This window comes from Saccoglossus kowalevskii, chromosome 16 (genome assembly GCF_978046115.1).
Source record: "Saccoglossus kowalevskii chromosome 16, keSacKowa6.1, whole genome shotgun sequence".
Lineage (NCBI taxonomy): Eukaryota > Metazoa > Hemichordata > Enteropneusta > Harrimaniidae > Saccoglossus > Saccoglossus kowalevskii.
The window spans coordinates 24,858,866-24,929,919 of NC_140656.1; the positions used below are offsets into that span (position 1 = coordinate 24,858,866).

At 34.5% G+C, this 71,054-nt stretch overlaps 8 protein-coding genes across 9 annotated transcripts in view; 1 reads left to right on the forward strand and 7 right to left on the reverse strand.

Moving 5' to 3' along the window:
* Nucleotides 1-1,106: 1,106 nt before the first annotated feature.
* On the reverse strand, nt 1,107-7,406 carry LOC102807886 (SEC14-like protein 2). Its single transcript, XM_085490951.1, has 13 exons — nt 7,299-7,406; nt 6,491-6,601; nt 4,321-4,393; nt 3,993-4,036; nt 3,816-3,878; nt 3,300-3,393; nt 2,844-2,941; nt 2,666-2,761; nt 2,366-2,510; nt 2,145-2,254; nt 1,821-1,960; nt 1,441-1,592; nt 1,107-1,219 (listed from the first exon to the last, which is right to left on the reverse strand). Exons 1-13 carry the CDS (start codon nt 7,404-7,406, stop codon nt 1,107-1,109), a joined length of 1,347 nt encoding a protein of 448 aa, XP_085347077.1.
* Nucleotides 7,407-9,414: 2,008 nt separating this feature from the next.
* Nucleotides 9,415-15,239, reverse strand: LOC144346223 (SEC14-like protein 2). The gene is made up of 12 exons (XM_078007102.2): nt 15,186-15,239; nt 14,403-14,475; nt 13,925-13,968; nt 12,982-13,044; nt 12,589-12,682; nt 12,235-12,332; nt 11,941-12,036; nt 11,646-11,790; nt 11,427-11,536; nt 10,735-10,874; nt 10,352-10,503; nt 9,415-9,660 (listed from the first exon to the last, which is right to left on the reverse strand). The coding sequence occupies exons 1-12, from the start codon at nt 15,237-15,239 to the stop codon at nt 9,551-9,553; spliced, it is 1,179 nt and encodes a 392-aa protein (XP_077863228.2). The 3' UTR covers nt 9,415-9,550.
* A 2,927-nt stretch (nt 15,240-18,166) lies between these two features.
* LOC146733786 (SEC14-like protein 2) lies at nt 18,167-22,951 on the reverse strand. Its single transcript, XM_085491591.1, has 12 exons — nt 22,601-22,951; nt 21,499-21,571; nt 21,140-21,183; nt 20,954-21,016; nt 20,694-20,787; nt 20,501-20,598; nt 20,317-20,412; nt 19,945-20,089; nt 19,714-19,823; nt 19,008-19,147; nt 18,766-18,917; nt 18,167-18,279 (listed from the first exon to the last, which is right to left on the reverse strand). The coding sequence occupies exons 1-12, from the start codon at nt 22,652-22,654 to the stop codon at nt 18,167-18,169; spliced, it is 1,182 nt and encodes a 393-aa protein (XP_085347717.1). The 5' UTR covers nt 22,655-22,951.
* A 1,154-nt stretch (nt 22,952-24,105) lies between these two features.
* LOC100372649 (SEC14-like protein 2) lies at nt 24,106-29,091 on the reverse strand. The gene is made up of 12 exons (XM_002730350.3): nt 29,024-29,091; nt 27,148-27,220; nt 26,942-26,985; nt 26,743-26,805; nt 26,501-26,594; nt 26,245-26,342; nt 25,886-25,981; nt 25,654-25,798; nt 25,165-25,274; nt 24,909-25,048; nt 24,344-24,495; nt 24,106-24,218 (listed from the first exon to the last, which is right to left on the reverse strand). The coding sequence occupies exons 1-12, from the start codon at nt 29,075-29,077 to the stop codon at nt 24,106-24,108; spliced, it is 1,182 nt and encodes a 393-aa protein (XP_002730396.3). The 5' UTR covers nt 29,078-29,091.
* A 2,520-nt stretch (nt 29,092-31,611) lies between these two features.
* On the reverse strand, nt 31,612-34,581 carry LOC102807667 (SEC14-like protein 2). Its single transcript, XM_078007089.2, has 9 exons — nt 34,519-34,581; nt 33,822-33,915; nt 33,351-33,448; nt 33,123-33,218; nt 32,732-32,876; nt 32,506-32,615; nt 32,289-32,428; nt 32,008-32,153; nt 31,612-31,827 (listed from the first exon to the last, which is right to left on the reverse strand). Exons 1-9 carry the CDS (start codon nt 34,576-34,578, stop codon nt 31,715-31,717), a joined length of 1,002 nt encoding a protein of 333 aa, XP_077863215.2. The 5' UTR covers nt 34,579-34,581; the 3' UTR covers nt 31,612-31,714.
* A 2,867-nt stretch (nt 34,582-37,448) lies between these two features.
* On the reverse strand, nt 37,449-41,517 carry LOC100371598 (SEC14-like protein 2). The gene is made up of 10 exons (XM_078007466.1): nt 41,405-41,517; nt 40,588-40,660; nt 40,064-40,107; nt 39,866-39,928; nt 38,918-39,013; nt 38,677-38,821; nt 38,439-38,548; nt 38,204-38,343; nt 37,701-37,852; nt 37,449-37,561 (listed from the first exon to the last, which is right to left on the reverse strand). Exons 1-10 carry the CDS (start codon nt 41,456-41,458, stop codon nt 37,449-37,451), a joined length of 990 nt encoding a protein of 329 aa, XP_077863592.1. The 5' UTR covers nt 41,459-41,517.
* A 6,167-nt stretch (nt 41,518-47,684) lies between these two features.
* Nucleotides 47,685-64,489, reverse strand: LOC100372501 (SEC14-like protein 2). 2 transcript variants are annotated; one of them, XM_078007062.2, is made up of 13 exons: nt 64,371-64,489; nt 61,581-61,671; nt 60,088-60,160; nt 58,423-58,466; nt 55,592-55,654; nt 55,365-55,458; nt 54,153-54,250; nt 51,992-52,087; nt 50,946-51,090; nt 49,822-49,931; nt 49,427-49,566; nt 48,432-48,583; nt 47,685-47,904 (listed from the first exon to the last, which is right to left on the reverse strand). In XM_078007062.2, exons 2-13 carry the CDS (start codon nt 61,632-61,634, stop codon nt 47,795-47,797), a joined length of 1,179 nt encoding a protein of 392 aa, XP_077863188.1. In that variant the 5' UTR covers nt 61,635-61,671; nt 64,371-64,489; the 3' UTR covers nt 47,685-47,794. The 2 variants fall into 2 exon arrangements, with proteins under 2 accessions (XP_077863188.1, XP_085347392.1); XM_085491266.1 differs by lacking the exon at nt 64,371-64,489 and adding an exon at nt 63,953-64,131.
* A 417-nt stretch (nt 64,490-64,906) lies between these two features.
* LOC100372351 (short-chain specific acyl-CoA dehydrogenase, mitochondrial-like) overlaps nt 64,907-71,054 on the forward strand; it is a 9,272-nt gene continuing 3,124 nt past the window's right edge. Inside the window, exons 1-7 of the mRNA XM_002730348.4 lie at nt 64,907-64,991; nt 66,791-66,939; nt 67,423-67,572; nt 67,879-67,990; nt 68,553-68,704; nt 70,342-70,512; nt 71,054. The exon at nt 71,054 is cut by the window's right edge and continues 56 nt beyond it. Of these exons, the coding sequence (XP_002730394.1) occupies nt 64,925-64,991; nt 66,791-66,939; nt 67,423-67,572; nt 67,879-67,990; nt 68,553-68,704; nt 70,342-70,512; nt 71,054 (802 nt within the window). The 5' untranslated portion in view covers nt 64,907-64,924. The remainder of the gene's footprint in view (nt 64,992-66,790; nt 66,940-67,422; nt 67,573-67,878; nt 67,991-68,552; nt 68,705-70,341; nt 70,513-71,053) is intronic.

A 71,054-nucleotide genomic window follows, 5' to 3' on the forward strand; every position in this document is an offset into this window, starting at 1 on the left:
ACAAACTCAAACTCCATCATTGTTCATTACGACATTTAAAAAAAGAAACAGACACATAATTACATCATTGTCATTTCCCTCATGGCATATTTTTCTGTGATATTTACACGAGAGTTTTACTCACAAGTGCATTTTGTCCTTAAAATATATACAAACACATTTAACCTCAACGGCCACCTCTGCATTGAAGGTTCGTCAGATAATGAGTTTCGTATTTTAGTCAGTTTCACGATCGAGCCTGGACAATCGATTGCTTGAGATACAGTGATGAGTAATTTGCCGATTCAGTTGTAAACACCCTCTTAGTGCGTGTTTAATAGGGCTATCGATATTTTAAAAACAGAGACTATTCTAACGATTACCAAACATGACAGTTTTGTTTACCTCATTCAATGGCAAATTGTAACTTACATTTATTCTTTGGTGGCAGTTGATTATCTTGGAAAGAGACTTTCATAGTCCATCAGAAGTTCTACTGATCTGTTTTGTAGGATTTTTACAAAATAAATGAACATAAAAAATACAAATGCAGTAATACTAACTATGACCGTGACATATCTATGATATACTGAAATTCAAAATTGAATTCGAGGAAATTATAAATATAAGAATTACAATGCGCACCACGTTTAAAATAGACATGTACAAAGCAAAGGCAAAAACAGTAATTTAATTTATCTTTCATGAGTTCCCGCTTTAATACAATTAAAAGAAACATCGTTTAAACGCGATATGTTTCCTGTGAATCCCATTTACTCACAGTCATTGAAGAGATTGAAATACTGCATAGAAACTATGATCTAGTGATTCAAGCACATTCCCAGTATATCACACAAATAAATGCGAATACAAAAATACAACAAAGGTGAAATACAGTGAGAATGTAAATGCACGGATATTTAAACAGTTTCGTTTGGGACGCTGTGTTTGGTTAATAACTGGATTAAGTGTGTTTTGCAGCAGTTTTGTAATCTACCAAATCTCTCCACTCTAATGTAATGTAATGTAATGTAATGTAATGTAATGTAATTTGTAATGCAATGTGTAATGCAATGTACTGTAATGTACTAAATATGATGGTTACACTCTATGTGTGCTAAACAATCTCACAAATCAGTGCTCATTTCTTCAAGGAGAGCATCTGGTTCAATGACATCAACAAAATAATAAAGAGTTTTGTTCTTTGTCCAGGAGTGCGAGTTGTCGAATCTTATGATATCTGCAATCGAATGTAAAATATATTATTGAGTTAAGAAATCACATATTACAGTGCGTGTTTTGGGAATCTAGACGTAATTATGATGTAATAGCATACAAGCTACTTCAGTGAGGTTGATAAATTGTTCACGCTAAACAGTTACTTCCCTAATTGAGCTCAAATGTGTTATTAGTATTACTACTAACGTGATAAATATTAATAAGTACGACTGTTATATTTACATGTTCCAGCTTCTGGGCAATCAAAGCTTCCATCTTCGTAAACCAGATGACTGTTATGTTTCTCCATTTCCTGTACCTGTTTCATCTGTTTATTACCAGTCTGTAAGAACACAGTCAGCCCTATATCACCTCCGTCAGTTTTGAATACATATCTGTAATACACGCATACATATATCTCCATTTAATATATTCTACAATTGTATATATCATAATTACGTACCTTTGATTACGTACATTTTTTATTTGACAGGTATTACTCATCATTAAACAACATCGCATGATCATGATCCTGGCTAACATTGAGGCAAATGTTGTTTCAATAAGTTGTATTATGCTGAAATTTGCTACTGGATAATTTTATCATCAGTGCCATAGGTCACCTTATTGCACTATCCTTTTTCGTCACTTCAAATGTCAAATCGAATTTCTTCTTCACCACTTCTTTATTCAAGTATCTGTCTTCTGGAACTAATGGTTCCTGACTGTAATACTTTTCTGGAACAGGACCACCTGGGTTTATCTGCATTAAATGACAAATAAAAAAATGTCAAGCTAGGAATGTGTGTGCATATTTGATAGTTACGTAAGTGGAGACTTATGAATATAAAACGATAATTTAGTCAACAGATATGGTCTTCTTAACTAATTGACTAGTTTAATAAATGAATTCTTTATATATAATTGTGATAATAAAAAAGACTCACTAAATTAGGACATTTTGGATCACCAGTCTTAGGATCAGTCATAGTACCTCCCCAGTGAATTGGCAAACTTTCTGCGGGGATGTCCTTCAGTAAGGTTGATTGAAAATTGTCTAGAAAGGAAAGCATGCTGTGTAATGCTTTGTATAAATGCAAGGTTTAAATAATGGTCGACATTATATTAGAACATACTAATCAAAAGGAGTATGTTGAGGAATACTTACGACTGAGGACATGGACCTTTTTACGCACACCTACATCTAAGAAAGGTTTCACTAATGCATAGATAACTGGGAAGACTTTTGGGGCCCTCACGATGTAGACGATTTTCAAGGATTCTGGATAATTGTCTTGCAAAAATTGTGCAAACTTTGAAAAAATAAGATAGAATAACATGATGAAATAGACACTAGACATTATTCAGCTAGAACGTTGAATTTTCGCTCAAGAGGGTGGGGATATTTGTGGTTGAAACGAGTAATGAACGTTTGTTGGTACAAAAGAATAACGACAATCATACAAACCTCAATAAAAGTGTCTATACCTGGCTTCCATAGGTGTTTTGTACCTAACCCTTCCAGGTCAACAATATATGTAAGTGCTTCTATATTTTTTCCATACTAGAATAAATAAAACAATTCATTGATCAGAGAAATGATATTGTAATGCTGTGATGTGTTATTGACTTTTATGAACACAAACCTTCTTGCTCAGCTCTATGAATTGACCCTGATACAGCTGCTCAATGTGTTGTATTCGTGACAGGACGATGTCCTTCTTTTTGGCTGACCTCATAATGCCTGTATGAATTCAAATATAGAGATACAATACAAGTATCAGGCAGATGACAATTATATATACAGTTTTAGCTGAGTAGAAAATATGTTTTAGCTGAGAAATTATTATTCAAAATTTAGCCTTCTAAATATGCTTTAGCTTAGAAATCATTATTCTAAATTTAGCCTTCTGAACAATAATGGGTTTTGTAATTCTATGAATATTACAGTTTAACAACCTCCTCGCTTAAACAGATATACAATATAAGTCGGCTCAGTCGATGTAGGGCCTCGTAATCAAGTGCACTCACGATAAACAATTACCTTACATAAGACTACACATTATATGTCAATGTATTACTTCCGGTAGATAATACTTTACCTTTCACATCCATTTGCCCTATTGGATCTATCCAGACTGGATTGCCCTGTTTGTCCTCTCCAACCATTCCACCTTGGTAGTACTTTTCAATTACCTGTCAAGATAAAAACAAAGATACATAATTAATAGCAAATATTGAATTATGTATGATCAGATTGAATATTAATGTGGGTGATACAGCAATTGTAGCTCATGGGTCTGTATTCGATGAAATCAACTGTTTCAATTTGTTATATTCGAACATGGCACTTCTTCTCTGTGCTAAATAGTTGTCTGGCGAGATAATCCTCTTATGTGAGTACTTCTCCAGACACATACTGACTTTATTTTCGGAGAGTACATGCACGTTTACAATTCTTTTTCAATGTCCATAATAGTATATACCTAGCGGTATAATTATTATTTCGCTTTTAATTTTAAAATATCCGTCATACCAAATTTAACAAACAATAATATTCATATTAAGGGAATACTGATTTCATATTCGGTTCATATTTGGTTGGGTTGTTTCCTTACTTCAGGTACTTTGTAATCTGTTACTATTGTATCTGCACCAATCTTCCTCCTGGCTTCTGCACTCTGCAAAAAAACACAATAGAATGCAGATCTCTAAAGACAACTTTCGTATTTAATAGGAAACATCTCCAAGTACATTGAATAAATACTCCCCGGTTGCGTTGAATGAATGCTTACACTTCTTATCATTTCCTCTGTTTTCTCAACATCAAAGTTTCTCGCTGATAAAAAGAAAACGATATGAATTTAATACATGATGCTTTAAAAAGTTTCTACTTTGAGGAAACTGTTTGCTTCCATTTGATGTAATTTGTAAGACGAACATTCAGGTTATATGCAAATTTGGTATTTGTGTTATTTAAACAAAATACACAAATTAAACAACTGAATAATAATTGTAAATTAATTTGTCTAATGATAGCAAGAGATAATCAAAGTTTAACATTGGTTATGTTTAAAACCTATATGATATATTAATCAATAAAAATAATTATAATATTCCAACCTCTGAGCCATCGAAGACAGTAATAATCATCATGTTCAGGTTTCAAGAGTAAATCCCCCACCTTTGCTTTGAACTGCAATAAATTAAACTCTAGTTCATGAACTTATTCAATGCCGAACACTTATCTGTGTTGTGAAATGACTGCATATAATTGACTAGCCATCATGTTATATGCAACAATTATATAGTATGTGTCGCATAATAAATGTCATTGGTTTTTATTGGTCACCACATGGCTGACATACCATGTCATGAATATTATTACCTTTGGGGGATCGGTATTGCTCGTTTTTTCATACAATTACTACATGCACATGATAGACTCAGTTATACGTTTCACTATTTGCCAAGTAAAATTGCCTAACGGCAACACCACGCCAATCGAGTTACATTCCGATATATTGGAAAATCTGGGTATTGATTACATTTGTACGTCTCTAAATATGAATGCGCATATTATATTGCGATACATTCAAATAAAATCAAGACATTTGCATGCTATGTATGGAATGAATAACTAAGCATGTTCCAACATTGCGCGATGACAGAGAAAAGACGGCGATATGCGCGATAATGGGTGAGACATAGTTGTAACCGCTATTTATACGAACACCCCACCCACAGAATCATGTTGTCACGCAATGATAAACAGTGCAGAGTTCTTTATTTCGATTATAATATATCGAACTGTCGATAAATTGAATATACGTGCGATATCGATATCGACAGTTTGGTGAGCTTTCAAATGTTGTACCTCTTATAAAATCGTACGCCGTGCTTTCATTGGTTGATCGGCATCATTTGCAGCCCAATTATCAGACGATAACTGGACAGTGCTTTGCGTGTGTTCAATGCACGAATACGATAGCATTGGTTCTGTTTATTCACATTTATACGGATTGCTTAAACAAACCATGGATATTTCATCTCAATAAATCTTGTTCATTTCCATCTGGAAAACTACCTATAACAGCGTCTTTTCGCTTGTCGTTTGTTGATGAATGTTCTATGCCAGAGAGTGTTTCAAGTATAATCATGGGGATTCTGGCTCCTTGATGTCGGTGTTTCTTTATTCTATACTCGTATTCTATACCTTCTTCATTTGAAAATGATATTTAAATATGTAACGGGATAAGATAAAGTATATACAATTGTTCAACAACACAATTAGATGACGTAAGCAGTCACCATGCAAACTTATCAAGTACATGAGTCATCTTCCTGTGTATTGTCTATGAAAACCAGTTTTCGACCTTTAGACTAGATATACGAGCTGTAAAGCGAGTGCTGCCATGATGACTACAATATTGGCACGTGGCTAACATTTTTAAAAAAAGAAAAAAAAACGGTTGCCTGAAGCACCAAGTTATAATTACAGCTACAACACCATTGTCTAAAACTATTTTGAAATACACGTCAGTTATGATCTTGTAGCATGACAATACACAGCTTGACCTGACAACTAAATGTTACTGTGATCTGTTTGACCTATGACCTATCATTTGATAGATGAAAACATGAATGAACGCATTTGCACTTTATAAAATCGCAATAAAATCAAGATATAGGAGGATTGTAATTGATGAAATCATGTTTTTATATGCTATAAGTTGTCGTTAAGTCGAAATTTACCGGTTCTTTTTATACGATAATAATCCATTGTAGGTTGATACAAAACACACATCGAGTGAATATAAATGACGTCAGAGCTATACACTATGACTTCTATTCTCTGCAAAACATTTGAATTCCGACTTAAATTAATGTACACAGACAATATCCATTGAAATTAGACAATGATTCACATGTGCCAGTCCCGCCCCTGTCGCTCTCGCGTAATTCAAATCTTTAACATTTCGGCGCGTCGATGACGTCACCAAACAATGAATGCTTGCTACAACGATGCAATATAATATAATATAATATAAACCCGTATAATATGAGAGTAAATAGTAGTCTTTTTAGTATAAATAAGATATTAGTATATTATTATTATTATTATTATATGATTAAAATATATAAATTGAATCTATTCTTGTTTTGCAATTACATAATGTATATTTTACCTTTTCCAGACGTTTGCTATTCGTAACACAGACAATGGAATGAGGTGAGAGTCTTTAGATACAAGCAGCATAGAGTGAATCAGACATTAAAAAATACAATGTACCTCCTTCAACTTGGCCTCCTGCTTAGGAGTCATATCACCCACCGTCCCACTCATGGCGATGTTTTGAATCGACAGCGGTTCAGACAGCTGATGCTCCGTGGTGGTCCGCAGCTACAATCAAAGGACAAGGTAGAATTACGATACAATTACCACCTCATCTAGTGCGGATGTCATGTATTCCAAAGTTCGAGGTCGTCACTGGGCCAAAGAGTGGTTTAATATGTAAGCCAGTGTACTTCGCAGCTGGTCAGTGACTAGATCTGGCGTGAGCAGTTGTAAAGCCTATCACATGAATATCAAATATCAAATGCTCATAATAATAACGATGATAACCAATGCAAGTGTGAGGTAGATGATGGTTAATATTTAATATATTTTCAATAATCAAATAATAATAATATTCCAACCTCTGAGCCAGCGAAGACAGTAGTAATCACCATGCGCAACTTTTACTAGTAAATCCTTTATACTAAACATTGAACTACACTATATTATATTCAAGGACCTAAAAAACTATGTCGATAGTGGTGTCATTTTGGAGTACGTCACTGATCACTCATTGATTTCTTAAGTCCAAGACAACCGTGACGCAACACAATACAGGTGCAGACGAGCAAGTTGTCGTGGCAGGGTAATATTATTAAAATTCTGTGAGGGTAGGAAGGAATATCCCGTGAGCACAATTTTGTTTATTATAATTTATTCTTGTCAGGAATTTTTTTTCACGGAGAAACGTGTTATAATAGTATAACACATTACTCACTCGTTTAGCTTATTATGTCATGTCAAGCTTTGTTGTATACCATGCCGGGTTATCTGTGAGAAACACATCAACAAAAGAATTCCAGAAATCCTTCCAGTACTGTTTGTATTTTCTTCTATACTTGCAGACCGGAGTTGTACCCCATGAAGACATCTTTCATCCAAAATCTCAGATGCGATTTGTTTTTGGACTAAGCTCGAATCTGGTCTCCTTTAATCCAAACCACGGACGAGTCACTCTGTGTATGTAGCATATGTCCATTAGCAAACTATTATTATTAATTATAACAACTTTGACTGTGATCAAAACGTTTCGTTTTTGTGTACAGCAAAATATAATGACGTAATCAGTCACCATGCAAAGAAGCTTATTAAGTACATGAGTCATCTTTCTGTGTATTGTCTATGGAAATCGTTTTTCAACCTTTAGACTAGTTACAAAGCGAGTGCTGTCATGATGACTACAATATTGGCACGTGGCTATCTTTTCAACGATTGACTCAAGCGCCAGTTATAATTGCATTATTCTTAGCTACAACACTCTTGTCTGTATCTATCGCGAAATGTATGTTTGCGGCATGTCAGTTATTGTCATGTGATTATGACTATTTGCGCCACAATACACCGCTTGACTCATAAATTAGGAAACAAGGTGAGAGTCTTTTTGTTTCGAAAACAAAAGAAAACTAGCAATACACTACTACCCATTTTATTGGTTGTGTCAAATGATATACGCTAGAAACTGCTTACACTAATTCTAATCCCTGATCACCTTCAAAGTACACTGGCTTATATATGAACTGTTAGGTTTCATGAGTCTAGATAACTATTGATACATGGCTCTCTCTGTGTCGGTCTGTAGGCTTTGTGATGTATTTTAGTAACTTTAGACACATTCGGTGATATTGAAGTTGTTTTTAGATATTAGGACAACACCGACCGTAGTTGCCGCACCGTGTACCTAGCTAGCACTGGTAACTTGATTTTTGCATGGTATTCCTTGCTTTGTTGACGTTTTATGCCAAAATTTAGTGCTTCTATTTATTTTATCAAGGTAATTATATTACTCGTTGTGTATCGTACCTGCATCGGGGTTTCACTAAATTGTTCATTTAACCGGAAATGTATTGTTATATTTCGTAACTCGATGCTCATAACTCGAGGTCCGTAACTCGAACAATTCAGCATCTCCCAAGCACACGGCTATTATATACGTATTATAAAAAAAGTTTTGTGTTATTTCCTAAAATGCTATTATCGCACAATTTGAATATGCTAAGACCACACATTTAAAATATATATATTCCCCGCAATGATAGAACCGCCAAATGTTGTTCCGGTCCGTTGACATGCGCCCTCTATGACCATAAACTAAGCTGCCATTTTGTTTATCAATGACACTGTCCCACTACATTTAAACTACTTGTAGTCTGCAATTCTTCCAAATGCAGCCTACTTGAATGTCACCGAGTGGATACGAACATTTCAAAGCAAGTGAGCAGTATCGTGTATTTTTTACACTTCTGAACCGTGAACTGAGCTTTTGGCGTTTGACTGAGCTTCTGAAAAATCAGTTCTACCAAGAGTGGCCCAGTATGTGATGAAACATGTGCCTGTGACTGGAGAATATTCTGGATGCTGCAATTGAAAACTTGGGCGATGGAGATCTTACAATGCATGCATCCTTACATGTTATTTTTTCGGTATAATACAAATATTGACCCCCAGCCTCGGTCGATATACAGATTCGGCTTCGCCTCGGGCAACAATGCTCCCTTCGGGTCGACAATTCTGTATATCGACCTTGGCCCGGGTCAATATTTCTATATATAATATGATATTTCTAAAATATAATATATAATATAACATTAGGCTTCTGCGGTTGCGCAGACGTTGCGATAGTTCTAAAAAACATTAATTGATACAGATTTGTTGACCTTCTCTGTGGTGATGTGGGTTTTATAGTGGGTAGTATATAAATGCCATTCCGGGTAGCTACACTTGTGCTTCCCTTAAATTAGTTAGCAGAAAGACACACGGGCGAACTCACGCTAAATGTATGTGTACTGTTAATCAGTAGTACGTGTGAACTATCCTCGGGTATGCGTACATGAATAGTCAGTCACTAGATACTTAAAACGGACACTTTGAACTGCAACGTGTAAATGAAATAAATTATATTCATCAAATAATACACGAAAGTACAGAGTAGAGCTTTGTCAAATTTTAAAACATAAATTATAACACGAGTACGATGAAAATATAATGTCCAAAATCAGAGACTTTGTCATCCATTTACTATTCAGTACTCATCGCATCAAAAAGTGTATCCGGTTCGACGACTTCTGCAAAGTAGTAAAGCGTTTTGTTTTTGGTCCATGAGTGTGAGTTGTCGAATCTTAAAATGTCTGAAATTAAATGCAAAATATATATGCATCAATTGAAATGTGAACATGATAATACTATTAGTATACTTGATACTTCATAACTGGCTACGAATTGCTTACAATGCTTAGTTATCAACTTAACTCAACAAACACAAACCTAGCGGTAAGTTGTAATACTATTATACCATTTTCCGTTCACTGCGAGATCCCGCGTTGTGCGAGATCATAGTATTGTAGTCGTGTCAAAAACATTGCGATTCAACGAACGTATTTTTGAGATATTTCCAAGCTTAATAATGTGCAGTATACATTTGATGATTGTAATTTTGATGAATTAGAGTGTCGCGGTGCTATACTCTCCTCTGAAAAATCATCATTTCGACATTAAACTAGAGGGAAAAATCACCATTGCATAACATGATCTATTAAATATATCGCAAAGCCTGGGTTCAATTCATTGTCGTGTAGTAAACCCCACATTTTGTTCATCATAGTTCATATAATCATATAAATAGTCCAAGTAACTATGCTGTTCTCTGAATACTTCATTCAAAATAATTTATAATGATTTTCATGTTTCCTGAAATTCCGTAAATTAAGTTGCTGCTCGTCACTTATTTTGCGATGCTTGAATAACCGTTATCTTGCTATTTCCGGACTAACTGCGAAAGAACAAACACGTGCTCAATCTGAAATATCTTATTATATTTACATGTTCCAACTTCTGGGCAATCAATACTTCCATCTTCATAAACCAAATGACTGTTATGTTTTTCCATTTCTTGTATCTGTTTTATTTCGTTTTTCCCATACTGTAGAAACACAGACAATCCTATATCACCTCCCTCAGTTTTAAATACGTATCTGTAATACACATATACATATACATACATTTTGTTAACTGTTCAGAGATCATCATTGCAAATATATAGAAAGTATAAAGTTATCATGATGTGGTTCGATTAATTGTTGCAGATATGTGCCCGTCTTTATCTATGTTCTCTGTACCCAAACTTTTTTTACTTATTTTGCACCATATATTATACTATATTTATATTCCGATTCAATCTGTGTAATCATAAATTTTGATTTCACCTTATAGCACTGTCTTTCTTCTTCACTTCAAAAGTCAAATCAAATTTCTTCTTCACTATTTCTTTATTCAAGTTCTTGTCTTCTGGAACTATTGGTTCTTGACAGTAGTACTTTTCTGGGACTGGCCCGCCTAGGTTTATCTAAATAAACGACAAATGAATGAATCTTACAATAGAAAAGGCGCTTATTTTTGTTGACAGTTTTGATGGTATAGTATTGTATTGTATTGTATTTACCGCTCCGCATTCAGGGATAAAAGAAAGCTGCAATTTTCACGTGTTTGACTATAGCTTAAAATTTTGAGAAAAGTTACTTTGATTTTTTTTTTCTATTTTTTAACGAGGACATTCAACTAGGACTTGTACCGTGTTAATAAGTATAAGTAACTGCACTGAGTAGAATGTAACCCGCAGGACGGTGGATAGGTGTCATTGGCTGACGCCTGACAATTTGTCATTCGTTATCTGATTATTTAGGACCTGAGAAGGTGTGTCGACCGGGCTTGCGGTCATCGCCCAGAGTGAAAATGTGTATTCAAGGCTTTGTGTCCGACCCCATCTTAAGACTAGAGTTCCCCGTGCACAATTCTACCTATCCAACCATATTCTTAACCTTCTCACAAATTTATAATCGCTGTAATATACTCGTCACCCCGGTGGTTATTTTCTAATTGTAATAAACAAATTACTCACTAGATGAGGACACTTGGGATCGCCAGTCTCTGGATCAGTCATTGTACCTCCCCAGTGAACTGGTAAACTTTCTGCAGGAATGTCTTTTAGTAGAGTTGATTGGAAATTGTCTAGTGAAGAACGTATATTGATTAGTGTACAATCGCGTCTAGGATAGGGAGATTTAAAACCCAATCTCCACCACAATAAGACATACGTAGTTTATTGAGATATACTTACTACTGAGAACATGAATTTTATTGCGTACATCTACGTCTACGAAAGGCTTGAGCAAGGCATAAATAGCTGCAAAGATCCTCGGCACTCTCACAAAGTAGGCGATTTTTAATGACTCCGGATACATGTCTTGAAGAAGGGTGATAAACTTTAAGAGAAAAAAAAAACAGAAAAAAAGTGTTGGCAAATGAAAAACTGGATACGTATCATCCAGTCCATAGGTTGAATTTTCATTTACTATTGACGGTGTGATAAGTTCATGTCATTTCATAAAAATAAAACTACGATAAACACAAACCTCAATACAAGTATCCAGACCTGGCTTCCATAGATGTTTCGTTCCTAGTCCTTCCATGTCCACAATATATGTGATTGATTCTATATGTTTTCCGTACTAGGATAGACAAACAAATCAGTTCATAGTTCATAACAAATGCAGTGAAGCGTTGTTATTGTTATTATTACGGATGAATTGGTTAATAGTTTATCAATAATACAACCAAGTACTGCGTCACTCAATTATTTAAATTAATGATTTAATTTATTGTTATTTGAAACGTTGGTATACTAATTAAATGACATGAATGTTTACCTTTTTGCTCCTCTCGGGGAAAACACTGTGGTACAACTGTTCACTAAACCGTATTCGAGATAGAATTATATCTTTCCTTTTGGCTGACCTCATCAAACCTGCAGAGATTTAACAGAATCGAATATCATGTTCATTATGAACATCGTGTTGCAGTAGAAAAAGGTTGCTTTAATCAAGACATTACTGTTGATAAGTAGTGCAATGAAATTTATTATTTTTATAACGATAAATTTCAAATTGATAGTAAAGTGTAGTGATTCTGTGACTATTGCATCCACATTGACAGCACTCTGGTCTTCCGAACGTCAATTTATACCAATAATATTATTTATACATTAGTCGATAACACGTTACCTTTCATGTCCATTTTTCCCAACGGATCAATCCACACTGGATGTCCTTCCTTGTCCTCCCCAACCATTCCGCCCTGGTAGTGTTTTTCTAATACCTAATCATAAACATAGAAAAGCTGTTGAGCCTTGCCTGTATATGGAATTCATATCTTACAGATGAGCTATGTTTGACCTCCGTGAATCGAAAAAATAAAATCAGATCTTTATCTTCGTCATTATTTGTGTATTATTTTTGGTACAATATAGAGCAGATTATTAAGAACCAAATTTAGCCAGTTTCAGTTATTTGAATATAACTTGTACTGGGGTACTGTGGAATTTAATGCATATAAATATATTTTAACATCTAACACAAAAACACACCACATCTGTGGTTGTTAGTGTGTGTGTTTACCTCAGGCACTTTGTAATTCGTTAAAATTGAATCTATGCCCCACTTCTTTCTTTGCTCCATGTTCTGTAATAATAAACGGATTGTAGTTACCGGTGTTTTGTTTGACACGGGTAAGTATGTATGTACCCCTCAATCTTGTGGTTTAGGAAATACTGAGAACTTTGGCGTTATGTGCAATATAACACCATTTAACAATAACGCCCGCACACAATTACGATGAGCAATTAACAAAACATCCTTAAAATAAAGAAATGTTAACAAAGTAAGGTACACGGATTATGTACACCAGTGCGAAAACTCCGATAACTCTAGGCAGTGATCCTACACAAATGGCAGACAGCCCGGTGATTCTCTGCAGTGAACACCCAAGAATGGCAGAAAGCTCGATGACTCTATCTAGTGAACCTCCAAAAAACAATGTTGCACCGCACACCGCACACCAAACCACAAACGCCCATGCCAAAGATGAATAATAAAGAATGAATTCATTGGTGAAAAACGCGAATTTGAACAGGGATTACACGTGACATAATTTCAGTGTCACGCCCCTATTACTCGTCAAACATACACTGAAAAGCGACATCAACTCAGAAATTAAAAAAAAGGCGCCTAGTAAAACAAAGCAAGTATTCTAGGCCACAATCATAACAACATTTAACATAACAAATTAAGCGAACAACTTCATCTCAAAACAACCTTCCAGTGAATTTATGCGGAGATACATATCTATAAATAACTGAATGAGTTTATTTCATTGCTGTGTCTTTGAATAGATTTGATCAAATTATACTAGAATATATACGTAATTGTTTACGTAATTATAAATTGTATATAACCATCCGAACTTGCCATATATGTAAACTTTCCATCAGAGAACATTGCTGATGACCTACAAATACAATTGCTGAGATGTGCAGGATGCCAAGTAACCACTCATACTTACACTTCTTATCAATGCTTCTGCTTTCACGACATCAACATTTCTTGCTGTAACATGATATGAACATTCGTATTTTATACATTATATTGAACGTCTATGGTCTAGAAAGCGACCCTGCATTTTAGGGTTGGAGTGCTCTGAGAAATCGTTCTCTTCCATAACAAGAATGTATGGAGTTTTTTTTTGTATACAGCCATAAATATTTATGAAATACAATTTCGATGTAGTTTACGAGTTGAGCAGGATTTGTCCATAATTCTCGACTAAAAGTTGATTACAAAGGATGATGGTCTACAAAACTGTTGTCAATCAAAATGTTAATCCATACTGTTAGCGATAACGTTAGTATGCATAGGAAACTATTGGCAGAATTCAAATTTCACATGATGCAATGGTATAATCCCAGGGACTGCGGAACCGAACTTCAAGGAAGTCATGAATTGGGAATATTATCCTAAACTATAAATAAAAATAATCCAACCTCGAAGCCAGCGAAGACAGTAGTGATCATCATGTTCAGGTTTCTCTAGTATGTCATTCACCTTTGATTTGAACTGCAATTAAATCATCTCAATTAGTTACATAGATTATTTCTATGTTCATAGATTATTTCGCGTTATTTGATAACATTGTCAGCAATTTATTGTGTCAATAGTAATGCAGTTTGTCGCTTCCTATGCTCTGACAAACAATTACGAGGAAACAAATAGAGATATAAAACAATAACGCTCATTTGTATGTGTCCTAATACTATGACACACCTCGCGGTATATACCATGACCGTTTTCATGCACCCGTGCGTGGTTGTGTTAGGAAAAGCCCTATTTGACAACAATTAAATTGAATGACATTATTTGATGCGCCAAGGAGCTGGAACCGCCAAGCAACATTCATATAACAACAACCCGCACTAATTTCAAATTTAAACCAATAGATCTTGCCGTCTTATATCACGCCACAGCTTTATTGACAAAACACGCGACTGCATGACCCAACTACCATGGCAACGCACTGTATTTAGACAGTGAATGAAGGTTTATAGCTGGAATTTTGCCATGATATAAAATGGTAAGGCAGCGGCCGAAAACAGTAAATGAACCTTGGCTGGTGAAGATTATGCCAATTCAACTGAGAAATACCCGTTTTTGAGTACTCTTCGGCCTATAGTGGCGAAATAACTCAATGGAACTCATATAAGAGTTAATCCGCTCATTTTGATACAGGCAACACATATCGCAAATATGACAAATAAATAACATAGTACCTCTTTCAATTTTTCCGTCTGTTTAGGAGTCATATCACCCACTGTTCCACTCATGGCGATGTTTTGAATCAGGTACTCTATATGAAGAAATTGACAGAAGGTGTTTCGGGTCAATCACGAGATCAAACCATATGACAAGGTATCACGATGCGTTATTCTTTCCTAGTCCAAAGTTCAATGTAATAATGTAGGGGCAATGTAATTCGTATATGGTCACAATCAGTGGTTGTTAATGCCATGAACAGTTGTCATCGCTGCAATGACTATATAATATCAAATTATATAAAGCCTGTCGGAAATTAGGTCTGGTCAGCGTCGCAAAACCAAATTAGGTTTTGGCCATTTTTTATGTTACTAATTTTGCCAGTGCTCAGCGCCCTCTGTCGGCGGAGTGATTAAACCTGCAAAACTTGTGTGCAGTAAAATATTTTAGCAAAAAAAATTTACGCCAGAAACAAGGTCAAATACAAATATAAAACACAATGTATGTATTTAATTAAGACTGCGGCGTGCCCAACAGTTTCACTGTTTATATAATGTAATATTTAGATAACAAATATAATATTTTGTAAATAATTAACAGTAAATAAATAATACCCCAAAATAACAGGTAGGTCTGTACTAAACAGCTCAATAGTAAAAGTGGGGTAAGTATTATTTAATAAACACTAATACTGGATACGGGGCAATATGTTATGTCATTCAACCAACTACCTTACCGTTATTTGCATATTAGATATAGTTTAATCATGTGCAGGTTAAAGCAATTGACAGATTCAGGTATTAGGCACTAGGCCTGGCTACTGTAATGATAAATATTGTTTAAACATTGTAACAAGAACAATGCCATATTAATAGTAAATCCAGTTGAAAATGTGAATACTTTAATTAAATACAAGCCTTTGGTCACACGGCGTGTCAGATTGAACTAAGATAAATGCAATGCATATGCTAGTGTGCCAGTGATAATCCAAACATATCAAACACAAAATAATAGGTAGGCACAATCCGTAAATCAAATTAATGTGCCTGATGTGAGATCATAATTCTCTGTTCTGTAACGATATGGCTCAGCATTGGAATACTGGTGATATTAATGATGGGATTATTGAGGTTATAGAAAATAACCGTGTTTTCTTATAGTCCGCTCGCTGCAAAATAAAGATGGCTCCATTATGGAATAATGTTGCAGTATATGATGCATGTATGCGGTCTGAATACGTGTCCCTAATCTTGAGCGTTTGCAGTAGTAATCCTAGAGCATATGACCCTCATTAATATCACTCCTGCAATGTGAATAGGAGTATGTTCATTTCACTTCTGGTTCTTCTGGCACTAAAAAGGTGAAATGACAGTTCTAGTTATAATGATAAAGACCAAGATTAGAAAACTCGTTGAGGTGGAATATCTGGCCAGGATCAAGGTAATTACTTTACTGCATCGTCATCGATGGTCATCTAAACACCATAGAAAATGTTTCTATCTTATGTTGTGACACAGAGAAACATAAAAGATTTATTTTGTTCTATTTACAGCTAGTTCAGCAATACTCACAGTGGCATTTGTATAGACGGGCCTAACTTTGATGGGTAAGGGTGTCTGTGCATTGGTCTTGTTTACTTCGTCCGAAAGTGCTGCACTGAGCATGAGGATAAACTGATAACCTCAAAGCAATCAATTTCATCATTGTCATGGCTGAAATAAATATTTCCTGCATGTTTAACAAGTGAAACACGCATGATTGTTGATGTTGTCATAATAGCACACCTGAACAGCCTGGAAGAGGTATATGGTATATACCACACATTTTGAGGTTAACACTTGGTTATAGCTAGAGATCGAATAACATCCAGCGATCTGCCATTCGGTGTCATTAAACATTTCTTTAAGTCTTAGATAGTGTATTGGTGAAAGTGTTGTGTCATTATGCTTGCAATTAAGTATAATCGTGTGCAGTGTGCAGCAGGTGCAAAATCTTACTATTGTGGAGCTGATAAGTGATGACCGGGCTCCTTCATTTGAGATATAGGCTATTTTTGTAGTATTGCTTCTTTCTACTGTTTGGGCTTTGTCTCTTGTGTCTGTAGATTCATCATGCGTGTCCCAACGCCACAACGGATAAGAATGGGTAATAGGAGATAACGGACGACCAAGATGGTCTAAAACTGAAGACCTTCTTGGCATTCGTGGTCTTGAGGAAAGTCCAGATAAAACGGTACCCTCAAGAATGCTTTTACATCTGGTAGAAGTTGTTATATATGAGGTACGACGTGGCTTGAATTCCTTCTAGAAGCAAACCTTCCTATTCGCCCAATATTCCATACAGTGGTCTGTTATAAAAATCGACCATGGTTCCAACATATATGACCACCTTTTGTTGTTGAAACACACTCAATTTGCCTCATTGAATTATATACAAATCCCAATATTATTTGGTGGGAATAAAATAGATCTTGAGTGGACAGGTGGGTAACAATGGATTGTTTTATTCGCTCACAGTATTTCTTAATACGTATATCACTAAGACCAACAGTTGCTCTCTCACATTATTCAAATAATTATCTCAAGAAATAAAACAAAAACATCACAATACTTCATTCACTGTTTGAAAGCGGAAATTCAGTTGCTATATTATTCGCCTTAATTTTGTTTCAAAAACTACATATGCATGATGTAACGAAATGTTTGTATCATTATTCGGTATTATTATATTTAAAATAAAACTTGTTCTCATCTATGGCGGTAATTTATCAAGTTTGGGATTTTGGTGGACTGATTCAGATGAAACAGACAACCATAATAAATCAGTCAATTAGTCAGTTACTCAGTTGGCCAATCAATCAACAATCCAACAATCACCAGTCGACCTTACATAGGTCCTTACTTTAATTGGCCGGTTGGTTAGTTAGTTGATTGGTTGGTAGGTTTGGTCAGATACGCATCAAAGAAAACAAATTGTATCAAAAGCATGAACTCGAAATTCACAAATCAGTGCTCATCTCATCAAGTAGTGCATCTGGTTCAATGACTTCAGCAAAGTAGTGAAGAGTTTTATTCTTGGTCCAGGAGTGAGAGTTGTCGAACCTTAAGACGTCTGAAATTGAATGTAAAATATATGTGTGTCAGTGAATGAAAACTAGACTGGAAAGTGCACACTTGTCGTCTGGGATGTTGGTGATGAATAGCCTATAACAATCAATTAAGACCAATTCAACTCAACTCAAACAAATTCAATCATCATACTAAAACTATGATAAAAATACTACTAGGTTTGTTGTTATATTTGTCACGTGCTTAACGCCGAATTTGATTCACCCAGTCGCTGCCATTTCTTTCCGTTCTTAACTACAATAAATATCTATCAAACACTCTTGACATGAAGTACCCTGAAGTGGTGTAAGTGTTGCAATAACTAGATCTAAATTGCTGTACTCGAGCACAAATCATAGGCCAGCTACAATTTACAGAATGTAACATGAACTAGAAAATGGCTGTCAAGAGTTTGCTGGGGCTGTAAGAGGCTGTCGTTCACAACACGATATTGGGGGAAATTTATGGTTTATTGAATTGTTATATTTACATGTTCCAGCTTCGGGGCAATCAAAGCTTCCATCTTCGTAAACCAGATGACTGCTATGTTTCTCCATTTCCTGTACCTGTTTCATTTCCTTATCACCAGTCTGTAAGAACACAGTCAGGCCTATATCACCTCCCTCAGTTTTGAATACATATCTGTAATAAAAGTATACACATGTCTGTCAATTCTATTGATATTTAATAAGAATTAACAAAGGTTGCTGAATCTGTTTATGTCAAGTTCACCTTATTGCACTGTCTTTCTTCGTCACTTCAAATGTCAAATCGAATTTCTTCTTTACTACTTCTACATTCAAGTTCTTGTCTTCTGGAACAACTGGTTCTTGATTGTAGTACTTCTCTGGAACCGGGCCACCGAGGGTTATCTGGAACAAAGAATGAATCATCAGATAGCATGAAAGAAACAACTTGTATGCATAAGAGTTGTCTTGCAAATCATCTCAAAGTGGATATATTATGGGCCAATATTTAGAAACTCTTATGGGAAAAGAATTCTACAAAGATTCATAACAGAAAATATACAGTAATACATCATGAAAAAAACACAAAACTAAGTCAAGAAAGATAATATTCTGCACAGTTTTCTGCAATCGACCCCTCCCCAGAGTTTCCATCCTATATAAGATTATTTTACCGCACAGTGTTAAGAATGGCCGGGACGTGTAGTGCTATGGACAATTCCGAAGCATAAGTCGAACGAGGACATTCATACCTGTATTTTATTTATGATAGCCATTTTGTTATTATACATCAACATACTTTGATGAAGGATTCAGCAAAACCATCGCTTTCAGAATTTGTCATTAGGCGTTGTCATTGATGTATTCCAAATTTGCATTAAGCAAAGAATATCTACAGACAATAGCTATAAATTATTTATTTTTTATTATTAGAACGTCTTAAATACAAATATGAATAAAAAAATACTCACCAGATGGGGACACTTGGGGTCGCCAGTCTTGGGATCAGTCATTGTACCTCCCCAGTGAACTGGCAAACTTTCTGCAGGAATGTCTTTCAGTAGAGTTGACTGGAAGTTCTCTAGAGAAAAACGAATACTGGTTAATTCACCGTGAAACGACTCCAGAATCACCTGAATAAGGCAACTACATTACAAATACAGCATTAAAAACGTATAACAGCTAAGTGACAGAAAACTTACGACTGAGAACTTGAATCTTCTTGCGCACATGTTCATCCAAGAAAGGCTTGATTAACGCATATATAACTGGGAAGATCCTTGGAGCTCTCACGATGTAGATGATTTTCAAAGTCTCTGGATAGTTGTCTTGCAGAACTTTTAAAAACTTTGGCAAAAACATAAGACTTAATATTCCACTTAGTGAACTAGAATAACATTGTGTATTTATCAAACAGCATCATTGGATTCACACTTATGTGTCAGTGATAGAAATAAATGTTTGTGACAAATGAATAAATATTTGGTATAACGAAAATGATTTTTTTTTCTTTTCTATGTGCTCGAAAAATAATGCCAATCTCCATTTAACATAAGATACATGACCATACATACCTCAATAAAAGTATCTAGACCTGGCTTCCATAGATGCTTCGTACCTAAACCTTCCAGGTCCATGATATATGTCATACCCTGTATGTGTTTTCCATACTATGTAAACAAAAATAAACGTTCAGTTAAATGCTTGTGTGAATAAAAATCTAACAATTCCTGGAGTGTGAAGTGTATTATTACTAACCTTTTTGCTTAACCCTGGGAATACGTCCTGATACAACTGTTCAATATGTTGTATTCGAGACAATACTATGTCCTTCTTTTTGGCTGACCTTAACAGGCCTGTGGAAATTGAATGAAATCAAATCAAACATTACAATAACCATGATTTATACAGCACAGAAAAGACGAATGTATGTGTATGCATACACATTTACCTTTTGGGTCAATGTTTCCCATCGGATCTATCCATACTGGATTGCCCTGTTTGTCCTCTCCAACCATTCCACCTTGGTAGTACTTTTCAATTACCTATCAAGATAATTACCACATGCATATCTAAAAATGTCTCGATATTAGTTGGCGTGTATCATTAAGTTATATATTTATGCTACATGCGTATATGTCTCTAGTTGTGTATTAGGTTGTTACATATATAATAAAGAAAACAACAGTGTTAGTTGTTTTGTTTACCTACCTCAGGCGCTTTGTAATCCGTAACAATCGAATCTAAGCCCAATTTCTTCCTGTTTTCCATGCTCTGCAGATAATAAAAACAAGAAAAATACATACGAGGCTAAAATGGAGTATAGTGAAAATGTATAACCACAGTACATACAAAAACCATTGTGAAATTTCGAATTCCTATCGAATATATACTTACAGTTCTTATCATTGCCTCTGCTTTCGCGACATCAAAGGCTCTTGCTGTTAAAAAAAGACATGAATGTATTGATTCTAAAAGATGCCTATTGTGTCTAGATTTATGATAGTTGGGAAATTATCATATGCCTATTGATCAGTGCATTTACATTTTATTGAATACAAAATACAAATTAAACAATCAAAACAAATTAATGTTATCAAATCTGACGCTATGAACTCGCACTATATTAGAGCAATCATATTATAAATCATATTATTTTGAATAGTCTATTGAATAACAGCAGTATCTAATCTTGTACCCCGTGTAAAAATGTCATAAACATACATTGAATAAATAATAAAATTAATAAAACCAACCTCTTAGCCAGCGAAGACAGTAGTGATCATCATGTTCAGGTTTCACTAGTATATCTTTTACCTTGGCTTTGAACTAAAATCATAATATATGCATGTACATTAAATTACTCAGTACGTTACAGTTTAAATAAGTTATTGCTGTGTTAATATGTTCATGTCTACCGAATTGTAGAATTCATAATAAAACCAATCGACAATTGATCTATAATAAATAATATAAATTCACATACATGTTGTTATTATTATACCCGTTATTATACTTTTTTATCTTCATGGCAAATAAATTTTGATAGTTTATAATTTCTCCAAATCAACATAAGCTCATTTTTTTTGTCCACAAAAACAAAAAGGTTTAGGAAATTGGCTTTTGTGCATATATTTGGGTTTTCGACATTGGGGGAAAATATAACCACCATCTCTTCTTTGCCCGTTGGTGACTAAAAGTAGGGCATGTATTGGCATGATGACAACAATATTGTCAAGGGATTGCAATCTACCATGTCACGTTTCAACACGAATGACTGAATTTCTTGGCATCAGTTCTATTCGACTGTTATTTCGGTCTCAACGACCTTGCCTCAAACGCTTGAGTGAACTTTATCGACTATACTATGATGTATATTAGGTAGAACTAATTATTCACCTATCAGTTAGACATTGGTACTCTGTAAATATTGTCAGCAAAGGTCATTCCAGTCAAAGTTATCTTATCTTATCGGCTAACATGACCAGTAAGCCACAACAAGTCATCTTTACATGGGAACAAATTATATATTTACAGTTTTCATTCAAAAGCTGATATAGTCACACGATAGCAAAATGTAGACGTGGTAATTTTATAATGTATATTGTCATAGATAGTTGGACACCACTTATTGAATAAAAAGCTTCAGAAAAATAGCCTGTCACGCACGAATTGTAACGAGTGCTTGATTTGAACATCTTTTTAGATAGATGTAATAATAAGCTATTCATGCGGAAATCGGTCTTGCTTTACAATCATATACGAACATTTTATGTAAGAAATCCCTGGAATAAGTAAAGCAGTTTGATTACATGATACAGGCATTGCAAATGAAAAAAAAAGAAATAATAAACGAACCTCTTTCAACTTTTCCTCCTGCTTTGGACTCAAATCACCAACCCTCCCACTCATGGTGACGTTTTAAATCAGACGCTGAATAAGAAAATCTTAGCAATCCTTAGTGTTTGCTCCAACCAGACGAATGAAGCTTCACAGTGATGCTATTGTTGTGATGCTTCTCGTGATCAAACTAAAAAGCAGGACACGATGCGACTCGTACTACTATCACCGAACGACTGATACGTATTGTTTAAGACTAATGCCTGTATAATCCAAAGTTCGAGGATGTAAGTGGGGCAACGGATGGGTTTATATGTAAGCCAGTGTAGTCTGAGAGGGGTCAGTGATTAAAACAGACGTGAGAAGTTGTCAGTGGTAGACGCTGGTCAACGGACTGAATCGGTAACATGTTTGGTTTATGGCAATAATAACATTTCACACATAAGCGATTTTGTTAATTAAAACTATTATACTTCGCAGTAATAAATTGACTATACCATGTCAATTGATGTTCATGTCAACTTTTATAATCGACAGGGTATATATGTTAAAATTAAGATAGTCGTTTATCATTTATTCCATGGGAAAAAGAGTGCGAGTAAGGGCATCCTAGACAGTGTATTTTTTATTCGCAAATACCAAACCTATGTATCATTAGCGCTATCTCCATCGGTGAGGGCATTTTTTGTATTATTTGCCTAGATTAAATTATTCAACGGGATTAACGGCAACTGGTTTGAGCAGACGCACACAACAAATTCAAACAGATAGACATTATATATAGCTGTAGGACAATAAGAAATTGCTTAAAGGCTTGAAGTTTTGCTGGTGTTATCTGATGATGTAATTATGGAATAAAGGATGACACATTGCCGATTCTTGCGTAACAACGGGGCAAGAACGGCAATAATGGGCGTTACTTCAAATATAATACCCCAGAATGCCTAAGACTCGGATGTACTTGCACTGAGATGAGTGACAGAAAATAAATCTACCATATTTAAATTCAGTTCCTCTTAGAACTCTCATGAACAAAGTTAGTTCGTAACCCCATCCGCGTTATCAATATAATTAATTGTATACCTTATAGTAGGTCAAGAGATTTGTTTCTCAAATAAATAGTAATATATATATGTATATTAAGTTTGGGGTATTTATGTATAATAAAAACACACACGTTCAACCATTGCGCGATTATTGCATGATTTATTTGTCTGTCACATATGTGTGGTTCACTATGTAAGTGTGCGTGCGTGAATATTCATACAGAACATAAAAAATGCTGTTTTGTTGCGACAATCACTTATTAAAAAATATTGGCTTCAATAATGTACGAAAAAAACACATTAATGTCAGACAAGTTATATTCAGATTTTTTACTCCAGTTGTTTGCTTTTGAGTATAGACAAACCGAATTTGTGTTATAGTGATGCAGCGATCCTGCCCAATCTAAAAAAAATAAACACTAATATATAACGCAGCGAATGCATATTGCATCCAAAAACGTATATCAAAACACCCATTTACAAGTCAGTACTCATCTCGTCAAGAAGTGCATCTGGCTCGATGACTTCAGCGAAGTAGTGAAGAGTTTTATTCTTGGTCCAGGAGTGTGAGTTATCAAACCTTAAGATATCTAAAATCGAAAAAATTACAGTAATTAACATTCTTACTAATGTACTTTTATTTATGAGGAACAGTAATGTTCAACGACAAATGCAGATTATACAATTATTTACAATAATTTATCAATGAGCTTACATGTTCCTGGTTCGGGACAATCAAAACTGCCATCCTCGTAGACTAAATGGCTGTTATGTTTCTCCAATTCTTTGAGAGGTTTCATTTCCTTCGAACCAATTTGTAAAAACACAGCCAATCCTATGTCACCACCTTCAGTTTTGAATACATATCTGAGTAAGAGACAATGCAATACATTATTAACTTTTAAAGGCTGGTGGACCAGTTACATATATTTTAACTTAAAAGGTCTTCAAATGATAATGGAGTTTTGAAAATAAACCATTGGTTTTTATTGTTTATCGCTATTTTGTTGTAAAATGTTTCGAATGCCATGGTCAATTTATTGGCGTTGCCGAGTCAAACATTACTCTTTTTTCCGTTTTTTTTTTTTTTTTTTTTTTTTTGTTTTGGCTTGAATTTGGCAAGGAAATTCGCAGCCCCTTGCAGCAGTGAAGGCATGTGCGACTGGTCTGGCTACAAGGTTGTTCTTTGTCTGTACTAATCTGTTCTTATAATTTACCTGTGAATAAATATAACAATACAATTCCACATGGAAGAACAACAATGGGTAGCCGATAATTACCTGATTGCACTATCTTTCTTCGTTACCTCGAATGTCAAATCGAACTTCTTTTTGATTGTTTGACTTTCCAAGTTTTTGTCTTCTGGAACTTGGATTTCTTGAATATAGAACTTTTGCGGGATTGTGCCTCCCGGGTTAACCTGGAAAAGGTAATTAAACTGTCACTACCAGAATAAATGCGTTCACACACACTTATAAATATATTAATGAAGTACGCGCAAATGTTAACAGATAACACATGGATTTATCCACTTACCAGACTTGGGCATTTGGGATCACCAGTCTTAGGATCGGTCATAGTACCTCCCCAATGAACAGGCAAACTTTCTGCTGGAATGTCCTTGAGTAAGGCAGACTGGAAATTTTCTATTTAAACAACAGATCAGCCCATTGGTGAAAGGATAAAAGTATAAATGTAGCTCTAATAAGTCTAAATGTTGCACTAATGAGTTTGAGTGTTGTAGTAACGAGATAAAATGTTCCACTAATAAGATTAAATATTGCACTAATGAGTTTAAATGTTGTGTAACGAGATAAAATGTTCCACTAATAAGGTTAAATGTTGCACTAATGAGTTTGAATGTTGTGTAACGAGATAAAATGTTGCACTAATAAGGTTAAATGTTGCAGTAATGAGTTTAAATGTTGTACTAACGCGATTAAATGTTGCACTAATAAGGTTAAATGGTGTTCCAATGGTAGAAGATATATGGCAATAACTGAGAACAAGACGAGACACACTTACGACCAAGAACTTGAATCTTCTTGCGGACTCTTTCATCTAAAATAGGCTTGATCAGTGCGTAGATTACCGGAAAAATCTTAGGTGCTCGTACTATATAGATAACTTTCAAAGATTCGGGGTAGTTATCTTGTAGTATTGTTGAAAACTGCAAGTAATATGAGTACGATATATGTCCAAATTGAAATGCGAAGAAATGGCAGTTGATTTATCCACAAATATATACCCTACTTACCTGATTGAACAGATCAATGCCTGGTTTCCATAGATGCTTTGTTCCTAGTCCTTCCAAGTCCATGATGTAGCACAGGCCCTCAATACGTTTTCCATACTGAAAAAGATAACATCAGATGCTATTTCCTTATTATTTGTTCAATGAATCGTTATTTTGTAGATGAAATTTTATTTCGAGAAATATATTCATTAAAATATGTGAGCGAAGAATTATTTCATGACATGTCATGTATTTAATTGAAGAACTCTTTTATCGTGTATTATGTTTGTATATTATCAATGAAATTTTGCTTGAAAAATAAATATATTGAATGTTTCCATCCGATGTATTGATGTACACTACTACTTACTACCACTTACCTTTTTGCTCAATGCTGGCAATAACTCTTCATACATCCTTTCAGTGTTCTGTAGTCTTGTAAGTATTATGTCTTTGTTTCTCGCAGATCTCAATAGACCTATATTGAACAGTAATCATATATTATCTTCATTAAAGAAAAATACACCATATGCATGAAACGCTCTAATAACTCTTCTCTTGCGATGTAATAATGAGCAAATGTCTAAAGTAAACAGGAAATATTCTTCAACATTAATGAATCAACTGTTCAGTTACCTTTGGGATCAATTCCTCCAATAGGATCGATCCAGATTGGATTACCATTTTTAGTTTCTCCTACCAGCCCACCTTGATAATGCTTCTCCATCACCTAAAATCGAATGTTATAATTAACACAAACAAACATTGTATAATCATTAATAATATAATCACAATCCCCTGTAAAGTCAACTACAAATATACTGACAATCGTATTTGATGAAATCATACCAATATACACATATGAATATAAAGTGTACCTCAGGTGCCTTGAAGTCTGTGATGAGGGTGTCTAAGCCCATCTTTTTCCTGGTTTCCATACTCTGAAAATACAAGTTATTTTGCAATTCGATAACTGTTCTTGGACATAACGACATCTGAATAAGATATCCAAATAAATGTTTAATGCTAACAAGAATTCAATGCAATCAATGTAAACTAATATTAGATATTACCTACATTTCTAATCATAGTCACTGCTTTCCCAACATCAAAGTTTCTTGCTGTTAAAAAGCAAAAAAAATAATTGTAAATCAAACTTAAATTATTGTTTTATAAATGTTCATCATTGTGGGTGGATGTCCGATGATATGGCTCAACTGTCGAAGTGTGTATAGGGAATGTTTGCATACACAAATAAAGAAAGAAATTGTTAAGGTACCCACCTCTTAACCATCTTAGACAATAGTAATCATCACGGCTGGGTTTGTTCAGAATGTCTTTTACTTGCGCCTTGAACTTAAAGAGTGAAAAAATAAGAATTATATTTTAGGATATAACATGAATGTTCCATAATAATTTTAATTTATTTATAAATTGCTTAATTATTTATATTCAGTTGTTTAAGTAGATATGTTTAAAAAATGGTGGCGTAATTACTTTATAAGTTTTAATCACAGTTTGTAATTTATCATTATCACAGCTGATAGACAGGGTAATCCAGAGGATAGTTTTAAATGAATTGGTTCGTACTGAACCAGGAATACATAGGTTATATGTTAGCCCTGTGTACAGTGCTGTGTGTACGGGGATGCGTTTGGTTGATAGATGTCCCCACCACAGCCCTGCGTACCTCCATAGACAAAGTCCGGGAGCGCACCGTAATTGGTGCGCAAGTTAAAAATAAGTAGTTTCCCAGCCGAAATCTTTTGAAATGACGATAGTTATCCGTAACAACCATTACAAAGTTATCTGAAACTGAAATGTCTTTAAATAACAACTAGTAAAGACGGACAAATTGTAAACGCGTAGGTACCGGAGGAATTATCCACCAAACGCCGCCATTTTTTATTTCATTCACGCGAGAGAATGCGTTTGTTTTTAGGGCAAAGTAGCCGATTTCATCCACAATTGGACTCCGAACTGGGAGTTCTGGATATATCTGGTAATCGATCATCATGTTGGGTACCTGGTCATGTTATTTCATTAAAAAAGTTATATTTTTCAAAGTCCAGGACTTTGTCTATGGAAGTTCGCAGGGCTGTGGTGGGGACATCTATCAACCGAACGCGTCCCCGTACACACAGCACTGTACGCAGGGCTGTGGTGGGGACATCTATCAACCGAGCGCGTCCCCGTACACACAGCACTGTACGCGGGGCTGTGGTGGGGACATCTATCAACCGAACGCGTCCTCGTACACACAGCACTGTACGCAGGGCTGTGGTGGGGACATCTATCAACCGAACGCGTCCCCGTACACACAGCACTGTACGCAGGGCTAGTTATATGCTACATGTTGAATGTAATATCCGAGATTAAACTTTCTTGGACAGTCAGTGTGACGCAGCATTTGCCGTAATCACAATTTCGTATCACGTGTCGGAAGTTGCAATGTATATGTTAGTTTATCTGTAATTGTAACAATATATCTCAGTTTACTTGAATTATAGTATTATTGTAATATATTGTACTCAATGGATCCTGGTGTAAACAGCTTTTATTTAAAATTATTTACAAGCCTGACACACAAATCTACTGTTCTCGTGGTAAGTATTTGTTGAATCAAATAAAATTATAGCTGGACATTCGATAAACCAAGTTCAGCTCACATACTGTATTTATGTAGTGACTCTTTACTCACTCTCAATTTATGCAATCTATGCACAACCGTATTGCAATATGAAAGAAACAAATTCATGCTGCGAGATTATGTAAAGGGAAAGTTACGTATGAGGTTATAGCTCGGTGTATTGTGAATGCAATATTGATATATGTCACATGTTATTCAAGTTCATTAGTTACGTCATTCACATTAGTAGTAAAATCCCCATTAACCATCATCTACCATGCACTATCACCCAGTGATTATCATCGTCTGATGAAAAGTCTATCTACCTTTGACCCCTTACACGTCCTAGTTTGTGCTAGAACTAAGTTGATATAGCGTACATTTAATAAATTCTAAAATAAGCAGGCATAACAACCGTGCTCTAGATAGTCGCAGGGGAAAAAGTAGCAAATTAGAAGCTACCAGTACTAAAATTGTTCCCGCACAAAACTACGTTCTTTCTATACAACAATATAAAACAAGTGAATTACCTCTTCGAGTTTTTCGGCCTGTTTAGGACTCAGGTTCCCGATCTCACCACTCATGATATCAGAGACGCTTTGCCTTGGTTCCACGAGTAAAACAAATCAACGTACTGCAGTCAATCCGTCGAATAGGGATCTGAACAATAATCAACAATGACTGAGATATGTAAAGCAACTTTTGTAGTCAAAGGTCATCCAGGTATGATAGTGCTAGTTACATGTTACACCGTTAACGACAATGATATTGCAATCTGACCCGTACAATACTTATTTTTGCATTATTAGTGTCCCTGACATCTGCGTGAACTTGCACGGTGTAATCACTAGGTGCTAGCATAGCAACGTGTGGAAGAATGTGTTATAATGTTGTCATATGGATTCACCGCGCAGGGCCCGTTATATGAACGACAGAATTTAATATGTGAAATTTATCACAGAGCGTCACTGGCTGGGTGGCGTTGGTGAGTTTCATACTTGTGAGTTGTCAATGTCAATGAGTTGTTGTTAATTTGGCTACTACTCTTAGCCATGGGAGCCATTTTTCTGTTCGTGTGTTCATTTATTTAATCATCGCAGTTGTTTTCCCATGTATATTAGAATTCGAACTCAGACTTAATATAGGTGTCTGTTTTTTTAAATAACGTGCGGTCTTTATTCTATGGGCAACTATATTAGTAAGAAAACAAGACAATGAGAACTATAAATGGCAAGAACGCGACAGTCAAGCGCGGGGGATATGTATTTAAAGAGATTGTGATTAATACTAATAACTGATGTTGAGATTATTTCAAACATCATACAATTTAATTTCCTAGATTCTCTCTGAAAGTCTTTTTTCTAGAACATCTTGCAAATACTGAGTAAATATGACGCACTTGCGGAATACAGTTTTTATCTTATGACTTGATGTTACGTTGTTGGTTCCGTTGGTATCGTTTGAACCAGCTAAAAAATATTAACGATTTCAAAAAATATCGCGTGGTGTGGATCAAATACCGCAGTGTATTGCTTCAGCTAAAACCATGAAAACCGCTGAGATTTGCTCATATGATAAATGTAGTTATTCAGATAAACTTGGTTGCAGTAATGGAAAGTGTCAGAATTAAAGATATAAACAGGTAAATTCCAGACATCACGCGGCAATCTGCTGCTACTTGACAAGGATTCGTAGATTGTTTACGTACAATGATGAACAGCGCATAGGATCAACAGTTTTACTTTCCCTCTGACTGGATGCACGGCTCCCAGCCCTGAATGTCACGGGCTTTGCAATTAGTGAAATAAACGTGTTTCTAAAAGAATATTATCTAGCCTAGAATCAAACCTGCGTGTTACCCTTTATACGCCCCTAAAAACAACGGGCCATAGATTTTATTGGATGAATGAACTGGAGATTGCGTAAGGATGAAGAATTTCCCGGCGCAATACTTGAACCGATAAATGAACATAAGGCATTGTATTTCCCAAGATACATATCATATTTCATATCCTGTGTGATGTTTGCGTAATTCTGAATGCTATATTACTAGGATCGTATCTAGGCGTAACGGAACACCACTTGGATTCACACCTAATGTTAATTGACCATATATGCAACAACGTCCGAATCGCACAGTTTTGCTAAAGCCGGTCATTCAAAACCGGCCCACGAACCCGTGCGTGATCGTGTTAGAAAAAGCTGTATTTCACTGCAGCTAAATTGAGCCATTTGATTGGACGCGCCAAGGAACTGGCGCCACCAATCAGAGTTGCTCTGATTCACCTGGAGTCAAGAACAGAAGATCTATTTCTTATTCCAACTTTGAAAATTGTTTGTGGGCAAGTGAATGAGGACGATGGAATGTTTAAATATTTGTGCAAACTGTGTTTTAGTAAACTGACAAAACTGTCGAAACTGATAACATATCCACTTGCCCGATTCGGTCGAGGAACTGTGTTTGCAACAAACACGTTATTTTCCTCAGATACAGCACTAAGGGCTTTCTTTTGGTGATCAGTAAGGTCGTTCAGAAAAAAAAAACATGTTTATTTGATTCCGCCATTTTAATTTCACCAAGTAAAGTGCAGTTTCTTTCGTGAGTTCTGATTGGGTGATGCAAATGAGCCGAAGTGAATCTTGTAATCGCTTGAGTGCGTGCGACATATAGTAAATCATGGTGAAATCTGCCAAGGGTTAATGTTGAGACTTCGGCCGATTAAATGGTCCTTGACTGGCGAAGATGTATATGCAAATGGTTGTCAAGTCTACTGTTGCCATGATCTATGTCATCTTAGGATTTGGAACAGTGGGCACGTCAACGGAAGAGTATAAAACATTATTTGCGGGGATACATTTAAAAAACATACGTGGCTCTCTCGCCCTCAACGAGATCTCGTCGGCCATTTCCCAGATTTCCCAGATCCCGTCTAGGCCTTGTTGTAATATCAATTACACAAGTTAACATCAATTGACACTACTACTTGAATGTAATTTATATTTAGAAACCTGATACACTGGTGATTCATATCATTTAGGTGATCTGAAATTGCATAGAATATGATAGACGTATAAAGTTTGTGTTTACATCCCAAATATACTTGACAATTTAATAGAATTATATTCACTGCTATCATATATTGTAATGAACGGTTAATAAGAGTATAAGTAATTTTATATTCAACACACAAACAAACATAAACAAGTTTAAGTTAATCGTCTTATAAATCAGTAGACAGTTCATCCAGCAGGGCATCCGGCTCGATTACTTCGGCAAAATAATGTAAGGTTTTATTCTTCATCCACGAATGACTATTGTCAAATCTTAAGATATCTGAAAGGAAAGATATGTAAAATCATGTATCTAGTGTGAAATGTAGAACTAACAACAGCATACCACGTGACTGTGGTAATAGGATGACACACTTACGTACAAATGACTATACTTTTCACATCGATACTGGTGACAGACTACCCAGCGAAGGTTCTACTATATAAATTAAACAATGCTCACATGTTCCAACTTGTGGACAATCTAAACTTCCGTCTTCGTACACTAGATGACTATTATATCGTTCCAGTTCTTTCACCATAGTCATTGACTTCGTCTGCAGGTATGCAGTCATGCCAATATCGCCCTCTTCAGTCTTAAAAACGTACCTAAAATTTCGGAAATAAAATATAACTATCTTTTTTTTTTATTTCATGTTGTATTTCAAGACTGAATGTTATGAACGTTCAATAACACTTTCTAATGAATGATCGGAAAACCTTAGACAACCATGTCGTGCTTACCTAATTATACTGTCCTTCTTTATAACTTCAAACGTCAAGTCAAACTTCTTCTTGACAATTTCGACTCTAAGACGCTTATCTTCTGGTACTGGGGGTTCCTGGTTATAGTACTTTTCGGGGACAGACCCCCCTGGGTTGATCTGCAATGATTACTCTCATAAGGTATATTATGAACCGTGCACGTAATTCCAACATGGTAAAAATTCAATCCACTTACCAAACTCGGACATGTGGGGTCACCTGTCTTGGGATCAGTCATGGTGCCTCCCCAATGAACAGGAAGACTTTCTGCTGGGATAGTCTTTAGCAGTGTTGATTGAAAGTTTTCTGTGAAAATAATATAATATTTATAAACATTTTAATCTAATCATAACACGTGTCAGTTACTCGGCAGTACAATATGCAATACACTTTATACAAATGATGAATAAGTTGATACTCACGCCCAAGAACGTGGATCTTCTTACGCATCTTGTCATCAAGGAATGGTTCAACCAACGAGTAGATAACGGGAAATATCTTCGGTGCTCTGACTATATAGATGACTTTTAGACATTCAGGGTAATTGTCTTGGAGTAATGTATTTTCCTGTTCAGATAATAAGTCAATTAGAATAGAATAGAATATGTCTACATTGTCATCTGGATATATAAATATATATATTCAATATAAATATATATATTCAATAAGTTGACGTGCATTGTTCACACCTGGTGCAATTTGTTAGAACGGATAACACAGAATGCATTAATAATTCATCGCCTAACATATACCATTTACCATATAATGAATTGGAATTAATAAATCGATTATCAATAACCTAAAAATCCTTACCAGATTGAACATATCCAAACCCGGTTTCCATAAATGTTTCGTTCCTAATCCTTCTAAATCCATTATATAAGTTAATCCGTATATGTGTTTACCATACTGAGATTAAAATTAGACAGCTTATGTTATCAATAATTAAAATGTTAATGTGCATATCGTGTTTACCGTCTCTTATTTTCCCTAATATCACCGAGTACAATTCAGACCCATTGAGTGGTTCGAGATACAAACCTTTTTACTCATAGCCGGGAAAAGCTCTTGGCAAATGTGTTCCATCTCCTGCATCTTACTTAGTGTGATATCTTTTGATTTGACAGACCTCAACAATCCTGAAGATTTACAATATACATTTGAATCTCTCAATTGAATTATTTTCATAATCAGACGATGCATCGTCTTACAAATAACCATAAGATGTTATTAACATAATAATTACAATGTTATAATTATGCGTTGACTTTGAGAGGCTGAATGAATTATCTTCAAATCATTGGACAAAATGAAAAAAATCATTTGTAAAGTGAGGCAACTTAGCAACTAAATCAAAAAATATGAAAATGATCGGTACATTTTTGAAATTGTGATGAAGCATGTCGAACCGAATACCCTAACAATTGGTATTTAAATGGTATGTTTCACATATTATGCATATGTGAAAGTCTCTCAATAAACATATATGACAATGAACTTTAATAACCTTGCCTTTTGCATCAATTTTTCCGATATTATCAATCATCACCGGGTTTCCGTCATTGTCTTCCCCCACAATTCCACCCGGGTAGTATTTCTCCATAACCTGTGAAGGCAACACAAAACGTACAGCTTTACAATGAATCACGTGTTATATACATAAATATTTATATATCATAGCAGTTCTGATAAAGCAGTGTAATCATATTCATGGTCATTCTTCGTCGAATGCAACTACAGATTTAAATTTAAATTACTTTGTTTGAAAAATTAATTCCTGAAAACGTAAATAAATATATTCCTCAATCGCCTGACGGTGATTTTTTTTATAAACTATGATAATTTATGCAAATTAAATATACGCTCTTTTCAACAAAAAAATGACAATTCATACACTCATTTAGTAGTATCAGACATTGTAGGGTTACTCACAATATGAAAATTCTTTTGTTTTACCTACAATAGCATTGTTGAAGAGAAACAGCCTAAACAATTATTTCGGAACAAACTGAACTCTTTTCACCGAATGTCACCGGATAATGTGTCAATAAAATTGTTTTCCATATTAGTTTTTACGCCATTTTCACACAAAATGGCAATATTTTTTATATGATATTTTTGAACGACAAAATTTGGTAAATTTCAATATCACTTCTAATACCCAACTTAGAGTTGACAATCAGCGTTTGTTGTTAAGTATGCTCATTACCTCTGGTACTTTGAAATCTGTAATTATTGTGTCCAACCCCATTTTTTTTCTAGATTCCATACTCTGCATTTGATTACAAATATTTGTTAGTGATGCTAATACTATATTGTTATTTATGTATGCGTAAATAATACATCATTGAGAGCACTGTCGACGTATTTGCGTTTACTATACTCACATTTCTTATCATAAGCTCCGTTTTATTCACATCAAAATTCCTGGCTGTTAAAAAAGGGATCCTGATTTATTGGATTGTTAATTATATTGTAATTACAGCAATGATACACCTACTGAAACAACATTACACAATGTGAAACAAAGTGATTGAAGTCCTCTCACCTATCAGCCATCTTATACAGTAATGATCATCATGTTCGGGTTTAACCAGGATATCTTTAACTCGTATTTTGAACTGAATGTATAGAAGAAATCACAAATATTTTATCAAATTAATACTAAAACATGATGATTGAAAACAATGGACAAGTTCAAATCAAGTTATGCAATGATTGGTGGATGATTGGATAATATTGATCACATGGGCGTAATCGGTATGACGCAACATTCATATCATAGTGAGCGTGACATTCTACATACTACTGGGAGATAGCACTACTGTATTGTGTGTACTGTCGTATACGCCAAGATTTTCTCACGTTACGTCACAGGTACTGTCCACAAACTGCGTCATGACGATATCTCAACACAATGTAAATTATACCATGGTATTAAACTAACTACAACGTTCAGTTGGAGTAATGCCTGACTTGTGAGATAAAAGTTATGAAGGTTATAACTAGACTTTTTTCTAAATGACAATGAGTTACAAAGCATAGTTACTGTTATAGTCACAATTACTGTTTATTATCTATAACGATCTTTGAACTTTTAGTGTAAGAGCTAGGTCAGATAAAATTATTGATGCATGTCGCCTTTTGAATGACTGAAAAATAATTTCCTCATTACAAATGTGACCAATCAAAGCGCCACGTTCAATTTCGACCACACACGAATCGTATAGCAAATGTGCTGTACGTACATATATACCAGAATTCAACAAATCTACTATTTGTAAATGTTATACTCAACGACACGTTGCTATGGATACTGGTATACATTGTTACTCAGGTACGATATCGTTTTACTCTTTCCGTGACACGCGAAAAACTTACCTCTTTCAATTTCTGCTCCTGCTTGGGGGTCAACTTGCTAGAAACTGGTGCACTCATGTTGTATGTCTAGCTGGCATTTACTAATGCAACACAACGAGTTGCCGGTACCTAATAAATATGCATTAATGATGTCAACCTACTTTTCTAAATCAAAGGTCACATAGGTAAGGTCGGGCCTGGTACACGCAGTGACACCATAATTAGATATCGCAATGAACAGGATTTACTTTCGTTGAGAGCGTGGAATGGTATGATGAGGCGGCACCGTTTATCACATATGAACATATATGGACAACAACAATTTCAAATTATGAGTTTTACCAAGTGAATTACATGGGATGTAAAATATATTCAAAGGAACCGATGACGACTTAACGTTACTGACATTTGATGTTAACAATAAAGTTTGGTCAATACAGCTCCCCAACAATTCTAACTGTAACAGCTGAACTCGAACTAAATCAATAAAAGATGTTATATTATATATTCCTGATACACTTACAGGTTTTATTTCCAAGACTAATTATTATTATAAAATCCTCACTAGAGAACTTTGGATTACTGGAAATAATAATGCCACTTCTTGCTAATCACAGGTCATTCATAATAAATATCCCAATTCCTGGCAAGGAAGACATGAATGACTTGCGTGTCTTATATTGCATATCTAAACTCTATAAAACACCGTGCAAAGGTGATTGAGTCTTTAAGTGTTCAATCAAGGAGTTATTTAATCTTTTAAAATGTGCTTTTATGTAAATGCTTACGAATTACATTTATGTCATTTATCCTAGAAATCGTATGTAGATATTTAAAATTTAAATTAAGATCACTCATGAGTATGACATATATCGCATGATAAACTTCAGGTACAAATATATAGTAGTGGCTTACGTTATACTACAGTGAAATTGACATTCTCGTCATGCTAGAAATTCAAATTGACATCATATTTGTCGAAATTGAAGGAAATGTTTGTTTGTTTTTAAATAAAAAAGTATTTGCATCCCAATGGAAGCGAATTGTATTATCCTGTTGGTCGATTAACTTCTCAATATAATGAAACCGTTATTTTTACAGAAAAAAATAAAAATTTGTGATTAAGGAAACTGAAGATTCTGTTTCGTATATGTCAGGTCCTGTAAACACATGCTGACTTTTTAAAATGACAATGTCAACTTTCATCCATGTTGTTAAACAAGTAATTCCGCAGTGAACTACTTACCACATTCAAAGATGTGTTTTACGTGATTTCAGATAACTGAAATGTCGCTTGTCTTGTGTATACATCATATTTCAAACACAAACCACTTGATTGAGACTATGTGGTGCAGAATATTAGAATCAACTGAAATCACTTCAAGCATAGCTAAAGTCTATATGTCTTTATTTTATCTTGATTTGTATGTGTACGTGAGGTCATTATTGATTTGTATATTTCCTTTCTACAATGATATGCATCGTCTTCGTTGCAGACACAGTTCTTATGACAGTAACGATACATTCGAAATATAGTAGTCATATGAATGACTACTAATATACATGTCAAGTGATGTGATTATTCAACGCAAAGCTCAATATTAATAAATCATAATATACACGAGTTTACAAGTGAACAGTTCTGCGTTTATAGTTTGTTCATTCACATATTGCACTGAACACTGACACTGACACTATGTTTAAAGTGTACCATAGAAAGTTCATTTAAAAATTCGAGTTATCTGAATAATCAGAAATGGGATCCAAGGTGTACAAGTGTTACAAATCAGTGTTCATCTCTTCAATCAATTCATCCGGCTCGACGACCTCAGCAAAGTAATGTAGAGTTTTATTCTTGGTCCATGAATGTGAGTTATCGAACCTTAAGATGTCTGAAATCGAAATCAAAAGGATTAGCGTTTGTTCGTAATGAAATCGATTATATGGGAGACACTTTGTGATCAGAAGACATTGGCACACCCGTCTTTCATGTATATCACACGACATTACGTAATCATAAAAACAACTTACATGTTCCGATTTCTTGGCAGTCTATGCTCCCATCCTCGTACACGAGGTGACTATTATATTTCTCGAGGGGTTGGAATGGTTTCAACTCCTTTGAGCCCGTTTGTAGAAATACAGCTAGTCCTATGTCCCCTTCATCGGTTTTGAATACATACCTGCGTGATAAGATTATATTACAATTATATTATAATATTCAAAAATACAATATAGACGAAAACATATATGTTTTAATACAGTACTCTAAAATACATACTGCAAAAACAGTATTAAAATTAAACCATCGAATGAATACTCAGTTGCGTTCTACAACGGAAAAGCCTTTTCAGAGGTTGTAGGAGACATCATTATGTCGCCATATAGAGGAAAACGACTTGATTTATTGGCGTCATTGGGTAAAATCCGTCTTGTAGACTATATATAGCTGGGCATGGTATATAATCTGTATCTATACATTATAGTTTTTCTCATATGTTTTATACTAATATATTTGAACATTTGATTTTCACCGGATTACGCTGCCTAGCTTTGTCACTTCAAATGTCAAATCGAACTTCTTTTTGACAAGTTCCACTTTCAAGTACTTTTCGTAAGGCATTTCGACTTCCAGCATATAATATTTCTCGGGAACCTTGCCACCAGGATTTATCTGCAAGCAAGGAATATCAACTACTGTGTAATGCGTTACATACCAATATTATATATTTATCTATATTCCGAACACATTCATGATCATATACTTACTATACTAGCACACTTGGGATCACCAGTCTCCGGGTCAGTCATAGTGCCTCCCCAATGAACAGGAAGACTCTCGGCCGGTATGTACTTTAACAATGTTGACTGGAAATTATCTGAAAAAAAAATATAGAAGTATTAAAACAAAAGTTACAACATATATGATGTATTGGTGTTATCTATACAATTAAAATATATAATGTTTGTTGACCTAGGTTCTTCGGACATAATACAATTAACTGACCATCCAACACGTGTATCTTCTTACGAACGTTTTCGTCGATAAACGGTTTGATCAGTGCATAGACAAGTGGGAAAATCTTCGGCGCCCTTACAATATATAGAGCTTTCAGACACTCTGGATAGTTGGCTTGAATGATGGTTCCAAACTAACGAAGGAGATAACCAAAACGATTATATATATTTATGTGTTCTATGTTAAAATGGGTGAAGCAGACATCGAACTTGATATGCATATGTACAACCTTATTAACATAGTCTACAGCAGGTTTCCATAGATGTCTTGTCCCTAGCCCTTCCAGGTCCATGACATATGTCAATTCATCGATTCGTTTTCCGTGCTAAAATACAAGCAATACATGCATAGTTTACACAGCATACTCTCAGGTAAAACTCGTCGATCTTACAATACTTTTTTGAACACTCTAAACCAACGCATAATTTTAAATTCTGTGCGTTTTTATGGATTTTCTACATGGTGATGTTATAAGGATATGTATGGAAAAATGTACTACCGACAAAATACATCAATATTTTAAACTCACTTTTTTGCTCATGGCTGGAAATATCTCTGTGAGTGTCCGTTCTGTGAACTGCAATCTGGAAAGCGTGATGTCAGAGGTTCGAATAGACCTCAGGAACCCTGATTAAAATAAATGATAGCCAATAAGATTCAGATATGAGCGCATTCGTCTAGTTTACGGCAAGCACGCGTGGTTACACCTGATAGTGCTGATAGGTATGACATCATGAATAGGACGGATACATTACCTTTAGGATCGGTATTCCCTATGGGATCAATCCAGACAGGATTACCGTCTTTATCCTCCCCCACAAAGCCACCTTGAAAGCATTTCTCCATTACCTATCAGATAAATTACCACATTCAATTAATATAAAACTTAGTGAAAGTTCATTAAACGATTTAGTTTTTACCTTTTCGTACATTTGCATTTTATGTTCAATATATCCTGATCCACAGATTGTTAATATCAATAAAGTGTCCATTACCTATCAATGCTCGAACGCATTCACGTAACGAAACCGGACTAGGATTACCGCTAACCCAAATCAAGCACTGTTATACAACGCCGCATCTAACATCTATCATGTTCATTCTGATATGTTTCTAAACGTTTAGCTTCTTTGTTGCCATGACATTTGGGATGTGCTGAAAAAGAATTCAATAATACCTCTGGTGCTTTGTAATCAGTGATTATTGTGTCCAATCCCATCTTCTTCCTTGTTTCCATGTGCTGCAATCGACCAATCAATTCTTTATTAAATCAATCAATCAATCATTCAATTTCGAGCTGTTGTCAGACAGCTTTGCTTGAAACACACGTTTCGCTAAGGAAAGGCAGCCAACACAACAATTTCAATACGCTCACCTTTCTTATCATTGTCTCTGCTTTCGCCACATCAAAACCCCTTGCTATTAAGACAAGAATATACGTTATATTTCCATGTCAATTCATTACATATTTATTTATCTTTTTAATATTTCTATGTACGTTAATTATCACTTGTAATATGTACTGAGTGTATATTACTGATTTGATATGTTGCTGTTATATTACTACACGCATTACTACTGTTGCATTACAGGTTACATGTATTACTCCGTGTAGTATTACTTAATATGTGTTACTACATGTAATAAAGCATTAATTATTGTATGCGTCGCTTACTTACATATTACTACATGCATTACACTGCAATATTACTTTCAGTTTACTAGGGTTGTTCTTAATTGTACTATTTATTTACTGTAATACGTTACATAATGTATTACATAACATATCACATTGTTACTTATTGCAATAAATATTCCAATTTTACATTACTGTGTGCGCCAACATACGCGCAGTTGCGCCGGTATATGAAGTGAATACAGATTTAAATAGAAATATACCTCTTAACCATTTCAGGCAATAGTAGTCATCGTGTTCAGGCTTGATTAAAATGTCCACCAGCTTTTCTTTAAACTGACATCATGTCAATGAAAAATACAATGAAATGTACTTGTTAATAACGAAACTCATACATATTCGTTTGAGCGTAGTGCCTTACACCTATTCTGATTCAAGCTTACTTTGTAGTACATCAGAAGACACAACCAATATATATGTGGACCAAAATGTAATATAATTTAAATATTCATTCAGCTAATGTCGGCTTTTATAATATTATATTTACATTTTAGCTGAATGCAGTGCTTATTTCGAGTGTTGTGTTCGAAATATTGATCATCATATTTTATGTACGTAGTTTTTTCAAATGCTATTCTCGCTTCTCTTGGTGATTTTTTTCAACAGTCGCTGACACGTGAATTTATCTGTGCCATGCGTCAACTACGTCATCAAACCAAACAGAAAAGTGCTGACGTTCATACTGTATAGTTTATAGTGACCCGAATGTAAATCCCTGGCGTTTACATAGCCTTATCTCACGACACGAAACCTTTGCCATGGCATGGGTGCATAGTACAGCATGGTCGATCATTATTGTCGCGCTGAATAAAGGTTCAATAGAACTTCTGAACTATTATAAATAAACTAGAAGACCAAGTTCCATTAAACAATATATAGTCAAATGTCATAGCGGCACTTAATCGAATAAGTATCAAAATCTTTACATGCACGCAAGTACGTCACCGTTTTTATAAGTGACATCTACACGTGACATGTGCAATGACGTCGCTGCACATTTGAAAACACGCGAGTGATTACCTCAGCCAACTTTTCCTCCTGCTTTGGAGACAGATCACCAACCCGTCCACTCATTGTGTTGATTTCGGCAGGCAGTCTCAGACTAAGCTTCTACGTACAGTCAACAAGTTAACAAACTCAAACAGTACATCAGTTCAAAGGTCATTCATACAATCATTGTGGCATGGCTCGGTATTATATCTATCTTCAAGAATGACTCATTCTCTTATCACATGTGGTGACCACATCTAAAATGCTTCATAATTTCAATGAAGTTGACTTTTTTACTAACTTTAAATATGAAACACGACTCACGGATGATAGTGAATGTATCATCATAACACGTTCATGGTGTCATTACGCAAGTCACGGCTGCTCGTTATCGTATGGAATACAGTCTCAGCAAATTCGAGAAAACTCACAAACAATTCATTTCTGTTTAATTCGTGTTGTATATCGAATTATTTCCTATCTTTCCTAACCTATTTCCAACTTATTAATATCCCCGAATGGTATGCTCCCTAATAACTTAAAGTTATAGTTGACAGAATGACAGAGGGGTAAATACAAATAGTAACAAGAGAACTGGTGATGGTTGTAGAACCATAACTGCCTCAGCTCAAAGATGGTTATGTAATACAGTGGAATGTGAAGGGAATATATTGTAATGTTACCTCTGTGTAATTTACAATATATCTGCATTAATCTTCTCTGTGAAGGAAAATATGGGAGTTGACTTAAATGACTGGTAAAAGCAAGGCTGGTCAAATTCTGCGAAATAGTAGTTAGAATTTCCAGATACGCAATCGCCACATTGTGAGATATCAAAATATGGATGATAAACAGCAAGTGATATTTCCAGAGATGTAGTTAGAATTGAAGCAAAGGAGTGACCTATTAATCCATGAAACATACTCACACATATCCGTACATATCATCCTGTCTTATTGTGTGTGGGCAAAGCTGTCATGCACACAATCGGAAAAATATGTTATTACTGTAAATAATTATGAACAATAAAACTGAAAATAAAAACTATGAACAATTAATAAGGAAAATATGTGATTTGCTATGCAGTTTCCAGAAAATTATTACAAGTCCCAGAAGTGCATACGAGTCGTCAAAACGTACAGTTTGGTGACAGAACCCAAATGAGAAGTCTGGAGTCACGGCGAATACTCTCTAGCGAGTCATCCCTCTAAAACGTCATTACTGTGCCAATGACATTGAACTTTGCTCTTCCATAAAGCAGCAGTTGGCGAAGCATGTCTATTGTTTCACAACGACTGTTCCAGGGGATTGTCTTCCCAATTTCTCAAGATAAACGTCCCAGGGTTGTTTTGTGCACTAGAAGGACATGTTTATTGGCAGCATTTCTTGTATTAATTTCCATTGCACAAAAAAAAGAAGAAGCAAATACTGTTACTGAAGCACAGAATTTGCATGAATTTTTCTCCCCGACCATTCACGCAAACTGCAAACGAAGTCTTTTACCTCATCCATAGTTGTTGACACTTTGCAACCGCCTTGATGGATGTATTGTGACGTATTTTGACCCCGGATTCTGACCTTGCGTTCCGGCTACATGTACTGCCCTTTCATACCAGTTCAATTTCCTTTCATTATTACATTCAAATGTCATGATATTTAATATTTAAAACCAACCTTTATTTCACAGTCGCTTTAGTTTTCACTTTTCTAAAATTAATTTAATGATCAAAATACTTTTCACTCCCATCATGCAATCTCCCAACATATCTACAAATAACCTCGCTCTCAGGAGCTGAGAAATCAGAGTCACGCGCTAAGTAGCGCTTGTTTTTTTATTATCGGTTATATGTTCATTTCAGAAAATAATGTACACGCTCTCTTTACACGCTCCCATCTTATATTACTCATCTGATTACTCAGAACAATAACAAATGACGTAAACAACATAAGACAATTTATGATTGACGCGATCAGTATATAAACTAAATATATATATTACAAATTGAAAAATTAAGATATCAAAAAATACTCTCAGAGCAAAGATTTTGCACACTGTGTTCTGATCAGTCTGTTGGTGATGAAATGCACGCTCTTTTTGACTGCAAACTGGATGAAATTGTAAAGACACTAGCAACTTTTGGAATACTCTATCATTGTACAATGATAATATTTTGACGTGTTTTGACCCCGGATTCTGACCTTGCGTTCCGGCTACATGTACTACCCTTTCATACCAGTTCAATTTCCTTTCATTATTACATCCAAATCATGATGTCATGATATTTAATATTTAAAACCCACCTTTATTTCACAGTCACTTTAGTTTTCACTTTTCTAAAAATATTTTACTGATCAAAAGACTTTCCACTCCCATCATGCAATCCCCCATAGTACTTCCGGAAACACAGAGGCGATCGCCAGCATATCTACAAATAACCTCGCTCTCAGGAGCTGAGGAATAAATAATGCGCCCTCTATCGGGATAATTTGTATATGTCTCGATCATTCAAGAAATACGACGGTTTCCATGTTCTTGGTGATTTATTATGGTTGATATATTAAACAGGAAACTGGGAAAAACTTTTTTTTAAACTTCGACAGTTGTAATTGTACATGTTTAAAACTTATAAACAAGCATGTTCAGTTCTATCCCATCTAGAGGCATATATAATAATTTTGATATTTAGTAATTGAACTATAATTTTGTACCATATCACGATAAAAAATATATGTATATGATACATTTATGATAATCCGCACGTCAGTACAATATTATTTCTTATTCCGGGTCTAGGACTCGACTAGCTCAAATGAGCTATTTCCATGACCCACACCAGAATCCTTTGCAGTGGTAAAAAGGAAAAATTAATTGTGTTATGTATATTTTCTTTTTCTGGTGTAAATAAATAAATACATTTGCGTATGTTTGTACTTGACATACTTCAACGCTATACCGTGACATGGTAATTCGGATAATAAAATAATTACTATCGCATATCACACGCCAAGCTAAATACAAGTAGTGGACCAATTGAAGGTCTTATCTTACGTGATTTGTGAGTACAAGCTCGGGCACTCCTGCGTCGTATCCAATTCATAAATATTATTGGTACTCGTACCTGCGAATCATTGTTTCTGAATCTCCAATATCTTGCTATTAAAATAAATCAGTACAATCGCTCAAATATTCATTTGCAATAAAACAAACTGTACATGCAAATATTGAATAGACGACAAGCAGACTTCAACATCACGTGTTTTTTTGTTTGTTTTTTTGACGGAGTACGTCATACTATCTGTAGCCTCGTTCACGGACAGTCGGTCAATAAATACTCGAATCGTCCTCTAAATATCTATGAAACATATCATTTTATGGCTTTATAATTTGATACACCGCGAAATCCTATTACCGTTATATTGATTCGTCTCATTTATCTCCATGGTAACAGCATGAACCTCGAAGGTGTGCTGACAGGAAGCAATGCAACCACTTGTGTTACAAAACGGGGCGTGTCAGTTGACATCATATATGGCCGTCCCGTAACTTATACTCAGATATACTTCAGATTGAATATTGAATAGAAGCATTCGTGGGCTAGCATGTGTCATGGGTTGTAAGGTCTTGGCACTTGGCTGGTGATATACATGTGCGTTCTGAATTTCGCTGTGAAAGGGTTTGGGTAAACTTTTGATTTTGCAAATATATATATTCTAACTATACCAGACAAGTATCAGGGGTTGTACGTTTCTCGTAGTCAGCTAATGCGATTTCTTGAACTTCTTCTTTCTTGAGCGCCGTCATTGAATTGGTGTTAATTTGCGGATTCCTTGGTCACAGATACCACGTCTATGACAACAAACTTTATTCAAAATGATCTTTGTACATCATTGGAACGACGAAGTATTGATTAACGCGTGACCTGTGATTAGATTGTCGAAATACCTCGGGCCTAATTTGTTAGTTTACTGAATCAGCGTTTGCAAGAACTGCCACGTGCATTTCAGCCTTCAGGCCTTCGATGTGGCAATTCTTGCAAACGACTTCGGCATTTGCTGATTTAAGTATATCACTTGGCATTGGCGTCTGGACGTACTTCACTTGACGTATGTCATAGACACGCATCTCAGTAAATACGAAATGTCCACGAAACTTTATCTCAAGACAACCATAGAGATATAAGCACACAGTGCAAACTGTTAATCACTGTAAACCCAGGTCGTGTTTATTTTGATAAAAGAATTTATATACCAGGATATCCGTATTGTTTTGCAGACTAAAGGGACTACAAAATGAAATGCATCAAATTACCAAAAACAATAATTGAAGAAATCCACATAACATCATGCACTACGCTGTATAGCTCCACGGCCAGCTGATTAAATTAAATCGATTGTTTTACATTGAGTATATTTTTCACTTTATTTTTACTGCTGTTTTTGTCAATTTGTTTTATTGTGAAAGCCGCATACCGTGAAACCAGCAACATTTATAATGACACAAAACTCTCGTACAATACATGTTTCGATTAGCGTAAAATACGACGTATGTGTGTAGAGCAATCTTTGACGTGCACGGTGGACACGGTATGCAAATATAAACCTTGAAGCCTTTTTTCTGTTTTGGGGACATGTTCCCGCTCTACCGCTCATGAAGTCTATTCCCGCTGGTGATAAAAACATAGAATGTTTTTTACCCGATAACTTAATATCAAGAATGTATAGAATGGTTCAATGGCAACAAAATACTGTCCTGATCTATAGCTAATCATAGGGTGAAGACAACAGAAAAAATAATTTAGAATTCACGTCATTTGTCTGAGAATAGATATTTAAATTCATTGGTCAGAAATGCAACATGTTGAATAGAAACGGGACAAAATACATACGACTTTGGTTTATAGTTGATTTTAAAAGTCTTTCGGGTACCTAGAGTTTATCTCCTGGATTGTGGGGTACTCTCCAGCAGAATGTTTATAAATTCAAACGTTTATAAAATTTACAAAAATACTATAAGATAATGCGATATTTGTTTGCCGACTTCCACATAAATAGTACGTGATGATATTTCTTCTGTTTGTCCACCAACAAAATAGAACAGTATGAGAATAATGAAGATGACGTACATCAGAAACAAAACCTAAACAATATATATATTAACAACTGCATTTTACAAGTCCAGGAACACGAAACATATAACCGGTATACATATTGAAATATGTCAATTTGTATGTGTATTTATAACATTATTAGTTTTCTTACCTATTTCTGTGATCTCTTTGGTTATTTGGTATGTGTATAACTAGCCAATTAACAATATAACAAATTGAGTTCATACATAGACTAGTGAACAACAACGCATTTCAATATTATATTATTATAATATTATATTATTATATTTTGAAACATTTAATTGTAAGCTAACATAATACATTGCAATATTTAAATAATCTATAAAATACTATACTTTCACGGTTATGTTATTTTACATATCAATAAAATATGGTAGAGTTTAAATATATTCTACCCGATGTACATACTTTTCATTTAATTATAGTTTCGTACATCTAATATATATTACCTTTTTGCCCTGAGGACAATCATAGTACTGTGTTGGTAGGTAATACAAATTTGAACATTGTTGAGCTACGTATTTTCTCCTCAATACCAGGAAGGGTATAATACAAACTATGGTTGTGTAAACTGTGAATTTATTTGTTTAAACTTAAATACACATTAGTTGTAATATTGTTTCCCAATAATATCAGATCTACATCACACATTGAAATTATTCACATAATTCACATACAATATCTTTTAAAATTGCAATGTCCCAATATATTTCAATTATTTCACCAGTGCCTTCACACAGGAAAACTGATGAACATAATTAGCTATTAAGTTAGCTTTCCATCGATTTTTAAATTTGTCAATTAACATATTGCCACTCAAATATAGTTATTGCTCCTCAGGTCGAACTCCACTACATCTGCATATGCAATGATCAAAAACATAGGAGGTTTATTGGGTTCGTACTAACCCCCTAAAAGTAGTTTTGTACAAAGAAACAAAGCTGTTGAAATTTTGAAATTCTGCATCCGCCCCTGATCATTATGTACAGAACGTTTGTTTTGTACGAATTCCATGTAGATCAATGTTTTATATTAAGTATGCATTTATGTTAATGTACAGAGTAGCCAATCCTAATTGTAGAAACAGAATGTACACTGGTTCATTAACAGATTACAATAATAATACTCTATTAGAAGTGCATCTGTATGGAAGCACGAATGCACCAAACATAAGCCAATAATTTCATTTTTCAATTTCATTTTATGTAAAATTGTGTATGCACAATTATTATAGTTCTGCTACTGTTACACTAGAACATTCATTTGTAAAGCTTGGCAATACACAGGTCTCTTACAATTCCGTGCTCAGATCTTCAAGTTCAGCTGGCTCAATCACTTCCGCAAAGTAATGTAGAGTTTTATTCTTGGTCCAGGAATGAGAGTTGTCAAATCTTAGAATGTCTGAAAATAAAGTGAAAGTGTGCATGGAATTTTGAATAAGCACGATTTGGCAAGTAAAATCCCTAGAATTAAAACGCTACTTATAGTTCAGCAATATTTCATTCCAGTGACAATTAAAAAACCTTATTACACATACTACAACACATTCAAGGCACAGTCAAGCATTCAGTACAGAGTAACTCCAAGTAGAAACTGTCATTTTACGCCTTATGCCTTACAGCAAGGGATGTGGTATCAATCGAATTTTAAATTACATTTAGCTGCTTTAACACTATATAGAACATTGGATAAGTATAATTATTAAGTACTTGTTTCATAATTTTCTTCTTTCCCCTTTTTCTTTTTATATCTGCTTGCCTACATCTTCTTCTGTTATTGCATATAGTTCAAAATATAGTATTTACGAATATGTCAGTGTAATTATGTTAAGTTTAAAGACTATGCATTTATTTCATAACATATTCAGAGATATACATTGACTGTAATGTGGTATTTCAGGGTTATCTTGAGCATTTAAATAAACTCACATGTTCCAGACTCTGAACAATCAAAACTGCCATCTTCATACACTAGATGACTGTTATGCTTTTCGAGCTCTTTGACAGGTTTCAAATCTTTAACACCAGTCTGTAGAAAAACAGCTAATCCTATATCACCTTCATCAGTTTTGAATACATATCTGTAATTAATTATAGATACATTACAAACATGCATATAGGATTAACCACCACAGAAACCTCACTATATTGTATAATGAATGAAAATCCACAGTGGCTAGATGAACAGTATATTCTCTGACAGAGAATCAATGTCTGGTATAACCTTTTCAAGACCAGTTCCCCTTTTCACTACAAATTCACAAAATAGTCTTTCCTTCCTTCAGAAAATTGGGACAAAAATAGCCAGTTCTATTAAGTAAAAACTGAAAATTGACTCAAATTTTGTCTGCTTACTCCAAAATTAGTTCATTTCCAAAAATATGATTATGAAAAAAGTGAGAACAAAAATGGCTAGAAAGTCTGGTGATATAAATGATAAAGCACCATACACAAATTGACAAGTCAGGTTATAGCATTGAGAGCAAGTTAACAAATTTATATTTGAAAAAGTTGTATGAATTCAGAAGACAATCATAGTAATGAGGCATCATATATAAAAATTAGTTTTATTAAACAGCCATTCAGTACTTGTATTGTAGCTTTTGATTGGTTGAACAAACAAACAAACAAACAGATTGAAACAAAAAATGCCTTGCACTGTGTGAACAAAAGAAAGTTTATTTACTAAAATGCAGAAATGCTATAGCAAAGGACAGAAATAGAATTTTGTCACAAGCGTTCACAGTGCAAAGCTTTTATCGTAATTCAGATGCTGTTTTCAATGAATTGTCCTGAACAAGTCAATGTTAGAGACGTAGTTACCCAAAAGAAGAGAAAAATGCAAAGATTGTTTTGGAATGAATGCGAAATTCTACTGTGTTCAGCACTAGATGTAAAATAACTATATGTTAATACAGTTTTACCTTATTACACTATTTTTTTTGGATACTTCAAAAGTCAGATCAAATTTTTTCTTCACCACTTCTACTGCTAAGTTTTTATCATCTGCAATTTGAATTTCTTGCATATAATATTCTTTGGGAATTATGCCACCAGGATTAACCTAAATAAATTCAGATAACATTGGATACAGTGAAAAAGTGATTGTGTAAATAGTTTGTGCAAGTTTCAGCGAATAATATTTATTTGATTAATGTACAACAGTCTGGGCTAACATTTTTTATTCAATATATTAAAAACAAACTTTTTTCTGAAGAATTATAAATATTACATAATATTACTCATTCACAAACTCAGATAATTTCTGTTTGTATGTTGGGGCTGACAAGGTTTTGCACATATATAAGCATGCACTTACCAGACTGGGACATTTTGGATCACCAGTTTTAGGATCAGTCATAGTACCTCCCCAGTGAACTGGCAAACTTTCTGCAGGGATGTCCTTAAGTAAGGTTGATTTGAAGTTATCTATTATACAAGACAGAGAGAATATCAGATTACAATGGAAAAATAGGTCATTGCAAATGACACAGTTCCTGTCAATTTTTTTCAACATTGGCTCTATGTGCTCAACATAAGACAGCAAATAATATAGCAATATAGATGACAAGCAAAGCAACTGTGCAGGTTCATATCTATGACATCTCACTTGGTAAAAATGTTTAAAAAGTAATGAAAGTATGTTTGAGAAATAATTAACTGACAATATCCTGATTTGTTTTTGACATTACATAGTCATATTCATTACATATGTATTGTATTAAGTTTAGCTATCTCGTCGGTGCAAATGTATCTCTTGGTAATCTACCTATGTATTTATAAAGACTGAAAAGAGAATACAAAATAGTCAACAATTAACCATACATGATCAAATAACAACAACAAAAGATGGCACCTGTATTAATTTAACCTAATATGTATGATCATCATACCAACTTTTATCCATTCTAGTCATCTCAAAGAAACAGTTCTGAACACATTTGAGCATCAGAAATAGCTAATTTTATGTCACAAATGGTCACCAATCAGTGTTTTTTGTTCAGATCATTGAGTATTAAACTTGATGTGTACAGACAATATGTCTATGTACAAATTATGAGATCAGTCGGTTGGTGTACAACTCCAGAAGAATAGATGAACATGACCAATATAGTCCCTGTTTTTGGACAGTGCCTGAATATGAACTAAAAAGCATATCAACTTTTGAAGAACAACCCACCATAACCAAATGTTAAATAAATAGAATAGACATCAGACGTAAATAATTGCCACCATGATCTTGTTGCCCTGACCTATATAATCAGGTTATTTGAAATAGTGGACATGATTAAAGATAAATGTGTTTGAGGGGTAAAAACAAATCTTATTAGGTTTGCTCTAAATTGAGATCTTGGTAATTATTTGAGTCTTAGAGTTATTACAAGACATAAAACTGAATATGAATACATCATGATTAAAGATAGAAAAACATGAAATACTTACGACCAAGTACATGAATCTTTTTACGAACATTTTCATCAATAAATGGTTTAACTAATGCATATATGATTGGGAAGATCTTGGGGGCTCTAACAACATAGATGGCTACCAAATTCTCAGGATAATTGTCTTGGATAAGGGCTATAGCCTAATGGAACAAAAACATCAATAACAAATTATGAGAATAATATAGTCAATATTGAAAATTTTTCAGTGAGTTGAGACAAAAAGAAAAAGGATAGGTGGCTAGTAATTGAGTTTAAATTCAAGTAGTGATTAACAACATGGAATGTTTACATTAATGCTAAGATGCAAAAGGTGTCTGGATATTGTCATGTTTTTTAAAGATGTGATTAAGAACACATAAAAATAAAAACAACATATGCAACAGTTGGTGAAAAAAATTATGTGCATTAAGGTCTCATAATGTTCACACAAATTTGGTCTTGCACAACCAAGATCCAAGGCTGGAACTACAGAAATGCTTGATTTTGATGATTTTTGTAACATTGAAATCATGCAAGTAAATGTGTGTAAGTGATTTAGATGTATTATATAAAGATTGAACATGATCAGTCAAATTATAACACAGATATGACTCTGGAACAGCATTCATTAAAACTAAATGGCCGTCAGTCAGCCATTTTGAGTCCAATCTGAAAAAGAACTGACTGCATTTAATAAAGGTATTTTGTATAGAAATTCAATGAGTGACAATTGGTTTACATTAGTTGTTCTTAGGCCAAGCATCAAATACAATATTCTTAAAAAACAACAATGTTTATTATATAATAAACCAATGGCTACAAGTTTGAACTTCTGATTTATATCATAATAAAAATGTTTTTTATTGAACGGTTCAGCAAGCAATTACTTGCACACACTTGAGCAAGTAAGGTTAATTTAAATACAAAAGGTCAATTGTAATTCCCTGTCAATTGCTCAAAAATATTAAAATTCGTTTCATAACCTTGAAAAGACTATTTTAATGTGTGTATTTGCCAGGGTTCAGATTAAACAGGTTTCACTGTAGAGTAAAAGCTACAGACCTTATTAAAGAGATCAACCCCTGGTTTCCATAGATGTTTAGTTCCAAGTCCTTCCAAGTCTATCATATAGCACATTCCTTCAATACGCCGACCATACTGACAGAATAAATATGAAATGGAATGACAGGTCATTTGTGAGAATTAATTGCATATCCAGAGTGGTATTCAACACACAAACATGAAAAGCAATCATGTAATTCACATCATCATCAAAATGAAGCCTTCAACATTCTTAGATTAAACATTTCAAAATGAGAAGCACTGATACTATATGCATACTTTATATTCTTTTATATTTGCTATTTAAGAATGAATCAGTGAAAATAAAATTGTGTGAAATTTCAGAGAAAAAAATCATTCAATTAATGTAAATTCAGAAGGAACAAGGCTAGAAGAAGTAGAAGAATACAAGTATTTAGGGCAGTGGATAACAGCAAATGGCAAATGTTTACACGTAGTGAAACGATGAATTGGCTGAGCTAAGGGAGATTTCTGGGAGCTAAAGGAGTTGCTAAGGAGAGACCTAAATATTAAAATAAAAAAAAGATTCTAAATACATATATTTTCTCAATAACAAGCTATGGTTCTGAGAGTTCTGAGATGTATTGAATGAAGTGATAAGGGGAATAAAAGCTTTTTAAAACTGGTGCTACAGGAGAATTTTGAGAATAAGCTGGAAAGATCATTTAACTGAAATTAGCAACAAGGAAAACTAGATTTTCAGGACATGTTCTTAGAGGATCTAATGGAGGGCTTGCTAGCCTCATAATTGAAGGTACTATAGAGGGAAATCAAGGAAGAGGACAAGCTAGAAGAACTTGGAGAAAGGACAAACACAGAGAACCTTGGGATTGCCAAGAGAAAAGCTGTAAACAGAAGTTTGTGGCACGTCTTGTTGTCAACCTTTGAATCAAAGAATACACTGGAAGATGATGATGAAGAAATATCAGTGATAATACACTCAATCAAAGAAAGCTTAGAAAGAACTCCCGTGTGCTGAGAGTATTGAAGACACATTAAAAATTAATTCAAAATTACTTGTACATGAGATATTGATGGAAAAGCTGAAAACTAATTATGTAAATCAGGTAACTAATATGAACAGAACAGAACAAAAAAATTATGAATTATTATGCTAATTAGAGAATTAATATGAACAAATTTTAACCCAAAATTAATCAGGCCTGTCTATTGTCCTCGAGCATTTATGTACCAAATTTTATTCAAATGTGATGATCAGTAATTGAGATATCAGTGTTAATTAATTATGTTAATTAGGTGATTAATAAGCATAAATATTTACCAAAAACTAATTGGGTCTCTGCATAGTTCTCTTTAAAGTTTCATTAAATCCAATTCGTGGTTCTTTATATATCAGTGGAACATTATGCAAATTAGGTAATTAATATCCAAAAAAACTAATCAGGTCTCTGAATAGTCCTAGAAGATCTATGTAGCAAGTCTCATTGAAATATGATGATTAGTACTTGAGATATCAGGCAAAAAGCTGAAAATTAACTAATTATGCTAATAAGGTAATTAATATGCACAAATATTTACCCAAAAACTAATCAGCGGTCTGCAGTCCTTAAGTAACTATGTACCAAGTGTCACTGAAATGTGATGATTACTACTTGAAATATCAAAAGCTGCAAATTAATTAATTAAGCAAATTAGGTAATTAATATGTACTGATATTACCCTAAAAACTATCAGGTCTGTGCAGTGTCCTATGACATCTATGTACCAAGTGTCATTGAAATGTGATGATTACTACTTGAAATATCAAAAGCTGAAAATTAATTAATTATGCAAATTAGGTAATTAATATGTACTGATATTACCCTAAAAACTATCAGGTCTGTCAGGTTTTACCAAAACCTAATCAAATCTGCGCATTGGCCCAGAGCATCTATGCACCAAGTTTCATCAAAAATCAATGTATGGTTCTTGAGATATCAGTGGAACAGACAGACACACACACACACACGGACACCCAGACAGACACACACACTAACTGCAAAGACTCCCTTTTTGTGCTTCGCACAAGGGAGTCAGAAAGTCTTTACAGCAAAAATTATTTCCAGCTGAAATAAAGTATTTTACAGTATGAGACCCGCAATGGAGCAACAACCATCAGTATTTGATCAATCATACAGACCTTCTTGGACAAAGCTGGATATGTTTCTTGCCACAATCTTTCACTTATTTGGATTCTGGATAAGAGTATATCTTTAGTCCGAGCAGATTTCAGTAATCCTTATAAAAAATAAAATATTGTAGTAAAAAGAATAGCAGTAAGATAAAAAAAACATGGATCAGTGTAATATTGTTGTTAGACAACATTACAATCACTGTGTTAACATTGACAGTGTTGTGTTGCAGTGGTTACCACAGAGCAGTTAATTCCATGTTATTGACACACTTTGATAACCTGAGTCATTGTGTTAACACAACAAGTTTGACAGAGTTGTGTTCACAAATAGTTATTCCATGTTATTGACACACTTTGATAACCTGAGTCATTGTGTTAACACAAGTTTGACAGTGTTGTGTTCACAAATAGTTATTCCATGTTATTGACACAGTTTGATAACCTGAGTCATTGTGTTAACACAAGTTTGACAGTGTTGTGTTCACAAATAGTTGTCCCATGTTATTGACACACTTTGATAATCTGGGTCATTGTGTTAACACAAGTTTGACAGTGTTGTGTTCACAAATAGTTATTCGATGTTATTGACACACTTTGTCAATAACACAAGTCATTGTGTTATTGACAAGTCATTGTGTTATGATAACAAGTTTGATAGTGTTGTGTTAACTCAATGAGTTGTTGTGTTAACAAAAGTTTGACAGTGTTGTGTTCACAAATAGTCATCCATGCAATTGACACACTTTGATAACCTGTGTCATTGCGTTAACACAAGTCATTGTGTTATTGACAAGTCATTGTGTTATAATAACAAGTTTGATAGTGTTGTGTTAACTCAATGAGTTGTTGTGTTAACTCAATGAGTTGTTGTGTTAACTCAATGAGTTGTTGTGTTAACTCAATGAGTTGTTGTGTTAACTCAATGAGTTGTTGTGTTAACTCAATGAGTTGTTGTGTTAACTCAATGAGTTGTTGTGTTAACTCAATGAGTTGTTGTGCTAACTCAATGACTCAACATCAATAATATTGACAGTGTTGTACTAATGCAATTATTACTAGCTGCCACAGGACAGTTATTACATTTTACTGACACATGACACATTTCTATGACACATTTTGATAATATGAGATAAAATAGACCATCCGGCCTCAACAACATGACCAGGCGGTCTGATTGGAAATTGAAGGCAAGGCTTTCAAGAGCATAACATCTCATACCTTTAGGATCAATATTGCCAATGGGATCAATCCATATCGGATGTCCATTCTTATCTTCTCCTACTAGACCACCCTGGTAGTACTTTTCCATAACCTGTTATTAAATGTATGCAACAATCAGAAAGGCGAAAGAATATTGCATAATAATTTGGCAGTCTTGTTTTACATAATATATTTATATATATATATATATATTACTATTGTATGTTTTATTTGTGTTTTCCTACCTCAGGTGATTTGTAGTCAGTGACTAGTGTGTCTAAGCCCATCTTCTTTCTAGTTTCCATACTCTGAAATCAGAACAACATTTGTTTAACCACAGTTCTTCCACTGTGGGACTGTGGTTTAACCATATAGACACAGGAAAGTGAAATTATGACAAATTCTAGAGGAATCGTATCGTTTGCAGAACATGAATTGTTTGTTCTTTTCAATGTACCCAATCAGAACAGTAACAGCACTGAGACTATCAATAGTTTAATTATTCTCATCTAAACCTTATATTCCCTGTTTGGTAGTGGTCTGACCGAAAATTATAATTATTGCAGTTATTAGATCATAGCTCCAGTCAAGTGAACAGTTAACTTAGAGCATCTAACACAACCTCCCTGAGTGAGCTGCTAGTTTCAATGTCACATGGTGTTTTGTCTCAGTAAGAAACCAAGTCCAACATTGTTTCATCCGAGTAAATAAATAGTTGTGTCATAACCACTAAAAACAGTGTCCAAGGTAATTCATTACTATACTATACTAAACTGAATTTACTACTCATTTATACATGCAAGTACCGTACATGCGTTAATTTTGTAGAGAAAAAATTATAAAACTCTTGAAATTAGTTTTGGTGCAGTTTGAAATAATCCTCTAAATATAATGTGCACCAGTGCTTGGCAAGTAAATGTGAGTTTTGAAACACTGAGATATCCAGAATAATTCATCAACATTTACAAATGTGGGTATAATATCTAGATGTATGCATTGACAACCCTATACATCAACATTGAGCTTCATTCAAAAAGTCAGTTGTTTACCTAAATAAATGATATCCATTTAAATGTTCACTAAGACTCCCTAAGACCTGGTGAACTGATCACTGCATCTCCTTAGAATCCAGTGAAATGTTCACTGTGACTTCCTAGGACCCGGTGAATTGTTCACTGTTACCCAGGACACAGTAAAATGCTCACTGTGACACCCTAGGACCCAGTGAAATATGTCACTGTGTCTCTTTAGAATCAAGTGAAATGTTTGCTGTGACTCCCTAGGACCGAGTGAAATGTTCACTGTTACCCAGGACACAGGAAATGCTCACTGTGACACCCTAGGACCCAGTGAAATATGTCACTGTGTCTCCATAGAATCAAGTGAAATGTTTGCTGTGACTCCCTAGGACCCAGTGAAATGCTCACTGCATCTCCTTAGAATCCAGTGAAATGTTCACTGTGACTCCCTAGGACCAGGTGAAATGTTCACTGTTACCCAGGACACAGTAAAATGCTCACTGTGACACCCTAGGACCCAGTGAAATATTTCACTGTGTCTCCTTAGAATCCAGTGAAACGTTCACTGTGACTCCCTAGGACTGAGTGAAATGCTCACTGCATCTCCTTAGAATCCAGCAAAATGTTCACTGTGACTCCCTAGGACCCAGTGAAATATGTCACTGAATCTCCTTAGAATCAAGTGAAATGTTCACTGTGACTCCCTAGGACCAGGTGAAATGTTCACTGTCACCCAGGATACAGTAAAATGCTCACTATGACACCCTAGGACCCAGTGAAATATTTCACTGTGTCTTCTTAGAATCCAGTGAAACGTTCACTGTGACTCCCTAGGACCGAGTGAAATGCTCACTGCATCTCCTTAGAATCCAGTGAAAGTGAAATGTTCACTGTGACTCCCTAGGACCCAGTGAAATGCTCACTGCATCTCCTTAGAATCCAGTGAAATGTTCACTGTGACTCCCTAGGACCAGGTGAAATGTGTACTGTCACCCAGGACACAGTAAAATGCTCACTATGACACGCGAGGACCCAGTGAAATATGTCACTGTGTCTCCTTAGAATCCAGTGAAACGTTCACTGTGACTCCCTAGGATCAGGTGAAATGTTCACTGTCACCCAGGACACAGTAAAATGCTCACTGTGACATTCTAGGACCCAGTGAAATATTTCACTGTGTCTCCTTAGAATTCAGTCAAATGTTTGCGGTGACCTCAGAACACAGTAAAATGCTCACTTAGGCTCCCTAGAACTCAGTGTAATGCCCCCTCCATCCTCTATCCTCACTGTAAATCCCTAAGTCCTAGTGCAATGTTCACTGCTACAAAATTTAATGATTTTCCAAATAAAAAAAATCATGAAAATTTGGTTACTTATTAACTTATAGACAGACATGACATCAATGTGAATACAGCATGACTGTGACCATTGTACCGTAACTACCGGTATATTATCATTGACAGTTATCTATCACAGTCTGACTATTTAACTGACCTGATGATCTTACATTTTGTTCAACAGTAGGATTCAAAAGATAGTGATTATTTACATATACATGAGACAGCTCTTATTCAGCTCGTATTTCTATCATTGCATCCATTTTCAAAAGACAAAACATATATGCATGCAAGCTGATTAAATCTGATGTAGACACTGGCCATCATCTCTTTAAATATATTGTAACCTGTATATGGTCACCAATCCTATATCTGAGTACATGTATAAGTAATTAGCTAGCCATATTGCATTCAAAACTTACAGGACCAGTGACCAATCAGAATTTAATTTGTAGACCATTTTTTTTTAGAGTTTCTGAATGACCTAGCCTATGTACTAATTACATAGATACTATTGGCCATATCAATATTATAATTAAACATTTTTGATGGATTGAAGGTGTGCTTTAACTGGTTGACACATACCCTTAGAGGAGAAGTGGTCAGATATAGTTGTGTATACCAGCGGCTGTATATCAGAGCTGTAGATTTAAAATGAACAGACTCTCTACCTCTACAGTTGTTATGCAGCTGACTTCATGATGCAGTATTTGTACTTACATTTCTGATCATTGTTTCAGCTTTGTTAACATCAAAACTTCTTGCTGTTGAAATAAAATATAAATTAAATTATAAGCATAATTCAATACAATAAGTTTTCTAATTTAAACAACTACTGAAATATACTTGCTAAAGGAATGATTCAGTGAAAATAATATCCAGACAGTATATATTTTACATTCAACTCATCAAAATTCGATCAAAAATAAATTCCATACAAAACTCCCAAAATGTCTTTTCAGTGAAAATTAATTACAGTTAAAATAAAGCAATTTTCATTAAGTCACTAGGAAAATCTTTTGTGTTATTTTTCTAGTTTCATATTTCACTGTGACAATAATAGGCGAACAAGCAACTACATGTAGGTTAAGAAGAATAATTTAAAGTGAAAATAACCCTTCAAATTTGGAGTTTTTCTAGTCTAGTGAAAATAAAATCCGGCGAATATACTTTTTTTCCTATATTTCACATTAAACTCATGAAAAATCAGTGAAAATAAGTTCCATACAAAACGCCCAAAAAGCTTTTTCAGTGAAAAAGTATTCCATAGTATTTATTTATCAATGCCATTAACACATTGCCTGTTGCCTGTTACAAACAAATACCAAAATTAAAGTGAAAAAATGGGAGTCAGAGGGCAATGTGTCAAGTGTCAGAGGCATAGGATGTGAGTTAGATTTTGCATTTTTTGGTTTATCATTCTTATCTTTTTTTTCTCATGTGTCAATGAAAGAGCAAAGTACACCAACAATGGAAAAAACATAATATCTATAAAGCCATGTTTTTTAAATAATCTTTGATTATGCAGTATTTTCAGAACTTGAACGTATTTTAAACTCTTTGAATGACACAATTTGTCCCATCAACACTTTGGTACTTGATTCTGCACATATATTTATTTATTAATATGTATTTTTTTTTTAATTTCTTCCATAATTTTTGACTTAAATGAACATAATTTCCAGTTGGCTACTGGTCTAGATTAATTTTTTTGAACATACCTTGTGAAAATCAATGACGACGCAACTAATTTAGTAATTTGATTTTCCCTCAAAGACATAATCTGTCACTTGATGAATCAAAATTTTCGTTTGCACTCTTTTTCGAGGGGAGTGCTCGGGTAAGCGCCCACCCCTACAAAATCGTGATTTTCTGAGTTGAGGCCCCTGGGCGCTAACGCGGTCGAGTACGGTATATGGAAAAGTGTGACAAATGTTTACTTTGGTGTACAAAGATGCTGGTACGCAAAAATGTGATATGCAATGAAAATCTCGCAATAATTGACGTCACATGAATTGCAAGATGATCATAAAATTATCAAGCGATATCTATATTTCTAGAAATTCTAATGCAAATTAGTAAGTCTGTGAAACTGTTTTTTTTCTCAGATAATTATTGGTAATATTCTTGCTTATTCACAAAGCGTGTCATACACGTGCTTTGTATTTTTTAAAATGGCAAAAATCTCGCTCATTTCTGTTTTTTGCAATAATGGTCATTTCCATGCACCTACTGTCCCAGGTATCTGAAATTTGATATATTGTAATGCAAAGCCTCTCAAAGCTAGTGTGAGATATGCTATATTATTGAATATACTTGCTATCTACCGTGTTTTTGAATATAAAATGAATACACTGACTTTAAAATTGAAAATTTCATACATACCTCTTAACCATCTAAGACAATAGTAATCATTGTGTTCAGGTTTCACCAAAATATCCTTGACTCTTTCTTTGAACTAAGAAAATAAAGAAATAATATCAAGATAATGAAATAATAATCAAGAATAATAAAATCACTATATCTAAATGAGGAAATTTTATGTGATATAGAAAGCAATTGAAGTAATTTTCAGAAATAAACCATGGGCTTTCATGCCTGCTGTATAAATATATCAGTTTCAGACTAAAAGCATTTGACCATTATACTTATTTCTAAGGAAGTGCACCGAAAGTATGGAACAAAACAAATTCATATCATATCTGTTGAAATTAAACATTTTTGTATTCATAATTGTAATACAGTGGTCCCTTGCTGAATCGCGGGTGTAGGGATCCAAGCAAAAACCATGATTTATCAAGGGTCGTGACTTACCAAAGGTTCTCCTGAAGGGGGGGCACATATACACATACATAAACCTTAAAAGTACATATTACCGGTAGTAAATGTATTTTTAAGGTCTATAACACACATGGATATATTTCTTGTAGGTTTTCTTTTTTGAAAAACATCCCAGCGTCCATGTTCACATGGATTCTACTCATTGCAGCAAGAATTATAGAGCTTTATCAAAGGAGAACGACCAAAATGTACATTAAGTCATGACTTCCTACCCCAATCAACACCTTAAGTCAGGCCACCATCACTCATCTCAGTAATTAATGGCCAGCAGGTGTTTAACAACCAATTAATTACATGATGTGACGAAACATTTAGTACTTTTATTTCTAAACAGTCGACAAAACACAATAGAATTTTTAGGAGCCATCCAACTACCTGAACTTAGCCAAAACCGTGACTTACTGAGGTTTCGACTTAGCGAGGGGGGTCACTCTATTTTTATTGGGTTGAATTTTCCTAAAAGTCATAAGAGAATTCATGCAGCAAATTAAAAAAAACAAAAAAACTTCTCGATTAGTGTCATTTAATTTAGTGTAATAATACAATTAACTAATCCTATAAGACTATAGGTTGTGATACTGAGGTATATTCAGATGTTACTAATATTATAGAAATCCTACCACCAATGATGTCGTCAGCAACGTCGAAAGCTATTATGGGTTTTTCAGTGGATGGATGTGGAAGGGTCCACCAGCCAAAAACCAAAAAAATTTTGCATTTTATTTGCATTTTGTTATACAAAATGTATGTACCAGTATGTGCAGTGAAAGCATTTTTTTTTATATTGGCTGCAAAGTCATATGGTTAATGATATGAATCTTAATATTGTTTGAAAATTGTTCAAAAATTTACATATAGCTTTGTGAGTTTCCACTGTGATAATATTTTTTAATTATATTCAATGTTAAATTTTCTCCCATAAGGCACTGCATATGTGCTCAGTAACATGCTCAGTAGTGCAAAATTGGAATTCTGCTTGAACTTTATAAAATGAGATGAACAATCATAGAAAAATATAAATATAAAAATACATTTACCTCCTTCAGCTTTTGCTCCTGCTTAGGGCTCAAGTCACCAACTCTACCACTCATGATGGCTACCGGTAACTGCTTTACATTCAAGAAATCACTGTAAATTAATTCAAAGCTTGCCAGTCAGCAAAAATCACCTGTGTGGATTGAATACGTGTCCACACACTGATAGGGATGACACGTCAATGTCCACAATTGTTGATATAGTGCACATGTTTGTGAAGTGGCTGATAATGATTACCCTATATATTAGACAATCTGATCTAGTTACATGTATAGGTATAAATATACACATTCCATGAAGGTAAGAACCAGTGTTTATCTTATGTTGGATCATAACATTTTGGACCTTAGCACACAACCTTAAAAGGAGCCTACTGTAAAACAATTTATTTTTACTGACATGTAATTTTGCTACTTTAATGTTTTGAGCAATTTCACTGGGATTTAAGTTCAAGAACTTTAGGTGAAAACAATGAATTTATTGTTATCTTATATGCTCACATGGATTTAATTTTTAATGGATTTTTCAGTGAAATAGCAAAATTAAAAAACCAACGAATAATTAATGCATTTAAGGTACTGGTATATATTTATTCCTTGTCTGCTGCTAAGTGCATATCCCGATGGCATAAAATTTATGTTCTAAGTTAAACATAAGAAAAATATAGCAAATTTAATCAGAATAATAAATAAATGGGAAAATACACCTACAAATATGCAGAATGAGTGCTCATTAGAACATATTTCTGACATACAGGAAACTGTTATTATTGTTTAACCAAGTCGTCACCTGCGCATGCGTCAGTTGGCCATAGCGTGTCATTGTTTACAAAAAAGCGTCTACCCATGAGCCTTTGTGTTTTTAGTGTGTGCTTTTATCGTCGCTTGGGACTCAATTACTGCATGCACAGTTGACGACCCTCTCGCTTTAAGTTGGGGATTTTTACACTGTTTTGTAGCAATATGAATTTTGCGTTTTTATAATTTTTTTTAGTTCCCAATTGGCTTTCAAGATAACCATCCCCCATATAGTAAATATTAGCATTATCATCTCCCTCATTTGTTTATATATCATGTGTACTCCAACTGCCTTGCAAATAATTCTTTTTTGCTCTGTGTCCAAAAAAAGGTGTGAATCATTTAATGTTTTATTTTAATATAGTCTGTAAAAATAATTACCTAATTATAGAAATATCTGAGTTTTTTATGTTTTTATATTTGGTTTCATTGCAGTGGAAATCAGAGCCGTAATTTTGTGGTATTGCACTGGGTATTTTCATCCTAACATATTAGGAAACACAAATTACAAATATGGAACGATTATGTCTGTAAGCGCCCTCTAATAATAAAAACAAACATGGCTGCCCCTAGGGTTTGACTGAACCCCACACAAAGTTCACTAAATTTGATCTAAACATTTTGGACTTAGACATTTCCATGATGTATTCCTGGGAGGGAAAGATGTATAATAATAAGGTTATTACGAGGATACTACATAGTATGCACTCACACAGTACGTGGTCGGATCTATACTCTTGCTGTACTGCCTTTGTGCATAATAACCTCATAATAAATGAAGTAATCATAATGAGTTCAGAAAAGGCATGAATGTTCATTTTATAAAACATTCACCTGGAAAACCCTTGCACTAGTAGCTTTAAATCCATATAAGAAAGTTTCAATGGCTCTAGTTAAGACCATTTGTAACGTATTACCAATGAGTTTTTGCATATCTTAGTCATGGCCATTTTATATACAACTACTGTAAAACACGTCTTTTTAGCTAGCATGCTATTTTAGCTAATCTGTAAATTCACTAATTTAAGAAGTCGCTAATTTAACAGAAATAATATTCTCACAATGAGATTGTTGCCACTTTATACTTATTAAACATTCTGTTAATTCACAGATTGAGTCAATTTCGCTAAAATGTCAAACAGCTGTTTTTTTGGTCCAAGGGTTCTTGAAAAAAAATGCAGTAAAGTGATTTTTTTTATATGAAACAACAAGAAAGTTGATCTGTGCATTAATGCATTAACAAGATATTGACCCACTAATTGCAAGCACATTGCCTTTTTTTTTCTTTCAAATAAAAATATATTTACTGATATATTATTTTGAATTGTAGGGTGAGTAAACTATTTAAATGTGTATGAGCATTAGTATATTATATACTATATTTAGTTTAGTCTAGAACCAGCATGTTTCTATTATACATAGTATAACGAATGAAATGAAACACCTAAAGGTTAAACTATATGCAACCTGAAAAACAATTAAACCTCACAAACTGGTTTCTGTAGTAATATCTGAAATATCAATAAATACGTTTAAAAGGTTAATACAACATGCCAAAATAAATGTATTTTACCTACATATATAATACCCCATTTTTTTTCAGTTTCGCTAATTCGCTCGTGCTGAGGTGCGTCTAGCTTATGTACCAATCTCTTATGACCCGGCTATTCCAAATTGCGAATAGTAAACAAAACTGTCTGCTCCCCGGGAACTAAAAAAAACAACGGTCTTTAAGATTGTTTATAGAAAACCAAACATCGGACTCGGGCGATTTCCATCGTAATATGTAGGAATGTACAACATTGTATTGTCTCTGGTATATCGGTCAATATAATTACTGCTTTTTTTACCAAATCCATTAACCTTTAATTGGTTCGAAAAAAGAAAGAAAAAAGAAAGAAAGAGGGAAAAAGAAGGAAAAACAGTGTCAAGGTTAGGTAATCAAGTTTTACCCAAGTGGCCTCCGAAGGCGTTACACATGTGGAGCACACATACCTTCTAGCAAGTTATATATCCCCGAGGACAGCAGCATTAACAATTTATCCACACCATACATTATCAACAGTCAGTGGGCGACGTCATGTCCTTATCTGTAGCAGACGATTCTAAATTATACGCGATACAAGTCGAACAATGAGCGCCCTCTATTTTCATTTAAATTCTGTTTTGGTTAACACTTTGTTGTAGTTCAACACACCAGCTTTATTCTATATGTTTAGTCCATACAAATGATACTGGTTCTGCACTACTAGTTTAACCACAGAAAACAACCTCTAACACATGCTCCGCCACTGACCTCCTGACGGGCTCCTGACCCTAATTTGACATATATCTTCAGCCTCGTCTACTTCATGTTGCATAACAACAAATGCGAAAGTATTTTATTGTAAGCTGATTACTTTGTTATGTCAACTTACGAGTGTGTTATTTTTATGAATTTATATTATGTATTATAAATATCAATTAAAATTTTATAAAACATTGAATACGTGAATTGTCAATAAATTGTTTTGGAACAAGTCTAAACTAGGTCATGAACTAAAAGCAAAATGGCTGCTCTGCGAGGTGGTTTGTGTAACGCGAGACATTATTATGCTGTTTCTCAGCGAATTATGGGTTAGTGACAATATTCATACTGGTACTCGAGTTGACAATTGTTTGTTCTTTACTACAATGTATGACAGTCGATTGATTTATTCCAATAGTGTGTTTACATGTACCTGACAAGGAGTCACAGGGCACGTACGTACATATGCGTTCTTCCGCGGCGTTCCTGGACCAGTGGCCGGAACAACAAACATGTACACAGAGATAAGTCATGCGTTGTTCAAAAACAACGCGAAACCACAGCCGTATGTTATAGGTCAACATTTTGTTTTATGTTTGTATTTTTTTTTATTTGTAATATAATTGACAGTGAATTCGCAATTCACACAACAAAAGCAATATATGTATCCCAATAGATTGTTTTCACTTTCAGTAAACTGAGGCTAAAAAAAAAAACAATTAGGATTATTTTATCTTTTTTTTTAAATTTCCTCGGTTTTCATGAGAACATAATCATTATTCACCGGTAACTACAAATATAAAAAATTAAATTTAAGCTGGGTTACTAAAAGTAAAAAAAAAATGATCTAAGTTGGTGTTCAGAGTTCTTCTCCCTAATACAACTAAGTGCAAGTCATTTGCAACATATAAATAAATAAATGAAAATAGAAAATACAACATTGGTGATCATAGCTAATTTGCATATGAATGATTCTTTCTAAGCATTTGCATAAAATCAATATTTTGATTACTTCCCAAAATAATAATAACTGTTGACCCAGTGTTTCTATTTCTTATTTAAAGGCCCAATTCACTTGCCCTGGGCAAGTGTGAATTGGAGGTGTGGCTATGCTAACGAGTGTTGTTAATCACCTGCATAGCCTGAGACGCATCCTGTTTCAGCGGTTCAACATCACATGACTTTGATTGACAGTAGTTAATTATTCAAGATTAGTAGTGCGTCCCTTTTCCCGGTTCGTGTTTTTTACTTTTATCCCCCAAAATCTCAGCTCGTACACTATTTATTTTCATAAATACTATACACAGTCACTGCTGTGATATTCATAGTCACATGCATCTACTTTGGCATGACATAATCGACTTGTAAGTTTGAGAAACTCAGAGATTGACTGGAGCTGTTTACTACAGCGTGACGAGCAAGGAAATAATCCCTATTGTTTAGGAGCCTATTTATAGTATACCTGGGCTTTTAAGTGTTTAGTTCTGTTGGTGGATGTTACTAGTACATGCCACTATAAATAGTAGTGAGAGGATTTTTGTTCCTTACAAGGAAAATATTTATTTGATTCATCCTGATGACATTCTACAAAAGCTTGTTAGGTAGTGCATTCTTTAGAGAGCGGATCACACATGCAATTTTACTTAGCATTGAAAACTAAAAAAATAATCAGAATAAATTTGAAAGGCGATGGTTGCCATGCAGTACATGTTTGAATTATATGTAAACAAGCAAGGCATTTGATCAAACACTGCGCGACCACCATGCAGGCCCAGTAATGTTCAAAAAATTAAGTTTCTAAAAATAATATATGTTTCACTTGCATAAGAACCCAGGTGTTTCAGATCTAAACCATGTGTATGTATAGAAGTCTCTCTATTAATAGCACAGGTGCATACCGAAATGCAATGTATGCGCCTATAGTTGTAAAAAGTCATTTCAATATTTAGTACAATAAATGCAACTGTTGATTTACATGCTTTTAATAAATCAAGTATTGCATCTACATAAAAGTGAAGGCATGAATTTCATGGTACATGTAGTAACATGTGGTGCACTGATTTAGTACAATATATGTAGATCTCAAGTAGTATCGTTTTAAGTATCATTCTTATATTACAATTTCTAGGATGTCACACACATCGCAGTGTACATTCCATGGCCAGTCTGCCGGAAACACATGAAATGCTTCGGAAGACTTGCAGAGATTTTGCTGACAATGAGCTTAAACCAGTAGCTGCTATAATGGACAAAGAACACAGGTATCCAGTAGAACAGGTAAACTGCACATTATATGGCCCAATATATATTTTAACAAAAAAAGGTTCATAAAAAAAAAAATATGTGCATTTTGTCTGGGGTTGTTCTTGTCCTTTGGTGATGACAGACATTCTCATGCTATATTTTCACAAAAGACTTATTTTTGTGAGTCAGAAAAACCCCAAAATATTGTAGCGGTGTACTTCATTGGGATCTTTACAAAGACGAGAATTGTTGTGAGTGTAACCATATTGCAAAAATAAAAAAATAATGATGAAAACATTTTTCTCTTCTAAATATTCTAAAATCTGAGTAAAACTTAACTCCCAAGCTTCTTTTAGCTGGTTTTACCTTTTCATAAAATCTTTAAATCTAAAATTTAAAAGTGATTATCATTGTCATAAATGATTTCTTGTTATTCTCGCCTGCTAAATGTCATATTCCACTGCCAATTAACGCAACTTATGCAGCTTTATTCTGTAACATTTTGTCTTTCTTCAGATTAAAAAGATGGGTGAACTTGGCCTGATGGCGATAGATGTCCCAGAAAAATATGGCGGTACTGGATTAGATTACTTAGCTTATGCAATAGCCATAGAGGAGATTAGTCGAGGCTGTGCTTCATGTGGTGTTATTATGAGTGTAAATAATGTGAGTTATTTGCATGGTGCCATAGATGATCTGATCTGGGTTTGACATGTGAAAATACTGAGAGAAAAAATGATGGCAGGAAATACATGCAACGTGTCTTTTACACACTGTCGGTATTCTAGCTTTTCACACTAAATTACATTTAGATACAGTAGAATTTATTAACATATCAATAACCTAAAATGTTCTCTTGAAAGTTCAAGCGTAGCTTTAAGTGAGAAGAATTCTCAGCTGTTGTAAGGCATCTGTGTCTATAATATGATGCATTGTGTGTGATGTGAAGAAATATTTGTTTCCCTATTATAGAGTCTTTATCTTGGTCCATTGTTATATTATGGTACAGAGGCTCAAAAAGAAAAATATGTAACACCATTTGTAAATGGAGATAGAGTTGGATGCTTTGGACTTAGTGAACCAGGTAAATGACACAACAATCCCCAGATTTGACTTTAAACCACTCACCATCCAACCGACCCACCCCCACCCCAACCCCAAGAGAGATTTCCCTAGATGCCTATTATAAATAATGGAAATACATTTGCATGACAATGCAATGGGTTTATTGGCCATAATTATTGTTATAGTAATTTTGTTTATCTGAAATTATAGTGCAATTAGTGGGTAGGGGTTGCCTTTTGCGAATAGCTAGAGAGTGACAAAAAGCTCTTCTAAAAGCATTGATGCAGTTTATGGGATGGAAATTGTTCTCTCAATTTTTCACAAAAGTAGCTATCATGTCATAATTTACCCATAATCCTTTACTGATGAAAAGTTGGATATCTAGATAATGAAATTGGTTCTCCCACATTTGTGGAGCTTTTTCATTTGAAAGCATCTATGTTGCTTAATTGCTTGGTCTTTTTCAATAAAAGTATACGTCTCTTATTTCCATAGATATTCTGATATACTTGCATAGATACCAGAATATCCATACTACATTAATGACTCATTTAATGGTTATGTAAATGCCAAAACACTAGGTAATGGAAGTGATGCTGGTGCTGCCTCAACGACAGCCAGACTGGAGAATGATCAGTGGGTGCTGAATGGAACCAAAGCCTGGATAACCAATGGCTTTGAAGCAGAAGCCGCTGTTGTGTTTGCAACCACAGACAAGTCTCTCAAACACAAGGTAAATCACAGTCTAGTTGTAGGAATGTGGTGCTGTGTCTATTAGTCCACATACCGTAATGCCTATATTAGTAGTGCATTTACTGTAGAATACTTTATTTTCGCTTGGAATTTATTTTCGCTATTTTCGCTGAAGGGATGATTCCGTGAAAATAAAATCCAGCGAATATACTTTTTTTCCTGTATTTCACATTAAACTCATGAAAAATCAGTGAAAATAAATTCCAAGCAAAACGCCCATAAAGCCTTTTCAGTGAAAATTAATTCCAGCGAAAATAAAGTATTCTACAGTATTTAATATGTAAATGACCTGCTCACTAAGTAGTATATGTGTACATGAGTCAGTGTGTACAATAACATAATTTGTTTACTAACATTTGCCTCTGTTGCATATGTACTTTTGATACATGTAATAGGAGTTAACTATATAGCAAAACAAAATTTAGAACTTTGGGAATTAGCCCAGTAACAAGAGTATTTAGTAATATAGAAATGGGACTTAATGTATTATTATTTGACTATTTTTTAATTAACAGTAACCCCATTTCCTCCATCTTGATTAATAATAATATGTTATACCCTATTAAACATATAATAACAATTATTATGATTCAGCATTCCAAATAATTTTATTACAGTAACTTCAAAGCGTATTTGCACCTGTTTGAAATGTTCTTTATTTGGGGATAAACTATGTCAATAACTATTAACATGTTCTAGTTTATTTACATAAAATTTGTACACCTTCCTTTGTTCACATTGGATGCAGAATGGAAATTAAATGTTGTTCCTGAACAAAAGTTTTCTTTAATACAGAGAAAAATGTTTTTTGTTGACATATTGTTGACTCCTACATGTATCTCCTATTGAATTATTGTATGTATATGATATATAATAATGATAATACATATTCGCTCAGGCAGTATGTGGATGTATTGACATGAACTATGCACCGGTTGTTAGGATATTCTCAAGATTTCTGCATTTGTTTGTAGCTCATACAAAAGTTTTATTTTAATTATTGAGCATACAATTGTTCCATTTTTAGTGTATGTACACTTCTGTTGGATTAGCCTGACTTGTAGGTGTGAGTGGTGCCCTCGTCGGTCGAACGAAATTCGACCCCACGCCTGTCCGAGTAGTGTATGTCTCAACAGCAAGATCAATACAGCAAATTTGCAAAGTTCATGCCATCTTGCTATGAGTTTCAATGAATATTCATTTTGGTGGTCATTGTAACACCGTCAATCAAAGTCATGTCAAATCAGACTTTTTTTTAACGAGATGGAAATTTCCCAGCAACTCATCACACATTATGTCAACAAACAAATAAACTCTGCCATGAATGATTACTCTTTGATGGCTGTCACTATTTGACGTTCCTGCAACTTGATTGTGAAAAACTACATTGTTCTGTCAGTCGTGTGTTGGGTTTCAAGCAGCGTGGAGAGTGCAACTCGCGCGATCTTGTCAGGCTACTGTTGGTGATGGGTTCTAATAACACAAAAATTTGATAATTAATTTCCTAATTTTAGCTTGACTTGCATATTTCAACTTGTGCATTACATCAATTTTTGTTTAATGTGTTCCTTTAAGTTCTTGATGAATAAACTTTTTTTTTTTCATATATGTTTACAGGGCATCAGTGCATTCATCACACCCAAGCCCATGGAAGGGCTTTCACTAGGGAAGAAAGAGGACAAACTTGGAATCCGGGCATCCTCCACAACATACCTAATATATGAAGATGCTAAAATACCAAAAGATCACTTACTTGGGGAGCCTGGATTTGGTTTTAAAATTGCTATGGTGAGTGAAAAAGAATGATCAACACACAGCCATTTCATAATTTGTTATTTTTTAGGGATTTATCAGCAGCTTTTTTGCAACCTATTGTTATTTTCATAATGCCATTGATCGTCTTTTAGTAACACATATTAGTTCCTCATTTGTCGTTATATGGAACTATTACAATATTGTATGCATCATAACAGATGGGGGTAAAACTTCAGTAGTTGTGGAGGTTGATGTGATAGATGTCTGTGTCAATAACTATATTCAGCCAACAGTGGTTCTGGCAGTCTCAAATCAAAAACAAAAGTTTCACAGTAACAAATCCGGTGGTGAGATAGTCAATATTATCACTTCAATTTTTAGGTTCAACTCGCCGTTCCACAATGTAGAATTTCCCACGCTATGGTTGCTAGGGCGATAGTGTACCCTGGTCCACTGTTCACCTCTGACCTGGTAGTTAAAAGAGGGAAAATGTATTGAAAAGGTGACAAATGTTATAAAACTTATATAATGTTATAGATCTAATGGTATTTATATATCTATCTTTTACCGACAGA

Excerpts from the sequence above, each read along its gene's own strand:
- LOC102807667 (XM_078007089.2), bottom strand. The coding sequence starts at position 34,578 with ATGGAATCTAGAAAAAAAATGGGGTTGGACACAATAATTACAGATTTC. Across the intron at positions 33,449-33,821 it reads CGGAAAAATTGATGCAAAAG|GATTGTTGAGGTCTGTCAAA; the intron begins GCAAGGTTATTA and ends GTAAATCTTCAG. Across the intron at positions 32,877-33,122 it reads GTTTGGATATGTTCAATCTG|GAAAATACATTACTCCAAGA; the intron begins GTAAGGATTTTT and ends TTATCTGAACAG.
- LOC146733786 (XM_085491591.1), bottom strand. The coding sequence starts at position 22,654 with ATGAGTGGGAGGGTTGGTGATTTGAGTCCAAAGCAGGAGGAAAAGTTG. Across the intron at positions 21,572-22,600 it reads AGGAGGAAAAGTTGAAAGAG|TTCAAAGCCAAGGTAAAAGA; the intron begins GTTCGTTTATTA and ends TTATGATTTTAG. Across the intron at positions 20,413-20,500 it reads TCCCAGGGTTAAGCAAAAAG|TATGGAAAACACATACAGGG; the intron begins GTTAGTAATAAT and ends TTGTTTACATAG.
- LOC100372501 (XM_078007062.2), bottom strand. The coding sequence starts at position 61,634 with ATGAGTGGTAGAGTTGGTGACTTGAGCCCTAAGCAGGAGCAAAAGCTG. Across the intron at positions 58,467-60,087 it reads TTGTCTTAGATGGTTAAGAG|CAAGAAGTTTTGATGTTAAC; the intron begins GTATGTATGAAA and ends TTATTTCAACAG. Across the intron at positions 55,655-58,422 it reads CTGAAACAATGATCAGAAAT|AGTATGGAAACTAGAAAGAA; the intron begins GTAAGTACAAAT and ends TTCTGATTTCAG.
- LOC100372649 (XM_002730350.3), bottom strand. The coding sequence starts at position 29,077 with ATGAGTGGTGAGATCGGGAACCTGAGTCCTAAACAGGCCGAAAAACTC. Across the intron at positions 26,343-26,500 it reads TGGAGGAATTGATCCCAAAG|GTCTATTGAGATCTGCGAGA; the intron begins GTAACTGAACAG and ends TGTTCAATATAG. Across the intron at positions 24,496-24,908 it reads AAGAAAGATAGTGCAATCAG|ATATGTATTCAAAACTGAAG; the intron begins GTAATTATCGGC and ends TCTCTTACTCAG.
- LOC100371598 (XM_078007466.1), bottom strand. The coding sequence starts at position 41,458 with ATGAGTGGACGGGTTGGTGATCTGTCTCCAAAGCAGGAGGAAAAGTTG. Across the intron at positions 40,661-41,404 it reads AGGAGGAAAAGTTGGCTGAG|TTTAAAGAAAAGCTGGTGGA; the intron begins GTAATCACTCGC and ends ACATGATGTCAG. Across the intron at positions 38,549-38,676 it reads GAAGATACACGTGTTGGATG|ATAATTTCCAGTCAACATTG; the intron begins GTCAGTTAATTG and ends TTTTTTTTTCAG.
- LOC144346223 (XM_078007102.2), bottom strand. The coding sequence starts at position 15,239 with ATGAGTGGAACAGTGGGTGATATGACTCCTAAACAGACGGAAAAATTG. Across the intron at positions 13,045-13,924 it reads CAGAAGCATTGATAAGAAGT|AACATGGAGCAAAGAAAGAA; the intron begins GTAAGTATGAGT and ends TTATTATTACAG. Across the intron at positions 12,037-12,234 it reads TCCCCGAGAGGAGCAAAAAG|TACGGAAAACATATAGAATC; the intron begins GTAAACATTCAT and ends TGTCTATCCTAG.
- LOC102807886 (XM_085490951.1), bottom strand. The coding sequence starts at position 7,406 with ATGTCTTCATGGGGTACAACTCCGGTCTGCAAGTATAGAAGAAAATAC. Across the intron at positions 6,602-7,298 it reads TGTTTCTCACAGATAACCCG|CTGCGGACCACCACGGAGCA; the intron begins GCATGGTATACA and ends CTTTGATTGTAG. Across the intron at positions 2,255-2,365 it reads AAAGGTCCATGTCCTCAGTC|ACAATTTTCAATCAACCTTA; the intron begins GTAAGTATTCCT and ends TTTCCTTTCTAG.